General features: G+C 37.3%; 2 protein-coding genes across 2 annotated transcripts; both read left to right on the forward strand.

Moving 5' to 3' along the window:
• The first annotated feature begins 882 nt into the window (after positions 1–882).
• On the forward strand, positions 883–19,616 carry LOC121425687 (complement C1q tumor necrosis factor-related protein 7-like). Its single transcript, XM_041621849.1, has 2 exons — positions 883–1,741; positions 17,542–19,616. The coding sequence occupies exon 2, from the start codon at positions 17,570–17,572 to the stop codon at positions 18,635–18,637; it is 1,068 nt and encodes a 355-aa protein (XP_041477783.1). The 5' UTR covers positions 883–1,741; positions 17,542–17,569; the 3' UTR covers positions 18,638–19,616.
• Positions 19,617–41,341: 21,725 nt separating this feature from the next.
• On the forward strand, positions 41,342–51,993 carry LOC121424692. Its single transcript, XM_041620437.1, has 3 exons — positions 41,342–41,600; positions 45,673–45,786; positions 51,814–51,993. Exons 1-3 carry the CDS (start codon positions 41,495–41,497, stop codon positions 51,954–51,956), a joined length of 363 nt encoding a protein of 120 aa, XP_041476371.1. The 5' UTR covers positions 41,342–41,494; the 3' UTR covers positions 51,957–51,993.
• The last annotated feature ends 20,096 nt before the right edge of the window (positions 51,994–72,089 follow it).

Raw genomic sequence — 72,089 nt, forward strand, 5'->3', positions numbered from 1 at the left:
TGAACATAAAAAAATCACAAAAAATCTAATTTGTCAGGAGGATGAATTAGGTAAAGCCATCCCCCTTTTAGAAGCTTTTGAACCGAACAAAAAAAATCATCAAATATCTTATTTGTCATAAGGATGAATTAGAATGTGTCGTCTCCCTTTAGAATCTAACAAAAAAAAACTTGTGAGATATCACACAATTTGGACCATTTGTTCAGTTAAATCCATCACTTTATAATTTATTTATTACAATAACATGAACTCATGAAGGGAAAATTGGCACTGATAAATTTGGTGTTCATAGATAAGATGAAATAAAGTTAAATTAAAATGAATAAATGAAAAAAAGTATACCTGAATATGAGTTTTACAGGTAAAATATAGGTCATAAGAACTACATTCAAATAGACAGCTAAACCCAATTAATAGATTAATGTTAAATGGAGTATTCAAACAAAAGAGAAATAATATGAATATGGGATGAAGATGCTCAAAAGTGGAAGCGGCCGCGCTTGTCATGGGGGATGCATTTGCATTTTCTAAAGTGGAATTGAAAGATTTGTGCATACTTTTGGCATCAAGTTTTGGTGAATTTTGAGAAGTTTTCAAAATACATTGCCTTCATCATACTTTAAAATCATTCATAATTTCAATTCATCTAAAAATATAGAAGTATTCCTTTAAAATTACTGCCCTCTTACTTTATGAAGCTTATCAATTAACAAACCCTGGTGAAAATAGAGCATGATTAATTTGACATGCAATGCTTTCACCTATAACTGTTGCTAGAATGTCATGGAAATCTAGAGCAGTTCTGAATATCCCCAAAATAGGACAATGTCATTTATCAGTTAAGAGAGAGAGAGAGAGAGAGAGAGAGGGGGGGGGGGACATTTAACATCAAGGCATCACTCATCTAGCTGCAACTTGAGCAAAGATTAATAGACCTTTCATGACATCAGCCTTCAAACTTTCCACATTGGGATGAACTCTCATTGGCTGCTGAGCTGCTGACATCATTCATACTCATGAATATTCATGTCTGTATAGTGTGTGTAAGAGGGTGAAAGAAAAAGAGAGTAAGTGAGAGAGACGGTGATCTCCTCAGAATTGCACGTGATCACTTGGCTGGTTTTCATTTATACCCTCGCTACTAGATTTTTGGGATTGACTCCAAATCTTCTGAAGTTGTAAAGGTCTCGTCATCAACCCTGGTTTAATTGAGGGACATCAATACTTGAATACATAGGCCATCTCATTTTCTATCGAAAGAAAGACTCATTAGCAAACAAGTAAAGGATACCTTTCTCTAAGTCTAACCCAACACAGATTAAAGCAGTCAACGAACCTTGCATTTCCTCAAATTTAATAGACACAAAGTAGATTCTCGCGCATTTCAAGACTGAAACATCTGCGATAATTGACTCGGATGTAACATTGTGCTTTGGAAACCGGTAGAACCAGGATGGTTATCGCATCGCTCATGCTCTCCCTCCGATGGGTAGAACTCACTCACACATCAAACCCCTGAGAAATCAAACAAGGAGGAGAATCTGCGTTACAGCTGTAGCAGGGAATCCTGGGATATTAATAGTTCCGTCATTCATGTGTTTGTCATTGGGGAAAGCTGCAGGGATTCCGAAGCACAGTGCTGATATTTATCATTCATGAGTTAGGACATAATTCTCTACCTGATTTTATCATCAATTCCACCTCAGCGAGTCTCACAGAGTTGGATTGTCTGACGCTGCAGGTAACGTTTTTTTTCACCCATCTTTCCAAATCTAGTGGTAGAATCCCAGTAACTCTGGTTCATTGCAAAGTTTATAAAATTAATCAAGTTTTTTTAATCAATTGATATTTTCTAATCAGACCCCCTATTCTGCACATATAGTGGAGCATTAAAGACAAACATAGTAAATATGTTCAGTATTTATATCTGTAGGGGAAGTTAACTTGAAGAAATTTTGTTGTAAAACTTTAACAGAATTAAGTAATAATAAATATTGGCGGAAATTTTTGAAGAAAATGCATCAACGACTACGAGAAATCTATTAGAATTTTTAGTTTTGGATTTGTGATGTCATATACATTACAAGCAGCTGTTTCAAGCGCTATGTTATACAAAATGCATAAATTAAAAAAAAAATTCAGGAACATGTGTGAAATAATTTTTACAAAAAACCATGTTCAATTTCTGAGAAAAACGATAATTTCATTGACTTTTTACTACATGATTTGTGGCGAAGCTGCCCGCATATGATGTCATAAATCCAAAAATTAATATTCTTGTAACTTTTCAATCTTTCATGGATTTTCCTTAATCCTTCACCAATATCTTTTATTATTGTCTATACTATTTTTACCAAAACTTTTTGTCAGGGTGAACTTCCCTTAAATTAAACAATAGTTAACATTACGTCTATTGTCTATTTAGCAATAATAGCAAATGATCTCTTGAAAAGAAATCGTAAAAAGAATCACAAATTATAAAGGATTTTGCATCTGAAAAATCATGCATAATTAGAGCCATGTCTGCAATCAGCATTCTGAAACAGCGTTTCAAAACACTGATTCTGTCTCCACAACGAACGCATAAACACAGCCCTTTTTTTTGGGGGGGGGGGGAGGACGTAGGTTTTGTCTGCCTAAGTAATGGTATAACTGGTACAGCTGTCTGGTGCTGGATAGCCCTGTTAATTATAAACAGGAATGAAGCATGTTGGCAGCTGGCTTTTCTATTATGTAATAAACTTGTCAAAATTAATATCAGAGGGAGCTAATCAAGATCTATGATTTCATCGCTCTGTCTTTAATACCACCCTGCTGTTGGCCCCTATAGGGCCGTCTGCACCAGCCCGAGTTTTCAAATAATTGCACTATTTCTGATCCGGCAAATTATCCCGATCTGAACAATCCCGAGATTGTTTGTAATGGAGATGTAATCATCGCGTTAGTTCGCAGGATTAATCTCCAGATCGCATGCAATCCTAAGTCAACTTAGGATTGTTTGCAAAATAGCACGCCATTTACGAATTATCCCGCTAATTCGCAGGTGTAGACGCACTCTGGATTACTCATTCGTGGCATCAGACCATAATGCATCGATGCCCCGCTCAAGCACGAATTGCTCTCCTTGCGCTGGTAGAGATGGGGTTTCTTGAATCTTGAGATTAATCGCGAAGAGGGCCGATCGGTTAAAATCTTGAGATTGAGCAAACTGAGGCTGGTGCAGCATCGCCTTTTGTATGAACTTGACAAGGAAATGCAGTCTACAAATTGACTGAAATCATTATCTGAAGAAATGACTGACATGTTGACTATAATGGCAGGATAGCAAAACTTACAATAGTACATGAAATCTTACTTATCTTAACTGTAAATTAAACGTTGTTTCCAACATGGAGTAAAGTCAACTAGAATTACCAGGTACCCGTTGCATAAAACAATTACTAATATTAATTTCACTATTGATTGTAGCTACCATGGAAACAGGGCACAACCGCCAATCAAAATAACTATGTTTAGGGTAGTTTCCATAATAGCAAGGAAGATCATTATAGTAAGATATTTGGTAAATTGCCAATTTGTTACTCACCACATGGTCTACCTTCATTTAGTCCATCAACATTTCATCCAATAACCATTTGGTCCAATCATCACTTTGTCTAATCCCCAGTTTGTCTATTACCATTTCGTCTGATAACCAGTTGGTCCAATACCCATTTTCTTTTCCTTCATTTTGCACAATTAACACTTCAGTTTAATTAGACCAAGTGGTATGGACTAAATGGCTATTGGACCAATGGCATTAGATGAAATGAAAGTAGACCATGTGGTGAGTGGACGAACTGATGGTAGACCAAATAAGAGTAGATGAATTGGAAATAAAAAACCAGACATTCATATAGTAAGGAGTAACGACCAAAGGTTTGTAAACCAGCATACAAAGTATGGCCATACACAGCAGCCCCCCCCCCACAAAAACTGATAATTTGTACTGAATCTTTTTTTTTAAATACAAAACTCACCAAAAGTGTGAACAAAATCCTTCAATATCACTTTACTCATTCATGGAAAAGTGCCCTCATGACAAACTTGTTCATTTTGCCCCCTCACTTTCGAGATTCTTCAAAAATTTGTACGATGCACCTCCCCCATCCCCTCAGAATTTGTTTTTAAACTGCCATGACATAACATCCCAACATTTTCAAATTCTGTTTCTGATCTAGCAAACTTTGTCTATCCCAACTAGTTTCAGATTTTTTTAGAATATTATATCTGCAGTTTATGTTGTAGGTTACACCACAAGAATGAAACCTTGATCTACCCCCAAAACAAAAATCTCTGAAACATGTAAGATAGTCAGGTACTGTATTAATTGGTCAATATATTCATTATCTATCCCTTCGGCTAGTGGAGGTTAGCGTCCGAACATGGAGCGGGGGCTCTCTTAAAAATGGCTGGTTGAGAATGCTAATTATGGTTAATGGACCTTTACCTATATATCACACTCTCATTAGCAAAAGTGCAATTGATTTCAATCTAGCTCAGGCCTTTGCTTGAATAGCCCATTTACACCAGCCCATTTTTTTATTATTGTACAATTCACAATCAAGAATATTTCCATGAAAGTAAGCTAGAGGTTATTGTTAATTATAAAGACACAATTAATGAGCAAATTTGTGGGTTGCATCCCAACTAACTTTGGCTTTTTGAAAAAGGACTAAACTTTTGAAGTAAACACAAATACAAAAGATAATTCTGCCCCCACCCTCCTCCTGAAAAAATGTGTGAACGCACCCAAGAATTAATTCGATGAAGAGATGTTACAACATAGAGAATGTTTAAAGGATTGACAAGCTTTGAATGGCTTGACATATCTCGTCATCTCATATCTGGATGGCAGCTGCCAAAACACCTCGGACAAGCTTCGCTGATACTATTTTCATACCTCCAGCATATTTGGGCTGAGAGGATTCAACTTTCTAGGCCTACATGTCAGCCTAATGAAAAAAAATCTTAGCATTGGATTCTAAAAATATCAAGCATTTTTTCTCAAGGTTAATAGAAGTGCAATATCAAGGTGAATTCATTGTTTAATATACAGTACATTCATCTTCATTTGTTTCCATTTCCATATTTTTCATTTACATCTGGTTCAATTGAATAATTATTTGATCTATTCAGTCTATCAATTTGACATGATTTTTCATTTATGAACGACTTCTGTATTCATTCATTACTTCACTGACTGATTGACTGACTGACTCACACACACACACACACACACACACACTCACACACTCACTCCCTCACTCACTCACTCACTCACTCACTCACTACCTCACTCACTCACTACCTCACTGCCTCACTCACTACCTCACTCACTCACCCACTCACTCACTCACTCACTCACTCACTCACTCACTCACTACCTCACTACCTCACTCACTACCTCACTCACTCACTCACTACCTCACTCACTCACTCACTACCTCACTCACTCACTCACTACCTCACTCACTCACTACCTCACTCACTCACTACCTCACTACCTCACTCACTCACCCACTCACTCACTCACTCCCTCACTCACTACCTCACTCACTCACCCACTAACTCACTCACTCACTAACTCACTCACTCACTACCTCACTCACTCACTCACTCACTACCTCACTCACTCACTAACTCACTCACTCACTACCTCACTCACTACCTCACTCACTCACTACCTCACTGCCTCACTCACTACCTCACTCACTCACCCACTCACTCACTCACTCACTCACTACCTCACTACCTCACTCACTACCTCACTCACTCACTCACTACCTCACTCACTCACTACCTCACTCACTCACTACCTCACTACCTCACTCACTCACCCACTCACTCACTCACTCACTCCCTCACTCACTCACTACCTCACTCACCCACTAACTCACTCACTCACTAACTCACTCACTCACTCACTACCTCACTCACCCACTCACTCACTCACTCACTACCTCACTCACTCACTAACTCACTCACTACCTCACTCACTACCTCACTCACCCACTCACTCACTCACTAACTCACTCACTCACTCACTGACTGCCTCACTGACACACCCTACCACCCTCACGTATACTATACACATACATTATTTGACCTATTCATTCATCTATTAATTTGACATAATTTCCATTTATGAATGATTTCTGTATTCATTCATTTCTTCACTCACTGACTCATACACTCACTCACCCCTTTACTTACTCACCCCTCACTCACACACCCTCCCACCCTCACATATACACATTCACACACTCACTCACTCTCTCATTCATTCATTTATTCATTCATTCATTCATTCATCCATTCATCCATCCATCCATACATTATCAATTCATCCCTTTCTTGTATTGGTGGCTGGAGTGGAAAGAAGCAACAAACCTGCTCCCGAGATCAAATATTGATACCAATTTGAAATTGAGGCTTGAAGTTCTACACAATGTTTAAATCTTGGCTCTTCTTGAATATGGGGCTTTACTGAGGGATAAATACTTGAGGAGTTATCTGTCCAAGTAGGATCAGAATTATCAGAAAACCAAGATGTGTGTTTTTTTGTCGGAATTAACCCAGTTTCACCTCCAAAGGACTTTCATAACCTGATGCTATCAAGCAGACTAAGGAATTCCATTAGTTCACCTCAAAACATCTTCAAGAATTAAATCATGAAACTTAACATTTCCTCCTAAAATATGAGGCATCAAAGACTTCCGACTGAGAAGGACGACATGATACATTTAACAGACTAGAGTGTCTGTCACACCTTATCTCACGCAACATAATTAGAATACTGAAAACCATTTAACTCGAGATACTGCAGATCCTGTCAGGTGTACTCACACATCAGTGTATATTGAGTCTTCTTGGAGAATGGACTCTTAAAGGGATGGTCCAAGCTGAAAATATGTACCATATATCTAAGTAAATAGAGTAAAATTCAGAGCAAAATGCTGAAAATTTCACCAAAATCTGATAACAAGTAACAAACTTATTGAATCTTAAAGTTTGTAAATATTTTGAGACAACAGTTATATGCACATTGTCATGAATATTCATTAGATGCGCTGATGACGTCACATCCTCACTTTCCTTTTTCTTATGTTATTACATGAAATCATAAATGATTAATTTGTTCATACATGTGTAAATGATGTGTCTCCATTATGATGAAATAAGTTGTGGCAATAAATGACTAATGCACTTTATCAGTTGTCAATCGAATTGTTTTAGTTCTTGGTAGAAATTTTTTAAATAAACCTAATTTCATATAATAAAATACAAAGAACGAGTGGTGATATGACATCATCAGCCCACCTAATAAATATTCATAAAGACATGCCTAGAATTGTTTCACCGGAATAATGCTAATCTTAAAATTCAATAACTTTGTTATTTGTTATCCAATTTTGATCAAATGTTCAGCATTTTGCTCTGTGAATTTTACTCTATTTATTGAGAGAAAAATATCTCCATCCTGGACCATCCCTTTAAGACCTTGCACCTCAATTTTTTTTATGACAGTTCGGAAAAAGCTTTATTTCATAGTTACTTCAAAAGTAACAATCTTCTTTTGCCGTAAAAGACAACTATTGAAAAATTAGGAGACTGTTTCCAGACAATAAGAGGTTTGCACCATTGCATGTTTTAAAAAAAGGGTCTTTACTACTAAACTTTCCATAATAGTCTTAATTATGAGATACGCGGTTAGCCCTATCGATGATATCTTTCAGGAATAAAGTTCAGACCCCTCCTCCAATGAATTTAATATATAGTATAAAAAAAATGAATTTAATATATAAGTATAAAACAAAATCTCTTGGTTGAGTTACAAAATTGCATCTGTTTAATAAATAATTTAGACAGCTACCACCCAAATGATAAAAAAAATGCTTTCGAATGTTCACGAGTTGAACACATCATATTCATCTAAAAATATGTTCCTCTTCTCCTTTTGTAAATGATGTGCTTGATTCGAGGAAACATCAATTACTTCTGAGAGTGAATGATCTACTAATATCACATATGGCCTCGACAAAGATATTGCTTTGTCTCCATACAGGAGATAAATCTTAATTTGTATTCATCATCAAGTCGCTCTATTTGTGGTCAATTCAAAAATAATTTTAGCCATGAAAATAGTGGTCATGAACTGTTGACAGAATGAGCATCTTAATCCAAAAATACTCTTTATAAAGAAAGTCTTGTACTGGTAATTAAAAAATGAAATGTTCACAGAACTGAACACAGCCACACACAGATAAACACTGTGTTCAGATTATTCGCCGTTTACGGGCACATTTCCCTGTGTGGCTGTGGGATAGTTCCAGTCATTTTTTTGATCAAGCCAATTACTTAAAGGTCAAGTCCACCCCAAAAAATATTGATTTGAAAAAAAAAAAAAAAAAATCAAGTTAGCATAACACTGAAAATTTCATTAAAATCGGTTGTAAAATAAGAAAGTTATGACCTTTTAAAGTTTCGCTTTTTTTACAAAACAGCGATATGCACAACTCGGTGACATGCAAATAAGACAGACAATGATGTCCTTCACTCACTATTTCTTTTGTTTGAATTATACAATATTTCATTTTTTACAGATTTGACAATAAGGACCAATTTGACTGAACCATACATATTAAGCAATGGCAATTCCACATGTTCAGGGAGGAATTTATGTTTCCCTTGACAATGAGGAGAAAATTTGATTATTTCATATTTCATATAATAAAATACAAAAGAAATAGTGAGTGGATGACATCATCATGTCTCCTCGTTTGCATACTGACCAGGATGTGCAGATAACTGTTTTGTGAAATTAAGCGAAACTTGAAAATATAACTTTCTTATTTTACATCCGATTTTGATGAAATTTCAGTGTTATGTTTGTTGGATTTTTCTCTTTTTATTCAAGTCAACTTTTTGTTGGGGTGGACTTGTCCTTTAAACATGCCAGTGAAGGACAAGTGTAATGAACTGTGACGTTTGTTCAATCCTATCTCATTTTCAATGGTCTATCTTTATGCCATTTTGTGACTTTGGATACAGAAACCAATTGATATGGGGGCTAGAGGGTCATGTGGTCCAGTGGTTAGAGCTTTGGACTCATAATCGCAAGGTTGTGAGTTCAAATCCCTACTCTGCCATTGTCTCCACTTTGATAAAAAGGCCGAAGAATAATATCTGTCATCTATAAGGTCAGCCACTATGACTGATTAACCTAGACGCAAAATGTTTCCTAGGTAATTGGTTATATACCAGCTTGGCGTTTACCAGCAAAAATATTGTCCTGCTGAGTTCCTACGGGAGTTACATTAAACAGAAACAGAAACAGCCTATCTGTGATTGAACCGATCTCTTTATTATTCACATGTGCTTAGTAAAGATTATTGAAGTCAGCCTATTTAAAACTATAGTTCATTTTGACTGCATGAAATTTGTGCAGTGCCCTTGTAAAAGGTTGATCAGTTTCTTTCAGAACCCAGTTTAAGCAGATCCTGTATAAGAGCACAAATTAGACCAAGTGGAATATTAGTTCCACTGTCTACTGAATAGTTTAGATACAGGTTTGTATAGTCTAATTTCCAACATCCTAACAACATCCATGTAAATATCCGCTAATATATACATAATAGATAGATGAAAGGCAAATTGTAGTTCCCGTGGCAACCTGCTGAGTTAGTAATGATATATATCCTACCTAAGAAGGTTATATACCTCTATATCATCTATCTATTTAGTTTTCCCCATTCGACATCTGTGCAATGCTGATCAATACAATAAATACATGGACCAACAAAAATTTAATTACTTCAACTTCCCATCTTAATATTCAATTATCATTTTCTAAGGGCATCTTCGGGTATATTGATTTTATCTATGTAGGGGACTTCCTTTAAAGTCTTATTGTATAACCATATTTGTTAAGAGAATAAGATTTTAAAATCAAATAATATATTCCTTATTTCTTTAAGTGCTCAAAAGTGCCTTATTGGCAGCTGTGCTAAAGCCAGGGTATTGGGACACTTACATGTATAAAACATTGGCAGTACATTTTGCCTATTGTCATGCTTTATTTACAATTAACTTATTTAATGTTAAGGATAGAAGGCACTTTAAAATTCCATAAAATGGAATCCTACACTTTCTGCATTTTATGAGTTGACCTAAATCCCAAAATAATGTATCTATGCTGTGAAATTTTTTGGAGGAAAACAGGTACGCATTAGAGTAATGTAAAACTCAATCATTTAAAACAATTGGAAAATCTAATATTCTTCTGGTTAGCTTTATTAGATCAAAGCACTTTATTGGAGTTCACTTTTATTTTCATGTTCAAAACATAGGCCTTGGAATGACACTTCCTAGAAATTGTCTGATTTTGTTTCAAGAGTTTGGTGATATGAAGAGAATGGATGTATTCACCCAGTTGTGTAATGACAAAGACATGTGGATGAACTTCCGTTAACTTCACCAATATTACAGACTAGATATTAATCAATAAGACTGGATGGTCGGGAGAGATTCCGCACTTCCAGAACAAGTGATGGTCCTTGATTTTCTTAGAAATGGCATGACACAAACTTTAGTTGATAGAAAGAGGGGTTTCTCTGGCTTCTTAGGAAAAATGCAAATGATCAACATTTAGTATTCATAATCGATTTTGCAAGATCAGATGGACCTATATGGCAACTTTGAGGCTGTTCTCACTATGTTCCTAAAACTACTTTACTGGAAACCGATTCAGGAAACCACTTTGGAAGATCGCTTTGCTAGCGTTCTCACTTGATCACACGAAAGTGGTTTACAAAATCACTTCACGTAAAGCGCTCTTGTTGCTATGGGGTGACACGTTTCGCGCCAAATTTGAAACCGCAGCATAGGCATTCTACACCTGTCGTGTGGAGTAGCACGCTCAAAATGTGCGAAGATCGCTTCCCGAAGAACGGTTGTGTCCTCACTTACGCTAAAACCAGTTTAACGAGGCAAAGCGATCTTGAAAACTACATCGCGAGGTGGTTTTCCAAACTGGTTTGGAAGATCGCTTCCAAGACCGCTTTGACCGTTCTCACTACGTGTTAAACTAGTTTCCACTAAACTAGTTTTAGGAACGTAGTGAGAACAGCCTCTACCACTTGCGACAAGAGGGCTTGATAGGCAATCAAAATGAGGGCTCCATCATCAACATTCTTTGACCACTTGTCAAATATGGCAGCTTTCTTTGATTTTGATTGGCTGAGAAGCACTGTTACCATGGTACCTGTCCAATAAAATGGAGCTTGTATGATAAAACATTGGATATGTCCTTTCATAAACCTCTCCCCTAGATAAAACTTTCTTAATTTCCCTTCTTTTTTCACCATCAACTTTTGTACCCCTTGAATGTGGTACCAGGGGTGCTGACCCCCTTGCCCCCTCCTTCATACAACATGAGAGATTGTTCTAGATTCATAAGGAGAACCTGCTGACATTCTCCATGGGAGAGTAGGGAGAAACAGAAAAAAATGAGTCCATTCCAAGGTGAATGCCTGGTAGGAAACTCTTCCTACTGGACATGAATGATTGGTCATGGATTACATAGATATAGACTAAAATTTTTTAAAATATTGGTGATTCCAAGGAATTTTACAGGCTTGGTTGCTCTTATGGTAAAATTGTGACACGAATGTAGGAGGATAAAAGTGAGCTTCCTTTTATCACTTAAAAGGTCAATTGAAATATATTCTTCATGTTATATGGCTCAACATTAACAGATACTGTAGCCCCCCCTTGAATGGTTGGTCCTATGTGCTGTAATATACATCACTGCCAAATTGATGATAACTGTTGAAGACCCATTTGTCTTTTAAAGATCTTCATAGCATCTTGAATACTGCCTTCACCCTCAAATAGTCTGGATCAGAATACCATGCATGGGCCCAGCGATCAAAATTACATTGATTGATTCTGAAACAGTCCAAACTATTTTTCCGACGAGAAAAATGTTTGCATTATCATCCATGCTAACAGTGAATGATAAAAACCTTACCGAATTTGATGATTATTATGCAGCACAGGAAACTGAAAATAAACAGGCATTGATTTTACCATATTTACAGATTGTTTTCTTTTTCAGCACCTGTTCTGTGTTCATGTTGATTTGGTGACTTTCAGCATTACTTGAATGTCTTTCATATTTTGACTCATACTCTATTTGCTATTTGCTTTTAAGTCAGAACTTACTCTGTACGATATTAATTCATCTTGATTTCATAATCCCTCAGTGGACTCTGTTACTCACTGGAACTTCTCAATATCAAGTTTGACTTTGATTCTGTGAGTCCAACTGCCATACAAACTGACATATCAACTAACCCTTCTCCATGATTAACGGAGGTCACTCTGACCAATATTAACTCCTAACTTGTCTACTTTGCTATATTAGTCTTTAACCATCCCCTCCCTATCTTAATAAAAATCATCCGCCACATCCAAACCACCCTAATCTCATACCATGCTTATTCCCCAGGTACTTCGCTATCAAGAGAAGATAAACTGTTATAAGAAGCGTGAAATCACCCTGGCCTAGTAACCCATCGGAGTGGCAACGCCTTAATGAATTCCTGCAGTGCACGACCATACTGTCACTGCCAATTTGCTAAGATCTTCAGTCAGCGCTGATCGGCCAATTAGTATGTCTATAGCATAGGGCCAATGGTTACAGATGGCTGAAGTTAGCAACCATTTTACGTATATACCACGACTATCCAGCTGATGTAGATTGATTGTGATGATTGGGTGTTTGACAGGTGGGATTAATTTATCAATAAAACTACAAGGACTATGATCTGTTAATATTGTTTCGCCTTGCTCAATACATGAATTCCATCAACACTCAAATTTACCTCCCACTTTGGTTCTTTTTATTCAGCTCAAAATTAATTGGATTCAAAAGGTATCAATATTTCCATATGAGTTAAAGAATGCCTTTTCATACAAAATTTGTTACATTAAAAAAGTTCTAGAATCAAGCATATTAATATTGATAATTTCCTCAAAAATGATCTGAAATTCAAGTAAGTCTGGCAATTATATCCCTCAGGGTTTCATAAAACCTCCATACTTCCAGAAGTTCGATGTTGGTATCATTCAAGAGCCTGATTTCTTTGAGATGGCATTAAGATGGAATTGGGTACATCCACACACAGAATTTATTTTTGTTTCTATCAGCTTTTTCACGAGAATGACATGGCCATTATTAGCATGCTTTCAGAGCTCAAAATGTGGAAACTGCATCCTTAAAAATGCACTAAGATTAAGAATCACATTGTAATCAAAATTGCAAACAATTGTCCGTGATTGAAGAAGTAACTTTTGAATCACGATTTTCCTGTGTGTTAATTTCCTATCCTGTTGTCATTGTACATTCATTATTCATGAAGATGAAAGTATAATTTTGCTAAATGTATTTTATATTAGAATATCAGGACAAAAAGGGGTCATGATGAGGATAGATGGGTGGGCAACAACTTGCTTTGAGAATGTCACCCTAAAATACACTGAGGGTGTCTTCATTGTCGGTTTCCAAATTTAAATGGCAACATGGATCATGATTGAAAACGTGATTACAAAACGCAGATATAATGAGAAACACAGGGTGTGTTCAATGTCCACTATTTATTGGTCGTAAAAGTAAACGTCTTTCAAATCATGATTCAAAGGATTCAAATTTATGACCTTGAGCATCGCAAATGCGACATTGAACACAATTGCGTTTTGAAACGTCTTTGAATTTGCTCTCGCAGTGATGGAAGCCTACACAAACAGGTGCCAGAACTGACCTTTCTTGTAATGGGTCAAACTGAGCACTAAAGCTGTGCTAACGAAAGCGGGAAATTCATAGACGATCAACTTATAAACGGCTTTATATTTTTGACACTGAATGGTGCACCACTGATCACACTTGTGTTCTGTGTTTTGTAATTGAGTTTTCAATCATGATTCCTGTTGCTGTTTAAATTTGAAAATCGACGTTTAACACACCCTTAGAGCACTGTGACAGAAGGGGTCTTTGCCAGCTCTGGAAACGTTCTACCTCCACCCTTCATAATACCAATCATTCAATGCTGATGGTTTGTTATGACATAATTGCTCTTAACTGACCAATGCAATAATTGTAGTGTAGCAATTGATATGAAGTCATATAGCATGATAAGTCTATCACTCGATACAGTATCATTAAAGAAGACCTCAAACCAATCCTGTCAGACCTCCGTTCACATATGGCATCTGAAACTGTTGTGGTGTACCACAATGGAAAATCATTTAGGATATGCCTGATGAGAACTTTCTTTTTAATCTTTTTATGTATCAAAGTATATCCTTGTGACGTTGAAAGTTAGTCAAGCCAACTCACCACATAAACCCCAATATGAGTTAAATATTTTTTTAATGAAGATACAGTGGAGAAAAAGATTAAACCAATAAGTGCATGTATCACATGCAAAACCACTAATACCAACCAACCTGTGCCCAGGTATTGTGTGATTTCAGTATCTACATCAAAACCAGAATGAGTCTAATTAATTTTTTTCTCTTATCTTTTAATATATTCACAATTCATTTCTATTATCTTTGAATTTATTCATTCATTTATTTATTTATCACAATGAATCTCACTTTTTTTTCTGCAGGGGGCACAATCTGAAATGGCAGTGCAAAAGACATCTAAAAAGTAAATTGGCAAAACAAAAAAGTGATTGAAATTGTAGGTGGTGACGAAAAAATTTACAAGTACTTTTTTCATTCAAGCAAGGCAAAACAACAAAATAATTTTTTTTGGAACATTTTCATCCCCCCCATCAGAGGTTAATCAGGTAATCCTAATCATACAGACACAATCTGTTTTCTTGCAGCTACAGGTAATTACTATAACCTCGACTTTAATTAATATCTAAAGATAGCATGCAATTAATATTTAAGTTTCATCCCACATGGCACATTAATGAAGGGCGCTCCTTCTAGATCCCGAGTGTTTCAAGTATGGGTTAAATTTCATTTGGAATGAAAAAAACACCTATTTATTAATATACTATGCTGCAAACTGAACACATTTGCACATATTCAGTTTAAAAATACTTTATAAAGCAAAATCTTGTGAATAAATTGGTACCTAATCTATTATGGTGACTTTTTCATGCTTAAAAGCCATAAAGGCAGTATATATATATTGCAGAGTTTTATTGGCAAAGTGACAGAGATGCAAGCCGAGTATATTTTGGAGATAAAAATACACTTCTGTCTGCTTTGTTTGAATACTTGTGTATTGTGTTGAAGCATGGTGCATGTACAGTAAATGGTATACTGTACACAATTCTTAAGAAAAAAATTATGGTGCACACACTCGTCTTGTTCACATCAAATTTTTAAATGAAAATAGTTGACAGAAAAAAAGATAATACTTTATTCCTCAAAAAATGTTGCAGAAATATTGCATTCGTTATTGATGAATACCTTTATTAGATTGAAAGCAGAAATCTACTAAATAAACTTAATAAAATATTCTATGACAAATTTGCCCCAAGTCATTTGGGTTGCACCTTTTCAGTGGTTTTTAAAAGAAACTTGTAACATGATATCAGTACCAATCTACACGACATGGGTACCAACACTGTTGAAAAATTTATCCTTAAAATAAAAGAAGTTCCTGCAGCAGAGTTCTCGAGAACACCTGTAATCTTACCAGATTGCGTAATCTTCCATTATATCATGTAAAATTACAGGAAATTGGTATTTGGTGTATGGAATCTTACAAATTTCCATAAATAAAACACCCTTTTCCCCTTTTTATACAGACCTGCTCTGTTAAATTGCAGAGAATTCCTGCTTTATGAATTTACAGAATGATTCTGTTAATGCTTTCTGCAAAATCTTCCTGTAAAATAAGGGTTTTTTTAACAGTGAAGTTTCCAAATAATGAAACATCATATATTCATGTCAAATGCTTCTTTTGAGAGTTTAAAAAGATATGCTAAACTTTAAGTGTAGATGAACTTAAAGGACAAGTCCACCCCCAAAAAACTTGAACAAAAAGAGAAAAATTCAACAAGCACAACACTGAAAATTTCAACAAAATCGGATGTAAAATAAGAAAGTTATGGCATTTTAAAGTTTCGCTTATTTTCAACAAAATAGTTATATGAACGAGCCAGTTACATCCAAATGAGAGAGTTGATGACATCACTCACTCACTATTTCTTTTGTATTTTATTATATGAAATATTTTGATTTTCTCGTCATTGTCATGTAAAATGAAGTTTCATTCCTCCCTAAACACGTGGAATTCCATTATTTTTTTTAAACATTTTGTGCTTCAGGCAAGGAGGTCCTAATTGTCAAATTCGTAAAAATTGAAATATTGTATAATTCAAACAATAAAAAACAAAAGAAATAGTGAGTGAGTGACATCATCGACTCTCTCATTTGGATGTAACTGGCTCGTTCATATAACTATTTTGTTGAAAATAAGCGAAACTTTGAAATGTCATAACTTTCTTATTTTACATCCGATTTTGATGAAATTTTCAGCATTGTGCTTGTCTGAATTTTCTCTATTGATTCAAACCAACATTTTTCTGAGGTGGACTTGACCTTTAATAAATCATCTAGCCTGTTATAATATTGGATGAAAGAGCAGAAAACCTTAATGGTATCCATGATGATGTCGAGCTAATTACTTAGATCCCAAGCATGAAAGATTCAGGGTGACATGGTGTGGTTTAGCAATTCTTTTCACGCTTCACATGTTTTTCCAACACCCAAAACCAGCCTCAGTTTTCTGATTAATGTCATCATATTTTCAGATTGAAATTTAATTGAGAGACAATTTCTAATAAAGAAAATTGTGACAAATCATTTTGAACAAAAATTATCAAATCAAACCAGATCTTGTCTCTCTCTAGAAACCAACTTTAATAAATAAGATGAACGAAAATAATCGAAATGTTCATTTTCCTCTCTTTAGGAGAATTATGTATAAAAGAGGCTATTAATTGTTCTCTACTTGCTATACAGACTACAGTAAATATATGTAAGATAGCGAAGAAAGAAGATGGTTGAAATAAATCATCATTCTTACTCCGAAATTCAGGAAATGACATACTTACAAGAATTGGTGAATTATTAACTTTTTAAACAGAGACATAACCACAGGACGATAACAAATAATTGCTGTTGTGAGGTGGACACCATGCTCTTACACAGACTGTCAAAAAGCACCCTAAACAAATAATCTTTCTTTGATCTCAGAATGTACTTTCCCAACCCTGAACAATGTTTCAAAAATTCTATTGTGATAGGTAGTACCCTTTCCTTGTACCATGCGCACTAGGCTGTTAAAAAAATCAAATCCTTTTACAAGTTAATGTAAAAGAGCATCCAAGTTTTAATGACAGAGGCCCCTGTTATAAGTAAGATGACTACTTTTCAATTGAATCTGTTTTTTTTATTTCCTTGAAGGTTCATCTGGAAACACTGGTTCATCAACATGGACATCACTTCACTAATGACAGCTGTACTGACTCTCAGTCTGGTTTCATTGACATTATCAACAACCCAACCTCCAACAGGTATTCCTACAACCCTTCCACCTACACATGCTGCACAAGGATATCCTCAAGGACCGGAGGCTACGGTAGGTGAGCCAGATGATATGGAGCTAATCACTGAAGAACTTGAGGAACTGAACGAGAGCCACAAACAATTGAACAATCAACAGGAGCAACAGACACATCATCATCAAGAGCATCAGAAGCAACAGCTTCAGCAACAGCAGCAGCAACAACAGCAGCAGGTCTCAATGCACCAGGAAATGCTTCATCAGCAGCAGGCCTGTGGAAGAAGCTGCTGCGGGTTCCCAGGAATGCCTGGGATCCCAGGAGCACCAGGACACAACGGTCTCCCAGGAAACCCTGGCATCAAAGGGGAACCCGGAATGAAAGGGGACGGCGGGAACGGGGGCCAGCAGGGATTGGCTGGACGCCGTGGATCCAAGGGACCAAAGGGTAATAGAGGACCTGAAGGTCCACCAGGAATGAAAGGAGATAAAGGAGACTTTGGAGGAATGAAAGGTGATCCAGGAGAAAGGGGCATACCAGGAGAACCGGGTATAAAAGGACTACGTGGACCCAGAGGCCTTCCAGGGATCCAAGGACCAGCAAATCATGCACTTCCTTCAGAACTTCGCGTAGCTTTCACCGTAATCAACGCCACCCGCTTCCCAACAGCCAACACACCTATCGTCTTCCAAACCATCCTCAGTAACTCCGGAGAAGGCTACAATCAGGACACTGGCAAATTCACCTGCAAGGCTGCAGGGCTTTACGCCTTCACTTTTCAATTTTTTGGTGGATATCACAATTTTCGAGCGGAAAAAGCCAGTCTTATAAAAAACTATGAAACTGCTTTAACAGCAATGTCTACAGTGGACTCGAGACTGGGAAACTTTGCAATTCTTGATTTAGAGGAAAATGATGATGTCTGGGTACAAATCACAGAAAATAGAGACTTTGGACCATCTAACTATAATTCCTTCACTGGTTTTCGTCTATACTGATTTTATGAATTCTCTTTGATGACACAAAGCACAAATATGTATCTTTAATCATTCTCTTCCTCAAATATCAAACATTCACTTTCATGTTGTGAATTATGGCAATATTTTCATTCTCTTTCTAACCTCATGTCAAAATCGCATGATGTTACCGCAAGGAATGTCATAAGAAGGTTGTAGATTTTAATTATGTTTGTTACTTTGATTTAAAGAAGTTATGCAATCATGATAGGAGTTGGTTTGTTCTTTTTGCTATTGAATATCTATCTTGCACAAGTAAATTTTTATATGATTTATTTACCACATCAATTTATGAACAAAATTACAGCATGCTCTGCTCAACTATATTTGTTTTCTATCCTTTTTTATGTTTTACTAACTACATGCAAGTAACTAAAACTGACTTAAAACAACTTTCGATCTCATTGAATTCTTAATAGATGCTGAAAAGAAAATTAGTTTACTTTGCAATAGCTCTTTAGAAGATGTTACTGTAACAAGTAGAAGCCAATATTTTATAGTTCATAGATCTTTCATACAGAAAATTAATCTAACTTACAGCCATCTTGATTTATATTCTCCCTGATTTCATGATCATCTTTGATTTGGACTCTTGAAGAAAAATGTAACTGTCGAATAAGTGTAACATAATTCATTTATAATTTTTCACATTATTTATGGATTCATGTATTTAATGTTTTTATACACCAAACATGTACATAATCTTTATCTTGGTAAATTAGGATTGCTAGTTAGAATGTAAGTTATACGTTAAGATTATAAAAAAAGAACTTTGGTTCATCATGTTGAAAACAGCCAGATTTGAATTCAAAATGGCAATACTGATATAAAATATGTAATTTCTAAACTTCAATGGAATGCATTAAGCAATATGAATGAAAAAGATGGATCCTTTTCAATTCATTCAAAGATAAAAGGGACCCACAAAATACTCTTCAAGTTCAATTCATTTTTCAACACTGGTACAAAGAGAATTGCTTGGATAAGCAATTTGAACACTTTCTTTATACTCTTGAATAATGTTATTTACTGTTGCTTTATGCTTTTCAACAATGTCATCAAAGACTTTTGAATAATATTCAGAAGAGAGAACATGGGAGGAGTGTAGTTCCAACAGGTACCAAATCCACTTTTAAAGAAAATTGAGGTACCTGTTTCTTTTTTACAGAAGTTTGAACATGTTTTTTTTCTTCGAACTATCTCAGCCATTACTTTATAATGCAGAGAGGATTTTGGTTGTTAAACAATAGAAAGGAAAAGGACTGATGCATGTTGGGTATCTTCATTCAACACAATGTAAACCAATAAATGATAACCAAACGTGTGAAATATATATTTTCCTATAAATTCTTATTTCAGTCCACATTTTTATACTTTAAGACAGAATATGACAGAAACTAGAAAAAAATTAAGAGGAAAATGAGGAAAGAGGAGGAGGAGTAGGAGGAGGAGGAAGAGGAGTAGGAAGAGAAGGAGGAAGAGGAGATGGAGGAGGAGGAGAAGAAGGAGGAGGAAGAGGAGGAGAAGGGGAAAGGAGGAGAAGGGGAAAGGAGGATAATGAGAGGGGGAGGAGGAGGAAAAAGAGGAGGTGGAGAATGAGAAGGAGGAGAAGAAGAAGGAGGAGGAAGAGGAGGGGAAGGGGAAAGGAGGAGGAGGAATAGGAGGAGAAGGGGAAAGGAGGATAATGAGAGGGGGAGGAGAAGGAAAAAGAGGACAAGAAGGAGAAGGGGAAGGGAAGGGGAAGGGAAGGTGAAGGGGACTGAGAGAAGAAGGGGGAGTGGGAATTGGAAGGGGAATGAGAAGGAAAAGAAAGAGAGGGAGATGGTAAACGTAAAATAAGGAGAAGGGAAAGGAAAAGGGGAGGGGGGGGGGGGAGAAGGAGAAGGGGAAGGAGAAAGAGGAGAAGAGAAATAGAAGATGAAGAATAGAAAGACAAAGAATGAAAATGAAGTTGAAGAAGATGAAGAAGAAGAAGTAAAAAAAAAGAAAAACAAGAACAAAAAGGAAAAGGAAAAGACAAACATGGATAAGTGGTAGGAGAGGAATAAAAAATATAGGTAGAGAAGAAAAGAAAAAGAGAGAAGAGGAAAAACAGAAGGAGAAGTAGGAAAAGAATAAAATAAAAGGAAAATAAGATGAAACAAGAAGAATATAGACAGTGAAGAAGGAGAAAAATGAAAATAAAATGGAAGGAAGAACATAAAGGGAAAAAGAGGGAGTGAGAGGGGATGGAATATTGAAAATGAATCAAATTTTTCTCATCCAGACGATGAAAAATGAATCGGGTGGGGTTACTAAGAGAGGAAAAAGGTGAAAAAAAGAAGAAGCAGTATTGTGGAAAGGGGGGGGGGACACAATGAGAGGGAGGGGAGTGCCCTGGGGAGGTTTCTGGCAAAAAAAATAGAGGAGGGAACTGAGAAGTCAAGAGAACTCATCAGAACTAAAGAGGGCAGTATACAGGTTTTCCATACAGGCACTTCAAGTATTTGGAATTTTTCATATTTGACCAGACTGGACTTTGACTAAGAGTAACCAAAATATAGTAAAATTCCAATTAAACATAATTTAAGATTAAAAGTGACTTCAATTTAATCTTAAATTGCATTGATCAGGATGTTTCTCCAAATTTTAATGCATTCATCCAGAATTTTAGCACCCTGCAATATTAAAGGACAAGTCCACCCCAACAAAAAGTTTATTTGAATACAAAGAGAAAAATCAAACATAACGTTGAAAATTTCATCAAAATTTCAAAATTTCATCAAAATTGGATGTAAAATAAGTTATGACAATTTAAAGTTTCGCTTAATTTCACAAAACAGTTATATGCACATCCTGGTGCAAATGAGGAGACTGATGACATCATCTACTCACTATTTCTTTTGTATTTCATTATATGAAATATTCTAATTTTCTCATTGCCAATTGAAACAAGAATCAATTTCTCCCTGAACATGTGGAATTAGCATTGTTTAATATTATATAGTTCAGTCAAGTCGGTCCTTATTCTAAAATCTGTAAAAAAAAAATTGTATAATTCAAACAATAAAAAACAAAAGAAATAGTGAGCGAGGGACATCATCGACTATCTCATTTGCATGTCACTCAGTTGTGCATATCACTGTTTTGTGAAAAATAAGCGAAACTTTAAAATGTCATAACTTTATTTTACATCCGATTTGGATGAAATTTTCATTGTTGTGCTAGTTTGATTCTTCTCTATTTATTCAAATTTTCTGATGTGGACTTGACCTTTAAAGTAATGATTAATAAAAATAAACAAATATATGTATAAGGCTATTAGAGACAATACTAAGGACACAATCGTTCTTCGGTAAGCTAGCTTTGCACATATTGGGCGTGTTATATTCCACACACAGTGTGTAGAATGCCTACACTGTGGTTTCAAATTTTACGTGAAACACGTGATCCCACATAGGGCATTTTCCGTAGCAAGACTGCTTTACATGAAGTGTTAACAAGTTCAGATGGTGATGAGAACACTAAGCGAAGTGATCGACTTTAATAACAATAGGTATTTATACAGTGCGTATCAAAAAAAAGTTTACACTTTGAAAAAGCCCTGGGAATTAAAAAAAATACAACATGTGGGTAATTTTTTCACATATAATCTTGGGTTTGGGTCTTATCTTTCCAATGAAAGTAAAAGTTTTGACAGAATGTTACGCTTGAGTGAGCACTGTCCATTTTTGTAAAGCTCGCAGAAATCTGTTTGCGCAGAAATGCTTGTTTTCCCGCTGTGTCAAGGGAAAAGGGCGAAATCAAACTTACCCTGCGAAACATTTCTCATACATTTTCCTTGCACTTTTAGTCAATTGAAATAAAATGGATACATTCAAGCATTTTGGAATAATTTTGCCACCCAAATTGAAATTTCAACACTTAGTAGGCACAACCTTTACCTTTTTTGTGCCAGCTGGATCTGAGGACATAACTGAATCTGAACAAAAGTTTATATCAGACTTCTCCGGCATTGTTTCACCAAGTTTTTATCATTTAAAGTGGGTTTACATTTCATTTTTCATTTAATCTTGTTTCTCCACACTTTTCCCAAGCTTGACAATGATTAACCTAATGGAAATCAAGCCTAATCCGTTTCATGTAAATCACAGCTCAGTGTAAAGCAAACATCGTCACGATGGCATCGGTGTGTGGGGGAGTGGGGTGGGGTGCAATGCACTCTTCAAAGTGTTTTGGGCAAGGAAACAAGTGAAAAAAGGTAAAAGATATCTTGAAATCAATTTTACTAGCTAAATTCCACGTGTTCTTCATGATTAAGGTCTACTTTTATTCGCATAACTATTTCAAAGTTCTGCGCAAATCATTTTTCACTAACGTTTCAAAAGTAAGTGGTGCTCACTCAAGCGGAAATATTTTTTGACAGTTATATCGTCATTTGCTTAAATGGATATGTACCAATGTTAAAATGTGGAAAAATCTTCAGGATATTACAAATGTATAATTTTACAGGATTTTTTCTAAGTGTAAACTTTTTTTTGATACGCACTGTATAGCGCCATCTATCTAGAAATATTTTATTCCAAGGCACGTTGTTAGTATTATTATTACCCCGGCTTTAGCTTGAGTTGCCTTTCAGCACTCTTGCATTCAAAGAATTAATCCTGCCAAGTACCCATTCACCTCGCCTGGGTCGAGTGCAGTGTGGATAGATTTCTTGCTGAAGGAAATAACCCCATGGCTGGGACTCGAACCCACGACCCTCTCTTTCAAAGTCAGAAGACTAGGCCACAATGCTCCACTGTATACTGAGAATAGGGTCCACGTCTCTGTGATGGGTGCCACTGTCTCATTCTCAGACCCAACACAGCATGCAATAACATCTCACCTGAATCCTCTCTTTAAGAGCAGTTCTATTATCTACTGAAACCAAAATGCATTTCAACCTTGCAGATCAAGAATTCGCCTATCAACCTACTACATGTGAATATTATCGTTGAAACAGCTAATTATCTAATTACAAATAGCACGATTCAAGTTTCAAAGCAACCTTGCTGATCATAATCGCACTCTTCCTACTCCCACTCAACCAGCCCCACTCCCTAGAATGGAGGTATCCGCACCGTAATGTTACGCTAGCTCGTTACGAGGCAGCGAGTCATCAGACAAGGGCTTTACTAACTCCGGCGTTACCATCGGATCCGCACCGCTACAAAGAAAAATACCCGTTGAGCTTGAAGACCGACTCAGACATGATCCAGCCTAGTTCACATCATAAGGAAGATATTTGAAAGGAACAGTGATGAAGGTTTGAATCTTCAATAGGAACAGTTGAAAATAAAACAATTACATTGACACCTCTAACTTACCATTAATTTTGAGGAATATGTTGTTACCAGTCGTTATTGATGAAGAATGACTGGATAAAAAAGACTATTAAAGCTCAACCAGTTTGGTATGAAGATCTGGATAGCCCCCAAAATGGTCATTTTCATTTTGCTGAAAACCTTTGATCGAATTTCCTGACTAGCCCAATTTCTTTGTAGAGAGCGCATTAAAGGTTCACTTGTTGGATCCGAGACTTCGCACAGGGAAACGGGTCCCTGTATACCTTGACAAGGATATCTTATTTTTTTCCTGTGTGATATTAGAGGTGTAGAAAATTGATTTTCAGCGATCTGATCTTCATGTTTTCAGTTGACAAGAGTGTAACTGCCACTTTACAATTTATTCATGATTTTACCGCAAGGAAGGGAAACTCGGACGTGATCTGAAAACACAACAACCCGAGGATGACGACATAGTAGAGCCAGAGAAGTGAACAACCTGACTCAAAAAGGAAAGTTAATACTTGAAACAAGGAGATGAGAAGTTTCAAATAGAGGCACCATGGCAAGAACTAGATAATTGACTTGTTTCCTGACAACAACCTGACAAGGAGTTTGCCAAAAAGTCACATTTCAATGCAGTAACAGAAATGGAAAGGGGTCTTGATATCAAAAGTGGATAGGCTTAAAAATAGACATAGAACAGTTGCAGACACTAGATCATCGACATCTGATCTGCTCAAACCAAAAGTGAAAAGAAAGTCAGATTTATATACTTTAAATTCACTAGATTTATATGCCTACAGATGATACCAGTAAATATTGATAAACAACATGGACCTCAGAAGCTTAACTCTTCACATGCTACAACATTTGTATTGAATAAATCTAGCAGAGCAGCAATTTATGGTCGTCGGATGTTTGAAAGTACATGTAGGAAAATATTTCTCACAAATTAGAACCGTCGACTAAAATTAAAATGATCACCAAGTTCTGTGACTCCAATGGATTTTCCAGTAGGAGAAAACAGGTTAGGAGAGAAAAAAGTTAGGAGATGCAAACAAGCATGATCATGGACACTCAATGGACGGACATCCTCACTGGAAATTGATATATTTGATCAGCAGTTTCTTGGCATCAATAGATCTATACAGCCTGGAGAGTACTGAATACCTGATACCATACAGAGAATGAACCAACACATACTTGCATAAAGATCTTATTTGATATAAGGAACAGAAGAACCTTATCCTGTAAAGGGGTCAAACCTTGAGAAACTGTGTGCTCTTATTTCAAATTTATCGATTGATCAGAGAGTTATTGCCATCATGTCTATTCAACAGGAAATCCCAAACTACCATTCAAATCTTTGGAGGAAAGGATTTTATCCATCTGCATTCATTCATGGAGGCATGGAAGGTAAGCCATTCACTCGATCTGGGTCTAAGGGCCGATTCATAAAGCTACAGGATCGTAAGTTAAAAATGATTTCAAAGGGTTGGTCCGGTCTGAAAATATTTATATCTACATACATAGAGTAGAATTCACTGAGCTAAATGCAGAAAATTTCATCAAAATCGGAAAACAAATAATAAAGTTATTGAAGTTTGAAGTTTACCAATATAAAAAATAATAAAATAAAAAGTAATAAAAAAATTTGAATAAACCTAATTTCATATATAAATATAATAAAATGCAAAAGAACAAGTGGAGATGTGACATCATCAGCCCACCTAATGAATATTCATGATGACTGTTTTCACAAAATATTGCTTAACTTTAAAAGTCAATAACTTTGTTATTTGTTATCCGATTTTGATGAAATTTTTGGCATTTTGCTCAGTGTATTCTATTTTATTTATTAAGCTATAAATACTTTCAGCCCGGACCATCCCTTTAAGAACAACTGGTGATCCTTTCTTGTGGTAAATGATATTCACCATTAAATCTTCACTGGTGATTATTAAGCAAGTCAGAAAGTTTCACCGGTCCTTATTAAAGTTGCCCAATACTTACGAACAGCTTTATGAAACACCCACAAGGTTTCATGAAGACTTGTTAACATAACAGATGCAGAGTATCTATGACATAATTGCTATCACCCAATGAAATTCTAAGATTTCAGTAGCTTTAAACTGTTTCAGCCAATTTGTACGGTAACAAGTTTCATAAAACTGTCCAGCAACTGAAATATAAGGTGAAGTCACCCAATGCTTAACACCTATGTACTCGGGTAATTTCATTGAAGAATGCATTTGCTGTATTTTTCTATTTTGACGTGGGTGGGTATTAAAGACCTGTAGCAAGCAGTGCGGGTGGGTGTTTCATAAAGCTGTTCGCACAACTTTGCGCATGAATGGAACATGTTCTTAGGTCATAAATCAATTACATCGGGATATCACAAAGCATAAGAAAGGATTACCAGTCGTGCATAAAGCCATTTGTATCTTAAGAACAGCTTTGTGAAACACACACCAGGGGGGTGTTTCACAAAGATTTAAGTATGACCGAGATTCGCATTTAAATGCCTAGATGCGCGCAGTATATAAGGCCTGACAGTATTGGTCAAATCATGCCAAGACGATGCGTATTACTGTGTACTGATCAATAAGATTGTGCGTTGCACTTCATATACGCGTCGGCATTTATAGTGCGACCTGAGTCGTACTTAAATCTTTGTGAAACACCCCTCTGGGTTATCATAAATCCATATTATAAATGCAGACTCAAATGGTGAATCTACTATATAATATCACAGATATTGCCTGGCCATCTATTTTAAATGAATAACATTTCAACTCTCCTCCAACGCTATATATATTATTTTCCCCTCAAGAGAATATATTCCCTCAGTGCTGCTTGCTCCAAGCAAAATATAATCCCTTAGGAGGGGAATATATAACTCTGTCTGGGAAATAAACAAAAGTAATATTCACACTCTGGGGAAGAATATCAGTATAAGCCCACACTGAATACGTGTGAAAAATGTTCACATATACGTACACGTGGACGGAACTCTCATTCAGTGGCTAGCTCTAAGTGGTAAATTGCATTCATTAGCAATACAGGTAATGAGATCAATTTGAGGGCCTCTCCATCCTAAGGAATACATAAATGGCTGACCTGGAGCCAGGCCAGCTCGTTGGTAACCAATAATGAGAATAATCGGAACGACTTCCTGCCACAAAGATTCCAGCCCCAGTCAGACATAGTGGGACTCAGAGCTCGGCAACATCATGGCCCATGTCACAAGGAGGCGCGATAGCTCAGTCGGTAGAGCGGGGGATTCGTATTCCGGTGACCAGGGTTCGATTCCCAATTGGTGCGCTAGTGCCCTTTGGTAAGGCATTAATCCTCTGTACCAGGTCCTTCGGAGAGGACCTTAAGCCGTCGGTCCTCTGGTTGCTTGTTTACAAACATTCAGGTAAAAAATCCCCACCAATCCATCCCCCCCAAAAAGTCCAGTTTAACTTTATTTCCCCTTGTCCATCTCTTTACTAATATTATGCGATGCTGAAAATGTAAATATTTTGTTTTCATTGCTTTTGGTGTGTATGTATCTTTACTCTGTTCTTTTGCAATGCTTTAATGGAGGAGATTATTTTAGTTATCATTCCCAGATAGCTATGAATGATTTGATCTAATACGAATTGCGAGTAACAGGAATACCTCACATTGGTTGAATGATTTTATCATACTATTGAGATGATAGATGATGCTGCACTCAACCCAGGTGAGGTGAATGGGTACCCGTTAGGAAAAAATTCCTTGACTGCTTGAGTGCCTAGGAAGCCCTGCTAAAGCGAGGGTAATAATAACATTATCATGATAAGTAGGGCCCACGGGGAAGACATTTTTCAGAACCAAAGTGGCTACCCTGGGTAAAAATGACATTGTTGTTATTCTTATTATTATATTTCGCAGATGATGTATAACCCCTCATGATATCAAGACAATTTTTTTTTGTTTCAGATAATGAACCTTGTAAAAAAAAGTGAAATATGTGAGATACGACATTTATCCCTCTTACTGATTTCCAACCCCAAAAATTGAAAATATTATTGATTGATTTCAAACATGCCCCCTTCCCTTCCCCTCATATGCTGGCCACAGCTGAAGTATAAGATGTTGGAGTATTATTTGAATACTAGTCACAGGGAAAAAATTGAAATATGTGGGATACAACATTTATCCCTCTTACTGATATCCCACCCCAAAATGGAAAATATCAATTGATATCAAACATGCCCCCCTCCCTTTCCCTCATATGTTGGCCAAAGCTGAAGTATAAGATATTCGAGTATTATTTGAATACTATTCACAGGGAATTATATAAACATCATAGTTTTTTTTTAAATAGCGCTTTTTGCCTGAGGATACAAAGCGCTGCTATTATTACCCCAGCTTTAGCTCGAGCTACTATCACCGGCGCTCGGTGCATTCAAGGAATTAATCCTGCCGGGTACCCATTCACCCCACCTGGGTTGAGTACGGCACAGTGTGGATGAATTTCTTGCTGAAGGAAAGCATGCCATGGCTTGGATTCGAACCCACGACCCTCTGTTTGAAAGGCGAGTCAGAACCACTAGATCGAGTTGTGCCCATATTTCACCTTGCTGAGAAATTTCGGTTACACTTCGTAATTCCGAAGCTTCGTAATTCCGAAGGTTCTTTATTCCGAAGGTTCGTAATTCCGAAACACGTAAATTGCCTATACCTCGATGTTCGTTAATCCGAAAACGAAAAGGGGTTCGTTAATCCGAACATTTGTGGCGTAATTCCGACGATTCGTTATTCCGAAGGTTCGATAATCCGAAAACGAAATAAGGTTCGTTGTTCCGAAGGTTCGTTAATCCGAAAACGAAATAAGGTTCGTTGTTCCGAAGGTTCGTTAATCCGAAAACGAAATAAGGTTCGTTGTTCCGAAGGTTCGTTAATCCGAAAACGAAATAAGGTTCGTTGTTCCGAAGGTTCGTTAATCCGAAAACGAAAAAAGGTTCGTTGTTCCGAAGGTTCGTTGATCCGAAAACGAAATAAGGTTCGTTTTTCCGAAGGTTCGTTAATCCGAAAACGAAATAAGGTTCGTTTTTCCGAAGGTTCGTTAATCCGAAAACGAAATAAGGTTCGTTAATCCGAAAACAAAATAAGGTTCGTTAATCCGAAAAATGAAAACCGGGAAAGCAGAGGCAGAGGCAAGGGGAGGGGGGCGGGGGACACTTTGCCGTTCAATTATTATGAGGATGGGAAGGCAAGGGCGGCCGAACGAATTTTCGTTGGGGGTAAAGCCAAAAAATGAAACTCATACGTCAAAATGGGCACTTTGGTGATATTTTCACCTTAAGATTATCATCTGCTTGAAGTCATTGTGTGTTTGATAGTGATTAAGTAGAGAAAAACTTTTTTGAAGTGACTTCTTATTATGGCAAAATGTATATTTAGGCTTTATTTTTCGGGAGAGAGTATAATGAGCGAGCGGCTTGGTAAAACAAATTCAAAGGTGAAGTTGTATAACGTTTTTTGTGGTCAATTATTCTTAAAATGGTATTATTGCGAGGTGTTGCGAGCGTGAATCACAAGCTAAAACTTTAGGTTATTTCAATAAAAAATGAAAATTAGTTTTTAAAAATCCGAACAGATTTCTGCTGTCATTAAAAAGATGTGCATCTAACTAAAGAATTAACACGAGCGCAAAACGCGAGCTTAAACATACTGACCAGAAAAGGAACCTGTTAAAGAAAGCATTTAGTGACCTTTTTAGGATGCATATTTCACCAATCGAATGAGAGTGCGAAGCGCAAGCTGAAAATTTTCAATATTCCAGCCTGAAAACTTAACTTAACTTGTATACTTTAAAAAGAGTATTTTATTTCGAAAAAACGTGAAAAACGGCATATTTATTTTTGAAAAAGGAACTTTCCCATTTTGGAAAATATTAATTCCCATGTTTTTTATTTCATTTTTGATGCCCCCTGCCTCCCTCCCGACCTGATCTAAAGGGGACATTTTAAGAACTTTTTGCAGTTAGCCATGAAGACGATGCGTGTTTTAACCAATGGCGGCGGAACGTATTTTTTTTTTTGGGGGGGGGCAAAGCAAAAAAAAAAGGGGCCAATAGGGGCAATTAGGTGCAAACGGATATTTTCACCATTAGATTATCATCTGTGTAAAGAGGTTGTGTGTTTTGTAGTAACTAAATTGAGCACAATTTTTTAAGTGATCACTAAAGTTATATATTTACGTTTCATTTCTGCGAGCGTAGAGAGCAAGCGGTTTTGGGGAAAAAGTCAAATCTGAAGATGTAAAATTCACCTTTTTGGTCAATTACTGTTAAAAGGGCATCCTTGTGAGATGTTGCGAGCGAATCACGTGCTCAAACTTTTGGAAATTTCATGTGGGCCTAGAATGATAATATTGATATAGATATTATTTACCCAGGGAAGCCACTTCAGTTCTGAAAACTATTCTCCCAGCTATTATTATTTTTTTTTGTACAAGAATGCTTATAAAAATGTCCAGTTTTCAGGTTGGAAAATCGGAAAAATTTGGCTCACGTTTCTCGCTCGCATCAAGTATTGTTTATTGAGGAACTCATTCTATTCCTGGTTACAAAAAAGAAGTATGAAATGTCCAGTTTTCAGGTTGGAATATCACAAATTTTAAGCTTGCGGTTCGCGCTCTCATTATTTAGTTCGTAAGATATATATTCTATTCATGAGTCACTAAATGCAGTCTTAAAAAGATTACTTTCTGAAGCCTGTTGCATAAAACTTTTTCATTTTTTACCTGAGAAAACTCTGGTAAAAAATGAAAACTAAGGTTAGTCTGATTTCCGCCACTGACTTTAGCACAGGGCAAAAACTGTAAAAACAACCTGAGTTTTCTCAGGTAAAAAGTTTCATGCAACGGGCCCCAGGTCAGTATATAAACAAATTACAGCTCGCCCTCGCATTAATTCTTTAGAAAGATACACATCTTTCTCACGATTACAAAAAATGCTCCGAATGCTCACTTCACGTCTTGTTACATCAAATGTCTAGTAGTTTGAGCTTGTGATTCGCTTTCAACATCTCACAAGGATCATTATTAGTATTATTTTTATTACCAGCAGAAGCTGTTATTAAAAATGACATCCCCTCCAATACAAATCCTATTATCTAGAGGTTGCTCGCACGCTTCCAACACACTTGATCCCCTGCATCTTTAATTAAACCATTTGCTTATAGGCAGCAATTGCTCAGATAAAATCGAAATTAGCCTATGCTTGATCAGGGCGCCTATATTCTTAATGAAATACATGCTTTGGCCCCAACACACGCATGTATAATCGATCGTTATTACTATCATTGCATAATATCGTGTAATCTTGTAATGACAACATCGTTTTTGTTACCAAAATGAATTATTTTCATTTTCGGAAATACGAACCTTATTTAATTTTCGGATTAACGAACCTTATTTCGTTTTCGGATTAACGAACCTTATTTCGTTTTCGGATTAACGAACCTTCCGAATTACGAATCTTATTTCGTTTTCGGATTAACGAACCTTCGGAATTACGAACCTTATTTTGTTTTCGGATTAACGAACCTTCGGAATTACGAACCTTATTTCGTTTTCGGATTAACGAACCTTCGGAATTACGAACCTTATTTCGTTTTCGGATTGACGAACCTTCGGAATTACGAACCTTCGGAATTACGAACCTTCGGAAATACGAACCTTCGGAATAACCGAACCTTCGGAATTACGAAGCTTCGGAATTACGAATGTATGCGGAAATTTCAGGTGACAACAATGAAATGTCAAATATGCAATACTGAGCGGACATATTTCGCACTAAGAGCTGTGCTTGTAGGGAAAATCATATGAGAGACGGTCAAGGAATCGACCAGGGCTCTGTTGTACAGAGTTACGATTGATACAATTACTCGCCACTATGGACGGCCAGCAACGTCAACATATCTTATGCATGTTTGTTCAAAATATTTTCTAGCTATGATGTATATTCACGCAATCATTGCTTTCTTGAAAATTCACTGCGCTTCTCTTTTCATAAAAAGGACATTGTACAAATTTTTCTTAGAAAAAAATATGACACAAATGGATTTCCATAGAGTTACGATTGATCGGATCATTCGTGACTCTTTGTACAACAGGGCCCTGATATACATAGTACATACCATGTCCACTTCTTCCTGTTCATCCTCGTTCAAGGTTGAATGTTTCTCTAAAGAAAACAAAACAATGATGAAACAATAGATAAATAATAACATGTTGAAGGTTTGTGGGATGTTGCAAGGAACATGAAATTGATATCTGGGGCCGTTGCAGAAAGAGTTTCAATCAAACGCATCTCTAAAAATCGTGCGCAACTTCATTTTCAACCAATCAACAGCGCGCAATTTGGACTTGCGATTGATTTTTTGACTTGCGTTTAAACGCAACTCTTTCCGCAATATCAATTGAAGGTCATGAATTTTGTTGCAAATTTACAATCGATTGATGGTCTGCTTCTTGCATCAACAAATATAAAATCCTATTGCTTTAGTTAAAATTGATGATTGATCCATCACTTGTAAATTTGCATCGAAACTTGTAAATTTGCATCAAAATTTGTAATCGACTGCACACATTTTTTTGTAACTCCCCCAATAGCAACAATAAAATTTAAGCAATAATATTGAGAATGAAAAGCAAATGCTGATAACGACAATAATGACATAAAATTTCAATGATTATCACTTGCTATGATTAATTTTAAAATTTTCAATCAACCAGGGGTGGGAGGGGACCTTGTCAGTATAATGTTAATTTTAATGATACAGTTCTGAAAGTTTTGATTTGAAATGCCAGTGGAAAATAAGTTTCTATTTAACCGAGACCAAACCATTTTGAATCTTGTACATATACACGTATTTCACGTATATACAATTAACGATTCTGCAATTTCTTTTATCTATCTTATTAGAAGTTCATATGCAATCAATACAATGAATATGAAAGAGAAGGGAATAAAACGTCAGATTATCAAATGAACAGGTAAACTGATTTTCAATTTACTGAAAATAGTGTCACTTTATGGGATATGGGATAAGCGCTTGTATATGATGACAGAGATCAAAAACTCTTTAGTATTTTTTTTTTAGATTTTCATTGAACCCTCATTCAAAGTTTCTCTCAATTTTCTGATTAATTATCATCTTGATGTCATGCTGGACTTCCCCTTGAGCTGGAAGTCTAAATGCTCCAGTGCCTTTGAACGGAAAATGTGTGGCACGTTATCATTCCTAGGAAGGAAATAATTCTATTAACACATTGATAGGCAATTCCAAGATTTATTACACATAGACATTGTTGGTCTAAGATTGGATCCAATTTTTAGATGCATCAATATCCTTTTATAGATTTTTCCATCATTTTGGCAACTTATTTTGAGACTTATTCCAATAAAGTGTGACATCATGGCCTTCAGATTATCTAATTGAAACATACACAAAAGGTACAAAAGTTTTCAACTAAAGTGTAAAAGCCTATATAGTCCCATATATCTAGAATGTTGTATGGTATGAATTCTAGTGTAAGAAGACATTTTGGGCCAATTTTTTTTCTATGCAACTTATTTATGACTTTCAACTATAGAAATTCATCTGAATTTCAGAGCCAAAATAAAGTTTTGGAAATGTCCTGTAAATTCCTGGGGTTGTCCTCTTGAATAATTTTAGGCACTGTTCACAATCTTTATTATAAAAGAAGACTTACTTTTCCTGGATTTCCCATTCTTGCCTTTCACTTGCAGTCGGTTCGATTGTTTCGGGACAAAAGCCCATTTTGAATTTCGAAGATATCGAAACCACATCACCTCCACCGCTTCCTGTGTATTAAAAATGAAAATGAAATATAGCACTAGATTTTAATTTGTCATGCGGACAAATTAGGTGGTCTGTCTTTATTATTGCCATCATGATTTCTATTACCATGTTCATGCAGATCAATGTGATCTTCATGATTACAACTGAATGTTGATTATGGATAGAATACTTGTGAAAGACGGGAGATGATAAAGCACTGTAAAAGGGTCTCTTTGATGTATGACAATACATGTGATATGAAAAAAGTAATTATAATCTGTTTTATCTTGCTAAATTTTAACTTTTGTACCTTTAAATTATCATAAAGGATCATGTACGAGGTGGTAAAAAGAAAAAAAATGGAAAAAAAAATCTTGTTTACCCCAGGACTCGAACCTGCGCCCTTTAGAAAGCAAGTCAAATGCGTTATCCATTGAGCCACGATATTCCCCATAGAGAATACACGTAAGCAATTTTGAGAATTACAATTCCAATTTTGCAAGCGAAATACGGGCATGATCCCGGCATCTGATCAAAAAATGGAGGGCACATTTGCGAAAGCTTAGAATCTCAGCTACAACATATTAAAAGCTCAGGGAAAACTGACAAGAAAAAATGGAGATATGGCTCACGAAATAGAGGAATGTCGAATCTAGTTTTGGGAAAAAGTCATGTCCCATAGAGATTACACGCAAAATGAGGAAAAATGACATGCCTCTTTTCATCGCTGTTTTACGCAATGATGCGTTTCTCTTAAAGAAAATTCATGTTAACTAACGAGAAAGAGTACATTCTAAACTACAACATATCGAAATCTGGGCGAAAACCAATCTATATTCGAGAAGTTACAACCAAATTTGCATAAATGTTATGACGTCATTTTTGAAAAATGAAATTTTTAGTTTAGGTGCCATTTTGATGACGTCATGATATAATTTAGGGACATTGATGACATGAAATCGAATCTACAACTCATACTCTATCGATATATCAAAAAAAAATTGGGGGTCAATGGACTATTTAAAGAGCTACAGTGAATTTTCAATAGGCATGTTTTTGCACATATATGGCCTAAAGTGAGAGCTCGCGCGCACACGTGCTGCAAATTTTAACGGGTGTTAATTTCATTATTATTGGTCATAGAGAGCAAAATTGGGTATCAAATTTCCCATAATTATATTATCAATGCAATGATGTAAAAAAAACGGTGTTTTTGCACTGCGTTATGGCATTACGCGCGGAAACGCGCGCGCATACGTGTGCGAGCGCAAATTTTTGAAATGCTTAAAATGACCTAAAACGTACTCTAGTTTGGTCAAAAAGTTATTTTGAGCATTTTTTAATTTGCGCGCGTGCATGACCTCCAGGTTACCTTTGATGACATGATCTGATGATTCTTGACCTGAAATTGATGTGATGTAAATATTATTAATTTTTGATAATTGATAATGGAGATATGATTGATGTGATTTAACAAAATGGCGCCTAGATGACGTCATCATGACTTGATGACATCGAAAAGCAAATTTTGACGTTTCCATGAGAGACCCTATGAATGGTATAAACTTCAATGAAATTGATTTTGTCGAACTCGAGATAACTTGGCGACAAAAACCTTGCCATTAAAAAGAATAAAAATAAAAAGAAAATTCTGACGAAATTAATAGGTGATCTGTCAAAGACAGACCACCTAATTAGAGATAAAAGAAAACAACAGTGTAATACAATCCATAGTCATATTTATGTTTCGTTGTTGGTCGAGCATTTAACCATCATTCTCTCTTGAGAAAATATTTAACATGCTCAACTAATTTTGATGTGCTCACAAAGTTCAACGCTTTCAGGTGTGTTTACACATTTATTTCAAATCCTTGTTAGCATTAGGAATAATTGAGATAAAAATAAAGATTTTTCTTTCAAAGTGAGAGCATTGCAAAAACGGATATAGAAAAGGTAATTTGGTTATATCAAGGACCAACACTAACTTTTTTTTCTTGGTGGCCTGATCGGTCCACCAAAATCATCAATTTCATATTCTTGGTGGCCTGAAAGGCAAATTTAGTGGCCCTAAAACAATAGAAAACATTACAATTTATCAAAAACTTTGGTAGCCTGACTGGGCCACCAATTGCAGGCTTTTACAGAATTTGGTGGCCCCACTCTCATTTTAGGTTGCCCTGGGCCACTGCTAATGTCGAGCCCTGGGTTATATTAAAAGGCTACGTGGTTTGTCAAGATGAATTTTTGACATTTCAGGGGATATCATCTTGGACTTGCCATTAATAAAACATTTGCACAAACGTGGCCTTACCCTGAAAATATAGAAATTTAAGGCCTGTGTGCTAATGCATTTTTTCTGTATTATTATATTTTTTTCACCGTGTTTAAATATTGAACACAGAAACAAATAAAATGTACCACATCCACTAATTCCATCCAATATTCCCTAATTATGATTAATAAAAAGAAATGAAAACATTTTCACTCATTTCTTGTTTTTCATTTTCTTCTATCATGAATAATGTATTCTCTCCTCTAGATTTAGAATGAAGAATCTTTTTTCTGGAGTATTCAGGAGCTTTGTGGGCCAAATCTTTTTTTTTTAAACATCCTAATTTAGCACTCACCTTGAGTTTATTTGTGATACCCAGTTTTATGAGGGCATCCACCTGTTTCTTGAGGATTAGCTGGAAGACCTCAGCAAACGACCAGGTGTCATCTTCTTCTCCAGGTTCATCTGGTGTTTCATCTAACAAGAACAAAACGCAGGGGGAAAAAATCACATCGGGGCTCGGGGCGATATCACCCTTGAAATGCTCAAAAGTGCCCTGGAAACTCAAACAGAACCCTGGGCGCCATCTTACAAAGAGTTGCCATTGATCCGATCGACCACAACTGTGGAAAGCCAGCACCGCCAACATCTTAGATGCATGTTTGCTCAAAACATTTTCTAGATATGATGTATGTTTATACATCTATCGTTCTATCGAAAATTCTCGAATGTGCTTCTCTTTGTTTACAAAGGACATCGAGCAAATTTCCTCTGGAAAAAAATATGATATTGATGGATTTCCATAAAGTTGGGGTTGATTGAATCAATCGTAACTCTTTGAAAGATTGGGGCCCTGGAAAATCCCCATTCATTGTACATGTTAAAGCTTGCCCAATGTAGCAGATTTATGAAGTTGTGAAAAGTAGCCCCCCACAATGATAAAAACAAATCTTTCCTTAATAGAGGACAAGACTGAGGAGAACAAATATATGTTACATGTACGTGATGGGGGAAAATTACACAAGAGCTGGGGGTGATTTCACCCCAAAAATGCGAAAAATAGACCTGGAAAATCAAACAAGTGGAATGCCACTGCGGTCTTGCCTGCATTACACAATTTGATACAGCACTTAACCTCCGGTTAAGATTTTGAAAATAATTTTCCCAACATGGTCTAAGTTCATTGACCCTAAATGACCTTTGACCTTGGTTATGTGACCTGAAACCAAGGCAGGATGTTCAGTAATACATGTACTTGATTACCCTTATGTCCAAGTTTCATGAGCTAGATCCACATACTTTCTAAGTTATGCTGACTTTTTATAAACTTAACCTTAGGTTAAGATTTCAATATTGATTCCCCCAAACATGGTCTAAGTTCATTGACCCTAAATGTCCTTTGACCTTGGTCATGTGACATGAAACCAAAGCAGAATGTTCAGTAATACTTGATTACCCTTATGTCCAGTTTCATGAACACTCACATATATTGGTGGTACGGGGACATGCCGCTTTGAAGACCCCCCTTTTCAGACCTAAATTTCAGTACACTAGCATCTACATTTTACAAAAGTTCCGTTCATAAGCCACCCCAACCAGCTCCCAAGACCCCTGTTACGAAACACCTCCGTTCCCAAGCCCTGCCAAAATTGTCCACCGCGAGCCGTGAAAATCTACATTACCCCGGATCTCGGAGAGCAAGCTACATGTACACGCACAGCTCCATCAAGTCAAGAGTCCTCAGCTACAATACAAAGCAAGCTATAGAGCGCGCACGATCGCAGTCGTTACGGTACAATGTGCCGTTCCCATGACCTCATTTCCCCGCCCTGTTTGATTTGATTTAGTTCCATAGACCCTGTTTTTCACACGGCCAGGTACATTTTTAGTTTCCAAGACCCCGTATTTCACCCTTGTAGTCAGTTCCTTAGACCCCCATTTCAGTGTTTCACGAGGCTCACCCCCATCAAAAAATAATTTGAGTGCCCCCCCAGGGTTGGCACTAGCCAGGCGGCTTCTTGAGAGTAAAAATGAATTACTGACGTAGGCTTACTCTCAATGGAGCCAGGTCTTCCTTCTCATTGACCAACACGAAGGATGGCAAAACCTGAAACTTTCACTCCCGAGATTTCTACTTTCCTTCTAAAAGATCTAGTCCTAAATCATAGAAATCTTGGGGATGAAAGTTTCGGATTTTGGCGTCCTTCGTGTAGGTCAATGAGAAGACCTGGCTTCATTGAGAGTAAGCCTACGTCAGTAAATGATTTTTACTCTCAAGAAGCAGCCTGGCTAGTTGGCACCTCTGCTGGTCTCACCTGGCTTGGGAACCTTGGTTTTAGAAGCTGTTGATCTTTTGATGGTTCTTGCCCTCATAGTGTAACTACTCTGGCTTGGTTGACTCTCAAAATGAGAATACTCCATCACCTGCATGGTCTGATGACATCAGGAGAACAAGTTAAAATAAAATTTGGTTTGATGCTTTTTTAAAAGTAATCAAACAAAAAGTCTGAGGACTAATGAAACATGACCATTTGTACATTCCAAAATCATAAACTCTTGCACTTCAGTCTCCTATATGCTCTCCTGTAAAATTCAATCTCCAAAGCTCTCCTTACTTGAATTAAACTAAAATTATTAAACTGAAGATAGGGTGAACGCAGAATAAATTAGAACTTAACACAATGAAGTCCAGATCAGCACTGACTTTACTTTCCAATCTAATCTTCTGGGAAGTTCTGCCAATGTACCCACATTGGATAATCAATCAGAAAACAACCAATCAAATACAAGGAAAATGGTATGAACTATAAAATGAACTAACCCTATTTAACAATAAGAACAAACCAGAGAATAGGGAAGGGTGATCATGAGTTAAACTGAATCCTAATGAGAATTAAACAATAAGACCATGTGGAGTGGAAAGCTAATGAAAACCAGGAAGCATGACTGAGGGGAAACTGAATGAAAGCATGAAATGCAATGAACCTGTGTTGCTATGTGAGATGTATTGTGGAGATGGAATGAAAGATGAGACCATGACAATGCATGTGGATTGTGAGGATAGAAAGAAGGATGAAATGAGTTTGAATGGAAACAAACAAGTTGAATGTAAACAATAAAGTATGGAAAGCCAAATGTAAGAGTACAGATTACATAAATAATCCCAGCAAAATACAGTAATTCCATGGTAAATTACTTGTGTTCCTGGGGTGGTATTCTGAACATTGTCTTTTCTCCATATTTTGTCTTTTCCTAGAGATATGACAGAATCGGTATTCTGGTGGATGCCATAACTTTATCATAAATTTTGTCTTTCTCATAAGCACACACCATAAATCTGATCCAAATACATAAAGCAAAAGCTATGACATAAAATCTATTACAGGGGGATAGCAGTCATGAATTTTGTCATATCTTTTTATTTTGTTACCCTGTTGACTAATGTCAAACACATACCGGTAATATCATATTGTGGTATTAGTTTCACTCATCAAAAATATTTTTTTCATGCTAGATTAGCTAGGCCTATTCCCTACATAGTGATTCCTCATTTTTTTCCTGTTTTCTTTTTTTTCTATATTCTCTTCTAAAATCCTTCACAGCTCCCTGTCTCTCTTTGTAATTAAAGGTCAAGTCCACCCCAGGAAAATGTCAATTTGAATAAATAGAGAAAAATTAAACTAGCATAATGCTGAAAATTTCATCAAAATTGGATGTAAAAAAAAGAAAATTATGATATTTCAAAGTTTCGCTTCTTTTCCATAAAACAGTTATATATGCACAACTCAGTGACATGCACATGACAAAATCGATGATGTCCCTCACTCACTATTTCTTTTGTTTTTTATTGTTTGAATAATACAATATTTCATTTTTTACAGATTTGACAATTAGAGCCAACTGGACTGAACCATATAGTATTAGAATAATGCTAATTCCAGGTGTTCAGGGAGGAATTAATCTTTGTTTCACTTGACAATGAGAAAATTTGAATATTTCACATTTCATACAATAAAATACTAAAGACACAGTGAGTGGATGATGTCATCAGTCTCCTCATTTGCATACTGACCAGGATGTGCATACAACTATTTTGTGAAATTAAGCAAAACTTTAAAATGTCATAACTTTCTTATTTTACATGCAATTTTGATGGAATTTTCAATGTTTTACTCATTGGATATTTCTTTTTATATTCAAATCAACTTTTACTTTGGGTGGACTTGTCCTTTAAGTAATACTCGTAGTTGCGCAATGCCAGCTAAGGCCTAAGTACTGAACATGTATTGGGGATACGCCCTACCTGCTACAAGGCCTTCCTATTGGTTAGAAGGGCTCCGTGTGGGAACTAACAATGATGTTGATTGGTTTGCTTCCAAAAAGATGGGCGGGAACATAAAGAGATATGACAAGGAAAAGACAATGTTCAGATTTGAGACAATCAATAGCGTTGACACATCTCGGAGGGAAATGACAAAATTTATGACAGTGTTCCATAATACCACCCTGGCCTTGGCATGCAAGTACAAATTGTACAATGTTTTGTGTTGTGTTATGTTCCTAGCTACAACATAAAACACATAAGTTACAACTAGGGGAAGCTCCATGAGCTACACAAACACGTCACACTCAGTATCACTGACAGCTCAGCCGTAGCGAGTTAGTATAAAACTCCTCAGCGGAATATGCCATTATCAGCCCCTGAGTTTCGGGGCGGTATTACACTTCCGTCCCGATGCTACTCTCCAAATTTCTGGTCCCCTACCAAGGATCTGAAATATGCATTTAAACCAATAATAACAAGCTTAATAGTTACCTCAGACTGGCCATCACATTGACTACAGTAAAAGAGCCCATCACTTTCGTAAAATTGAACAGTCTCCCGACAAGTTCCACAGAAAGACATCTTTTTTTCTGGATTTTCACGACCGCGACAGTTGATCGCCACCATTCTCGATTAGCTCACTTGCTAGTTAGCTAGCTAGCTCCACGTGTGGAAGACTCTATTTCAGATGGGGATGTTAAGTGTGAGGGACAAAATTAATTTATGAATTATGATAAGACCCTTTTTCCCTTGATATTTGGTTGTATATAATTTGTAATATTTTTTATGATTTAAAAATTTGAATACTTTGGAATATCATTTTACATAATTATGTACTAATAAGCTGCGGAATCATATCCCTAACATAAAATGAACTAGTCGCCAAACCAAGACTTTCGCAAAGTTCTGCAACTAGTGTTTGTTATGGTTGGTCTTTTGATTTATCAGTGCAGCGCAGCTCAGCGAGCTGCAATACATATCAAACCAATCTCTTTGATCAATCCGAGGCACAGGTCTGTAAATTAGACTGTGGAATTAATGAGGTGAACTTCCGCATTTTGAAGATTTTTATAACAGCTAATTGTCGCCATGTCTAAAAAACCAACTCCACCTGTTCGGAAACAGTCTTTGGATGAAAGCCACCCTCCTCATTCTGCTAAAGATGTTAGAGAGATCAAAGAAGTCGCAAAGAAAGGTAATCAAATTTGTATACTAGGCCAAGGGAGGTTAATGCGTCATGCTACCAATCTGGGCCTTCTACCACTCCCAACAGGGTTGGCTCCCGGTGGTTCCCCGGAATAAATAGCTTCCGCGTATTCACATGGTGGTCCTTGCAGCTGCATGCTTGGACTTTTTAAAACCTAGGGTAACTAATTAGTGCGTGATTAAGAAATTGTGTGTTTTGACTTTTGTTTATTTTAATGATTAGATTCTTAATTTATTCCATTGCCATTCTGCCACCTTGCTCAGACTTAGGTAAGATTATCTGAAATTAAAAGGATGATTATCGAAACTTGGTAATGCAGTGTTACTGGAAGTTGATACATTGACATCAGAATTATTAAACCATCTTCATAACCATGATTAAGGGAAGGAGGATGTCCATTGTACAAGAGGGTATGATGGTGAATTTGATTTAAATGAATAATTAAGATAATGATGTTGATGTCTTTCACTTGTGATCTTGATGGTAATGAAGATTTATTTTTATTTTGGGTTGGCAACTTCAGCTTTAAAATTAGTATGCCTACAGCATCTGATGTAGATCTGCTTTTTCATGTATTTTGTACATTAACTGTAAATTTATATATTTATTTCATTGTTGATAATGAAATAAAATGAGAGAAAAAAAAACACATCAAGATCTTCTAGAGTCATCAGCTGGTATCACAGGCTTCCATTAATATCTTGTACTCCTGGTCTCCAGCTAGGCTGAGTGATACATCTGTAACAGATAGAGTAAAATCTGACAACAAAATACTGAAAATGAATAAGAAATGACAAAGATATGATATTTTATTGTTTTGGCTGAAGCCCCTCCCCCCTGCCCCACTCCCCTGCCCCACTCCCCTGGCCCGGCTAGCTGTTGCCCCTGAGATGTATTCCTTTCTTACAGTGGAGTAATGATCAATGGAATATGTTTGTTCTCTCTGTCGTATGGAAGTGTGAATTGTAGTGGCTGCATGATGTAGGATTATTATTATTTTTTTTTTGGGGGGGGGGCTTGGGAAGGCTGGGGGAGGGGGCAGGTTCTGTAGGTAAGGGCAAGGGGAGATAGGGAGTTGGATGTATTGTGCCACTGGCACTGAGTACATAAGATGTGTCATATATATGGAAGCTCCCTTTGTGTTCAGAGGATTCAGTCTGCTCGTCTGCCTAAATGAACTCGCCCAACCATGGTGGGACGTTTATGAGTATGACCAAGCTATTCACAAACCTACACTTCCGAGGCTCAGTGAGCAAGGAATACCTGGATTTTATACAGTAGGCACCAAATTTGTTATTTAGATTGTATGGTCCAACAGCATTGATAAAATGCATAATGTCCTTGCAATGGTAATATGAATTGTTGTGATTCCTTTGGTAAGAAAATAACAGATTTTGTCCACAGGTTTAATGTTACTTGTATGAGTAACAAACAATGAAATACCCGTAAATGATGAAAAGCTCAATTGCAATATATTAAAAGTTAATTAGTAGAACACTAGTCATAACCAAACCACACCATATAAGATACATGGACATGCTTCAAGCAGCTGCTCTTCACCAGTTGGAAGAAATGTCTGCGCAATATTATTAATATAAAGTAATTGCTCCCCAGGCCAAGAGAACCGAATGGTGTACAGATGGGGGGGGGGGGCTTCCAGGCTATTGACCCCCAAAATTTTCACGACCAAAAGAAAAAGGGAAAAGGGAAAGAGAGAAGAGTGAAATATATTTTTTTCCAAATGTTATGTCAAAATCTATTTCAAAATTTGAGTTTTGTAATAGAACGTGTCAAAATGTTAGCCTGCTCGCAATTTTTTGGATTGAATTTTGCCTGATACGCTATACCTAGCCCCCTCAAAATTTTTTGCTTATTATGCCACTGAGTGAGCCAGGGGGAGAAGGGAGAAAAAGAGGAGAGGAAGTGCAGTGATGCAGGCAAATAGAGAGAGAGAGAGAGGGGGGAGGAGCGGGAAGCAGTTGAGAGATAAGGGGAAGGGTTGCTATCAAGCATTGTCTTAAGTAGACACACTTATAAATTATCACTGAGAATAAGGAACAAAATACTTCCTTGTCTTGTAGAATAATCATCTACACTAGTATAAAAATAGTATATTACTTAGGATTAGCAACTCCGACATGATATTTATAATTAAATGTCATGGTATTAGAGAACCTATACACTTGATGATGACTAATTATACTACAAAAGAATAGTAGGTGGTATAGTGTTTTTGATAGCTTTCACATTAATGCCTGCTTCATAATCTAGCCCTCTCCAAACAAAGCTTAGTAGTTGATCGTATTGTTGAGTTTTGTAATTGATTCATATTATGTCCTATGCGATCAATTATAAAAATCATCCCAATGATCAGTGACTACACTCTGTGTCACCTAACCCAAGAGTTGAGGTGGGAGGCCGAAGTACTTGTAATTACCCATCTAGTTGTAAACCATTGAGGTATTTAATATCACTTTTATCTTTAAATTGATATTGAATTTCACTCTCGTTTCTACTGCTTTGTGCACATAATTTGAAATATTTCCCATAGACCTTCAATGCTGTCACTTGTTTTTAATAACAATGAAATGTTAATGGTCAGTTTAGTTTCAGTTTTCAGCGTTTAGAAAAATAACATGTGAATAAGGGAAAATTGTTTATAAAAGGAAATCCTCTTTGAACACAATCATGCCTCAGTTGTGTTCATCACTAATCATACATTCGTGTAATTACATCTGTAATTACATTTATAACAATAGTCACAGAATGCAATGAGCCATAAATGTACACATAGAGTTTGCCGACGATCACACAAATTAGTCCTATATTTAAGGGATTGATGTTTGTTTTGTTTAAGAATCTATTACCATCTGAAGTAGTGCAAAGTATTTGTTTAATGAGAAACAACTGACAAACTAAAACTCATTCTTTGGTGATTTGAAAAACAGTATACAGCCATTGTAGAATGAAGAACATTTATGAATATATATATAGTTTTTATTTACTCGAGTAAATAAAAACTATATTGGCATTGAAAGCATTACCTTTTATCTTCAGCATATTTTGTATATATATATATATATATATATATATATTCATAAATGTTCTTCAATAGTAATAGAATTGTCTGATAGTTCTGACTCCTTATACAGGAATTCTCTTTAAGTAACGCTTGTTTGTAATTATCTAGTTGTTACGTAACAATTAATATATATATATATATATATATATATATATATATATATACAATAAAACTTTTGAAGGAATTACATACAAGAAGATAGAATGGAAATTTTGGAATAATGAGTGTTTGGATAACTTTCAAGGCTCTACAGTAAAAAGTTTGTTGTTACAGGAATTTCATAGGATAAAGAATTCAAATTTCAAAGGATTCATATCATTATTTTGTCTACAAATTCTTGTTTTGTTTGTTGTTATATATAGCATTAACCCATTGGCCTATATTCTGAACTTGGGGTTAATTCAAAGTCTTGTCAAAAGATTCGATTTGACAGCACATGTGGTGATCACTTCATCATAAACTGTTTAGTAATGATAAATAAAATAATTGTATTGTTATGAGACCAGAAGACACTAAGGCCCGTATTCTGAAGTCAGGTTTAACTTAGACCACAGTCTAAATATGTTCTGAAATTATGGGAGCCAAAAGTTAAAAAATTCTGTTTATATTGAATATTTCTTATGTTTACTATTTTGTTTCATTTTGATTTCATTTTGAATAAAAATACTTCAGTTATCGATCGGATTCCCAAACAATTATGAACAATTTGAGTGTCATATGAGTTAATAAACTGAATGTGTGTTGTTAGGGATTTGTGCTGCAATTGGCTCTCCATAGTTAAAACCACAACTTTAAACCGAGGTTTAATTTAAACCCGAGTTCAGAATATGGGTCTAAAACTGAAGGAATTAATGAGCACTCTCTCCTGAAGAATATATTGCCTAATCCATTCCATTGCAGAACATAAAAAACTTGCATTTTAAAGGAATGACTGAATATTCAGTCTTTAAAAAAATCCTGTTTTCTTTGTTTTTACAGCCATTGCAGAACATAAGGAACTTCAGCGGCAATTCAGTAAGAAGGAAGAACAAACCAAGCAACTAGTAGAGGAACTTGAGCAAACTAAACAAATCCTAACCAAGCTCGAGTCAGGTTAGTTATTCATCAATCCTTACCCATTTACTACCTGTTGAAATGCTGTTTGAAATGTTTATACATTACTATGTTAATTTTACAGTAGATATGACAGCTTAACAAGTGTAATAAATTTAGGAGAACAAAGGTTATATTTTTATATTTAAAGGGATAATCTAAGCTGAACTTAAAATGATTTGAACATATAAAGAAAAATCAGACAAACAAAACACTGAAAATTTGATCAAAATCGGACAAGGAATAACAAAGTTATGACATTTTCAAATTTTGCATTTTCCGGTGAAAGAGTTCTAGGCATGTCTTCATGAATATTCAATGAGCAAAATGATGATGTCATATCCCCACTTGTTCTTTTGTATTTTATTATATTGGGTTTATTCAATTTATTCCTCAAAAAACTAAAAAAAAATGGATTGACAACTGATTTAGTGCATTAGATATTTATTTCATTATAAGGGAGACGTATTATTAACACATGTATGAAATAATGAAACAATTATGATTTCATGTAATAACATGAGAAAAGGGAAAGTGGGGATGTGACATCATCAGCCCATCTAATGAATATTCATGATGACATGCATATAACTGGTTTCACAAAATTTTGCTAAATTTTATAATTCAATAACTTTGTTATTTGTTATGCGATTTTGATAAAAATTTTGGCATTTTGCTCTGTGAATTTTACTACATTTATTTAGATATAAATAATTTCAGCCCAGAGCATCCCTTTAATCTTTGATATTAAAATGAAGCATAAATTGTTTTAAATCATGTATAATATAATCATGTATAATTGCTTAGAGCGTCGGGCCCGACGCTCTACCTGAATCCTGTGCTTATTTGCTGATTTCTCAGCAATTACACAATTTCTTCCAGAGTCCTTTGGCACATGCGTTTTATTTATACAAACAGACACTTTGGTGGTCATTTCATTGGATTCTGTACAAACTCATTTTGATATCGTTACCAAAACTAGCATTTACCTTTAAAGAATGACTGGTGAACATTTCTTATGCGTTTAACCATCGCAAATGAATATACCATTTTCCACAAGAAAGGATCACCTGTCCTTCTTAAAGTCGCTCTTAACTTCCAAACAGCTTTATGAAACCCCCACCAGGTGCAGTTATAAAGGAGAATGAAAACCTTGAAGCAAATTAGCGTGAGTGAAAGCAGAATAATCAAGGAATAAGATGAGCATAAGTTTTAGTAATTAAAAATGATATTCCAATCTTGCAAGAGACTAGATAAAAGAGTATATCAAAATGAAAGTGAAGTAATGGGGAATATGTATGTGTGCGACATCACAGATCGTGGTCATATTGCCGATGGAAGGGTCTACATTCAGTCTTCCTCAAACTTTTTAAATCTTAATGATTTGAATTCCAATCACGTGCTTAGTTAACTGCTAATCAACCACAGCCTAATAGGATTAATTTCAAATTCCTTTTATTTAGGGCATAATTGCCGGTGGAGAAATGATTACAAAGTACTGTGGTACAACAGCATTGGTGCTGAGATGTCATATAATATATACATGTACACCTGTATGCTTATTTTGACAATGTTTGGATACATTGTTTTTATAACACATAGTATTTAAGATTTCTGTGACAAACTATATGTGACCAATTTTCATACATTTAATCAAATGACATTATTTCAGGAGCAGTTTATGATAGCTATCACTTTCTTTAACTTGAAAACTAGTGTGATGAAGATCATGAAACAGAGCCCAGATAAATATTTGTATATTGGCAGCCTATCCATGAACCATAATGCCAAGGATAATATTGCAGCACATAGTTAGGCCTATTGATTGATTCCTTGTGACCTTTCAAAAACACTCACTTCAAGTTGATGTCTTAATGATGATGTTGTATTTTCCTTCATTTTACAAAGGAATTATCCTGAATCAAACACAAAGGGATTGGGGAGAAGTTCCTTATTGTTCCATATATTCTTCCAGGCATTGCAGATCGATTTGAAATATTTACCTCTATTTAAATGACATGGAATGATGTCAGTCATTTAACCAATTGATTATTTTCTTAATCAATCAATCTATCAATGAATGAATGAGTCAGTCAGTCAGTGAGTGAGTCAGTGAGTCAGTCAGTCAGTCAGTCAGTCAGTCTGTCTGTCAGTCAGTCAGTCTATTGCATCAATCATGTCAACCAATAAATCAACCAACTCTCAATCAATTAATTAATCAATCAACCTACTAGTTATATGTAATTGATCTGTCAGGTAGTCTGTTAATCAATCTATCAGCCACAACAAATCTAATCAACTCAAAATAAAATTCTGCTATTTCTCACAAACTATTGAGTTTAATGAATTCAAAAATAATTAAAAAATCAAATTGTTGGTTTCCAAATTAGGGCTATAGTCCTATATTAACTACAAAAAGTGAAATGGCACAACTTTGTTGGTGAAACTGAAAGATAGAAAAAAATATTCCCAGTATCTCATCTTAATATGCATATTATTTTTTGTTTCCTTTGTATATTAAAGTGACAGATAAATTTGTTAATATGTTACTTGAATTAGTACCGGTAATTCCTCCATTCACAACAACAAGGCACTTCAATATGGGGTTCCTTTACATGACTGGTATCCTGTACGAAGGCAATAATAGGTTTGTATGTTCAGAATGGTTTATATTCAATTGCTCTAATGCCATTTCGTCTGATTACCGACTCGTCTTCTATCATTTGGTCTACCATCAGTTAGTCCACTATCCACATGGTCTAATTGCCATATCGTCCACTCACCATTTCATATAATAACCAGTTGGTCCAATAGCTATTTAGACGATATACCATTTGGTCTACTAATTGGACTAAGTGTTAATTGGGTGAAATGAATGAATATAAAATGGGTATTTACATACCGTATTACCAACTGGTTATGAGACGAAATGGTTATTGACAAACTGGTGATTAGATGAAGTTATGATCGTACCAAATGGTTACTGGACCAAATGCCTGTTAGACGAATGTTGATGGATAGAATGGTACATGTATTAGACTAAATGAAGGTAGACTGTATGATGAGTGGACGATGTGACAATAGACGAATTGGCAATTTACATGTACCTTCAGAATCAGTTGAAGATTATCATTGGTATTTCTCTGATTCACAGTTATTCTAAAGTCAACTAATTAATGATAAAAACAAACAAAACTGCTTGACAGGCAAACAGGTATGATTGATAAACTGATGCATAAGAATGGGTATTCTTGTGTGCCTGTCCTATAATTTGGTGAAGATTCCAATCTTACAATAATGTCCTTCCTACCTGTTGATTCTGTAGGATATTCTTACCAACTTTCAGAAATGTTAATTTTTTTCCCTTTATACAAATTCCCATTTTAAAGCAAATCTTACAATTTATTGATTGCATATATACTAGATCGCTGGAAGCAAATATTATATCCTGAAATCCTTTTAAAATTCTGCTCTATGTAATATTGTAATATGATATATCTCGTGTTCACTTCTCTTGTGCTAAAGTAAATAAAAAAAACTTGCGTTGTTCATGATATACATGTATGACATGTATATAATAGTAAATAAAATCATGAATGATTGTTAGGCAAAGGTTGAAAATAGTTCTTACACATTTACATCCTTCGAATATTCAAGTGTCAGCCATTAGTTATTTCTTCATGTTTGAGCTGTCTCCAATTTTTGGCTGCTCTGCTTCAAGCATATATTTATATAATATTGACTGGCCTTGAGGGAGATACCAAATATATTTCCCAAACTAGTCTCATATTGCCCCGAGTCGAAGACGAGGGCAATATATGGGTCTAGTGAGGGAAATATTTTTGGTATCTCCCGAAAGTAACGCCAGTCAATATTGTTATTATTACCTGTTACCTCTTTCTGGTACATTAAATTAACATATTGATAGATTATATAACTATATTGTTGGACTTACCTTGGTCAAGCCTCTAGTGTCAATTCTGCACTTTACCATTATGACGTACTTACAAGCGCTCCATCGGATCCAGCGTTGTCTTTATTATGACGTATATTGTTGGTGCGCGGATCCTTATGAAGCGTATCTCTTTATATGCATCCACAAATGCGCTGGGGATTGATGAGCTCGGAATACGGATATTATGGACCGTTTATTATTGTACGTAGGTGCAGTATTACTCAATATATATATATTTTTTCTGTATTGTATTTTTGTCTTTCTCCAGTCATTACATATAAGATTTTAATTGGTTATGTACTTTATGCTATATTATGATTGTCTCAAGCATTGTAAATTTGTTTTTATTCCAATAAATGCAGAAAATCCTGTAACAAAAGTAAAACCATATATGATCTTTTTAATAAAGAGAGAAAAAGGGAGCATACAGGACCAAACTTTGAAAAAAAACTCAGAGGATATACTGGTATTTATCTAGGAACCAGTGAAAACACTGTTCTGTTTGATAAAGAGAGAAAAAGGGAGTATATGATTTAACTTTGAGGGGGAAAAACAGCGCTAGAACTCATAGAAGGATATATTTATCTATGAACCATTATTGGGCAGAGCCAGACATTTTGTCTATCTTGCCATTGTTCTGCAGACCATCGTGATAGGTCTATGTATTGATCTAGTAGACATTCTCAATGGTCCATATCCTTGTTGTGTGCATATGTATATGCTGAGAAAGATGGTAAACATTCGAGTTGGCTGATTTAGGGGAAATCCCCCTTTTTTGAGCAGGGACCTGGCACCAAATATTGATCTTGTTTCACTCCATGATTTGTTCATCAAAGGTGTAGGCCTAAATTTTGTCATGTTTTAGTTTATGTTCCTTATTATTTGCTATTTTTTAAGGAGAATAGGATTGACTTTCATAAGTGTGACTATTTGATTGTATGTATTGAAGATAAATATATATGCACAATATATTGGATGATTGAATGAGTAGGAGATGATGATTAGTATTTGTTTATTATTTCAGAAATATTATTCATTACTGTATTGATTATGTGTTACATCAAGTCAACTTTAGAAAGGAGACAAAAAGCAATCTTCATTTATGGGTGTTTCTAATAGTACACATGACTTTATGCATGTCTGGAACATTTTCTCAGGTGCTTAGTCAGTGAGGGAGGTACCATTTAGCACAAGAAAGGGTCACCAGACTTGCATGTGAATTCATATTGAATTGAATTGAAAAGGTTTTATTCAAAATCATTGCACTTTGCAGCCAAAAGGCTGAATTGCGTACAATTTACAGGTATATACATGTATAAATAGTGTACTGATTTAAAAACATCAATACTTGAAATGATTACGAAAATATAATGCAACTTAACAAAAGAACTAATAGAAGACTGAAAGGTGGTGGTGGTGGAAGGATGCTTATTGACAAACATCGTCATTCAAATTCAAACAATAAAAACATAGATTTAAGCAAGTAACAAAAGAACTAAAGACAGGAGGGTGTCTGGGGACGAGCGAGCAGTCAAGTTCAATGCACAGCTCCAGCCCGGGAATGCCAATCCCTCAACAACACTATTCAACCTGGGCAATGAAATTGGTTATTTGAAATCATTTGTAACCTAACAACAGCATGCAGGTGGACCTCTCAGTGTGTATCCTACTCATATAGGATTGGTACACTGGTTATTAATGAGTATTCGTTACCATTTGGTATTTTTACCTGCAATTTTGTCATAAATCACAGTTGTTTGTTTTTGTTGTTGATTTGCAATCTAATTTTTATTCAAACTAAGATATCACTTAAGCAACAATTTATTTTTTAGTATTTATTTTTTAGTATTTATCTGTTTATAATTTTAATAGTAACTTTCTTACATGTTTTCATAATTTGTTCACTTTTATAATTTGTTTGCAAAATTCTTTTCAAACTTATATATTTATCTTCTTGCCTTTTTAGTTGTTTTCTTGATAAATCTTGTTATACTTGTTTTGTATTTTATTTACTTTCTTGCTATCTTGTTAATTAACTTCAGAATTATTTACTTGTTTTCTTCACCTTCTAGTATCTGGTCAGGTGGTACAAGAGTTTGTGGATGTCCAGACCAAGCTAGATATAGAACAACAATGCAGGCAAGAAGCAGAGAAAATTGCATCGAAGGTAGGATTTCATAAGTTTATAACAATGAGGGAAATAATTACTGGGTGATTGTTGCTTTTTTTTGGGGGGGGGGGAGCAGGATGCGTAAAGTTAAAAAAATGATAGTGAGGGTGCATTTGCATTTCATAAACTGAAATTGAAGGATTTCGTTCATCCATTTTTTTTATTTTGTGAAAATTTTCAGTAAAAAAAAATGTATGTTTCCAAAATTTCTGGGGGCAACTCCCCCCTGCCCCCTGCTGCATACGGCCATGATTTATTCCATTTGCACAACGAACACTTATGTAGAAAATGCAAGTAGTATTCTGCTTTATGTAGAATATTGATTTCCTAATAATGTTGAGTATTGTTTTGTGGTACTCTTGAGGCAACTCTTAAACAGATGTTTGCACGAAAACATGCAATTTAGGATGCAATGAGGATGAAAAAGACTGTCATCCTCATGTATTTACTTAGCTGGTTAGTAAAATTCTTCATATATTATCTCAAATATTCTTTGATTGTGAGAGAGAAAAAAAAGAGAGTACATTTTGTTAGAAATTGAATCAGATGTGGCAGAGCTGTATTGTACAACGCCTACTTAGCTTGTTGTACGCGATCAAATGCGAGGCTGAATGTCACACATTCGTACCGTTGCACACAAGACGTACCATCCCATATGTACCGTCCAAAATGTACCATTGCACGGCTTTAGGGGGTGACGTCACAATGCGATTTCATTGAATAAGGAAAAGATACTACAATGCGCGTATAGCCCGCTGGCTAAATGCGCAATGTTGTCCAAGATCATGTGCGCTTGTCGCTTGTGGGCCCGGTTTGTGGGATTTTGCTTTTCGCTTTCAATATTTTGCTCCCTATTCATAGATTACTGGAGGGAAAAACTCTTCTTTTTTTCATATTTTTCGCTAGATTCCGAGGCGTTGTACAACACAAATAGCGAATATTCTTATTCGTGCAATGGTGCAAGATTTCGCATTCGGTGAAAGAAAGATGCTCTATTCAACTCGGCTAACGCCTCGTTGAATAGAGCATCTTTCTTTCACCTCATGTGAAATCTCGCATCATCGCTCTCATGCCTATTCGCTATTTGTATAATGTTGCTGATTAGTGGTACAAAGATATTTATAAACACTCTAATGTTAAAGCTAAGTTGATGTTCTAGTGTCCCTTGGAAATGCATTGTATCCCTCTGAAGTCCCTCGGATAGGACCTCAAACCATCAGTACCTTCATTGCGTACTAATTAGCATTCATGATTTCTAAGCAGTTGGGTAAAGTAGCCACCACAGCTTCTTAATTTCTTTGTGTTTGGCAGTCAGTCATAATTTACCTTTTTTTTGCACCACACTCTACCGAGTAAACCAGAAATACAGTACCTATAAAAAAAGGGACAGTTTTGAAGTCTTTCGAAATTTTGTTTCAAATTATGATGTCTATATTTTGAGGTTAATAGATGCTCTGATATCTTAACTTTCAATTGCCATAAAAAATAAGTTTCGTTCATGCTTGAGCGAACACGAAATGTTTTTGTCAGGGGTTAAAACAAAATTCAAACAAATTCAAACAAAATTTTGATAGACTTTTCAAAACTGTCCTTTTTTTATACGCACTAGGTGGTTTCAAACCGCCTCGATCACAAGAATCCCCGTTAAATTACGAGAACTTTTTAAGGCTAAAGAATACCCGTTAATTATTCCTGCATTCACACCGCCCCGAAACACATCCTTCGGGATAAGTTCCCGAAGTTACGAGCATGCGCAGTATGGTCTGATAAGCAGGCAAGGCGCGAGATTCAAAATCACTAGCCCAGCAGCCACCCACGCCGCCGCGCCCAACGACTCACTGGGCTAAAAGTTCCCGTAATTTGCTTTCACATCGCCAAAATACCTGCGACCTTGGAAAAATCCCCACAAAAGTTCTCGTAATTTCGTCAAGTACCTACTATTTAGCGGGTATTTTCTTTCGGGGAAATTACGCGTAGTTTGCTTTCACATTACCAAAATACCTGGTATTTTCTGATCGGGGTAAATTTCCCGATCAGAGAATACCTGGAACTGGCGAACTTCGAGGCGGTCTGAAACCACCTACTGTAGTGTACGGAAATGGAAATAATATTCTACCGTGGTTTTCCTGTACATCATGATGTTGGCTATATGTGACAAGCTACTGGTATACAAGGAAGTGATATTTAGTTTCTGGTTCATCTGAGATGGAAAAATGTTAATACTATATCAACAACAAAAAAAAGGATAAAGAGGAAGTGCAGTTAAATATACAAGCTGACATTGACAGGGAAATACCACACAGTTTCTCCAGAACAATACGAACATATCGGCCGGACGTCAAGGACAAGTATCGTTTAAGACATTTCACGTTGCCCTTCTCTTTTACAGTATCACGATGTAATTGTAAAGGTTCTTCCAATGTATCAGTCATCAGATAAGAACAGAAATGTTTTGAAATTCGATTTATTTGAGGAAGAATAACATGTCTGCAATGGGAAATGATACCACCACATAATCCACGTCTCTTTACTCATTTAAGGCAAACGTTAAATCTATGTTGATATCAGAATATTTGAAGTAAAATTTCTGTGTCAATGTCATCATTAAAGCATCATCCCCATCATCATCCTCTCCATCGCCTTCATCTTCACCATTTCACCATCATCTTCATCCTTATCATCTCCATCTTCATTGCTCAAATTACATTACTGCTGTTTTTCATGAAATGTACTGTATATCGATTCTGCTGTATTAATTTATTATATTAATCAATGAGTTTTAACCTGGGGTTGTCATTTTTTCCAGCAATCTGCTTATGATGACAATCGTTCTCCTGCAAGTTGTAAATGTTAACTAATTTGGTATGAGATCAGTTTTGTTTGTAATGATAATTTTAGTACACTTAGTTAGGATTCATGGCAAAAAAAGTTCTCAATATACTATGTTTGTTATGTTATGGAAAATGTATTATACGAATGATGTAATTGCAGAAGCAAACAATGAAATCAAATCAAATGAAAAATAATGGTATTCATAACACTTGTAATGAAGTCAGTGGCTGAAAATGAGGTGGAAGTTCAAGGAATTTTTTTTCTAACGGGAAAAAAATGTCTCTATTCACGGGAGGGGGGATCTGCACTAACATTGACGAGTGGATACCATGGGCAACCAAAAAAAACACGTAAAAAGGATGTCTTTTTTCAAGATATCAAGATAGGGCATTTTACGTACATAACGTAATAAGGATGTCAAAAGACTAAAATAATGAAAAAGGGTATCTATTTTCGCTAGGAAAGCTACGTGTTGAGGGCCAAATTTGTGAGGGTGTAAAAATTATGAATAAAATGTTTTATAATAAGGATGTACTTTTTGCCCCATGAGTCAACACTATGTGTTTAGAGTACGATTTTGCGCAAGATGTGGTGGGGAGGTGGGCTGTACTCCCGGGGGGGGCACTCGACCAAAAAAGTGGTGGGGGTGTGCCGCGGGCAAGACAAAAAACGGGGGCCTTGGAGCGGGCTTATTGTAAAAAGGAGGGTCCTCGGAACGGGCTTCGGAACGACAGATGTTTGTGAAAACGGGGGTCCTTGGAACGGATCGCCAGCGTGTGAGTGCGTATGCATCCCTATGGAACGGTCATGTGTGCATGATGCAGCTAGCGCGGCCTCCGCCGGGGGAGCTCTGCGGCCACTTTTCACCAAAATTGCGGCTCATTCAATGCGATCGGAGCGGCGTAACGAAAAATATGCGAAGCTTTGGAGCGGATTTCTCTCTTCTTTTTTCTCGATAAGAAGAATATGCTATGCCTTGGAGCGGCTTTCTTTGTTCTTTTTCTCAACAAGGCAAAAATGCTATGCCTTGGAACGGAAATTTGAGTGTGAAAATGGGGGTCCCCTCCGCGGCACATACCCACTATGCATTATATACTGAGTGCCCCCCCCGGGGCTATACTCAACCCAATCAGGTAAAGGTACCCCCCCCCCCCCCCGGGCTCTATTCACTGTTTTTTTTTTTTTGGAGACGAAATGGTCATAGGTTAATTGGTGATGAGACGAAGTGATGATTGGATCAAGTGGTTATTGGACCAAATATGATTGTTAGACGAAATGTTCATTGACAGAATGGCATTAGAGTAAATGAAGGTAGCTAGACCATGTGAGGAGTGGACGAGTTGGCAGTAGACGAATTGACAATTTTATACTTGTCTGTACATGTGGCTATATCTATAGCTGCTCCCTTGTGTCCTTGGATTACTAGGTAATAATACCACTATGATAATGCCTCTGTTTTCAATGCCTGTTTAGTCTACCTTTTATCATCAGTCAGGTATACCAATACAATATTTCAGAACTTTGAACTTTGGAGTATAATCTGGTCTGATAAGAGAAATCCACACCTGAATGGAAGTCACAATTTTTTTTTATTCATCTTTGTCATCATACTTCGGTTTTAGCATATTACACTTTTGAGCTTCATGTGTAAACTGATCAAAGTCAGTCCCTTATATTCTTTATTGGCTACCAAATTTCCTTTTTTTGAAACTTTAAACAATAGTTGTTAGAGTAATACCCTTTTCATAAACCTATCCTCCAATTAGCCGCCTAAGAGTAATGCGGATAATTCAATAAAAATTGCGTTCATAAACTCCGAAAATAAGCCGCATTATTTTTACGAGCGCCCGTCCTGAAAAAGGCGGATAATCGCCATGACAACTGGACACGCCCCCTCCGATGCGGTTGTGTTGGAAAAGGGTGACCTTGTGACCGCACCATGGCAATTATCCGCATTATTTGGAAATGCGTTCATAAACTCAAAATCTTATCCCGATGCCGCTATTATGCGGATAATAGCAGCATCAGAGTAATGCGGATAACTCTTTTCCTCCTCCAATTTTACGACCAAATTATGCTGCTATTAGCCGCCTAATTCATTTTAATTGGGTTTATGAAAGGGGTATAACAGGTTTGGGATGTGTTCAGTGTGGATTTTCAAATTTAAACAGCAATATGAATCATGATTTAAAAAAAAATACAAAACACAGGACACAAACATGATCATGGGTGCACTGTTCAGTGTCAAAAATATGAAGCTGATTATACGTTGATCATCTTTAAATTTCCTGCTCTCGTTTTACGCGGCTTACTGCACAGTTAGACCTGCTACAAGAAAGATCAATTCTGATGATGCTTGTGTAGTCTTCCACTGCGAGAGCAGATTCAAAGACGTTTCAATACTCAATTGTGTTCAATTTTGCATTCGTGATGATTGAGGTTGTAAAATCTTAGCTGATCACGTTTTCATACGTAATTTTTGACGTATAAGTTTCCTCTCAATCACGATCTGAACACAACCATTGTTTCTTATTATATAGTGTTTTGTGATAGCATTTCAATGGTGATCCATGTTGCTGTTTAAATTTGAAAATCGACATTCAATTCAATGCCCTTAAAATGTTCAGCGTTTTTACAGTGTATATTGAGGTTGGATTAAGGTGGGCTTCTTTTTTATGTATTTTTTTTTCATTTGGTTGATTTACTTTCTTTATTGGATAGCTATTTCCTTTCGGTATTAAATAGATCTCGAGTGGATGCACATGATTATTATAAACAGCATCATTGCAACATCTTCAGTTTTTCGGACTTTGATCCTTGGACTTTGACCTAAAAATTTATTCAAAGGTAATTTGTCTTTAGCGTTTGATCATTTACAACAAAAGAATTCCTTCATTACATTTAGTTTGCTTTGTGCAAAGGGCAAACTAACAATAAGGTTTATTTGTGTAGAACATGAAAACAGAGAGTAAAACTAAGAGCCTATTTCTGGAAATGGAACAAATTTAAAGGTAAATTCCAGTTTTGGTAACGATCTCAAAATGACTTTTTGCAGTATCTAATATAATGACCACCCAAGTGTCTGTTTGTATGAATAAAAAATATGTGCCAAAGGATTCTGGAAGAAATTGTGTAATTGCTGAGAAATAATCAAAATAAGCGCGGATTCGGTCACTTCCGCCGGGTCTTTATTCCAGCAATAATAATACACTGTCCCACGTGTGCCTATCTGTGTTGGCGATCTTCAGTGTGATCGTATTCCAGCTTAGAGTTTATGATTTAACAAAGTTCAGTTTATGTAACTGTACCAGATCTAGATCCATGATGATATAGTCATACTTAACCTTGGTTTACAGACTTTTTCACGAAATTAGTCTTTTACTGCATTTAGCTTAAATATCTGTATTGGTTTCAAAAGGGATTTCGACCTTTCGGATGATTTTGTAGTGAATCCATTGTATAAAGGTGCGAGGCTGCGAGCTAAAAAGTCTAATGGTATCGTCTTTGTATAGATGATAGCCTGTATCGCAACCACTAGCACAGCCTTAGGGTGGATTGGATCAATAAATGCATTATGCCCAGCATAAACAACCATAACTGATTAAATACAACAGAAAGTAAGCATAAGTAACTAAAGTGAAAAGGAAAGTATACAAATAATAATAATTATAATTAGACTTATATCGTGCCAAATCCACCCTGTAGAGTGCTCAAGGCGCTTATTAGGAAATTATAAAAGAAATTAAGAAGAATTGAACAGAAATGTTTTGAGGTAATTTTTGAAAGTTTCAGAAGTCAAGCACTGTTTGATGTTACAAGGGAGGCTATTCCATAGCTTCGAGGATGAGTAAACAAATGACCTTTCACCCGGGTTTTGGAAACTTTGCTCTTTATAGAACAAAAACTTATAATCTATTATAATAGTTAAAGATATAATGAACCTGAAATGAATACATCTAGGGGAAAGTAGTTACATTAGTAGTTGGAATTGGAATTATATTTCTAGCAGGTATTTCTGTATTTCTTGATAAATCAAAATTACAAATTTATAACAATTTTATAAAATCAAACATACATAATGATCACATTACAAAGGTGACAATTGTATAGTAGTGAAGTAGATATAGACATCATTCATGTAAACAATAACACATGAATGCAGAGGCCAGCTATTGTAAGCTGAAAGCTTGAAATAATAGCAGCCAGGGAAAAGAGAAGGCTACATGAAAACCATAATAGAGATACCAGGTCTTTATTATGTAAAAGTGATGTCACTTATATTGCTTAAAATATGATAAAAGGAAACTTAAAGGGGAATGAAACCTTTAGAACAAATAGGCTTGTGTAGAAACAGAAAAATCAAAGAATAAGAATAAAGAAAGTTTTAGAAAAATCAGACAAATAATGAGAAAGTTATGAGCATTTGAATATTGCAATCACTAATGCTATGGAGATCCTCCCATTGGCAATGCGACAAGGATGTGTGATGTCACTGATGAACAACTTTCCCTTTGGTGGACTATAAAATACCCTCAAAATGTCTCTTTTTGCTTTTTCTTATGATGATACAAACTCTTTATCCATGATGTATTCTTAAAAAATATGTATTACATGCCCTCATGTAGAAAGAACACATGATCTATGGATAGATGTGATAAAAGAGGCAATTCAGGTGAAATATATACTAAAGTAATGGGGAGAGTTGTTCACAAGTGACATCACACATCTTTGTCGCATTGCCAATTTGCTATCTCCATAGCAATAGTGATCGCAATATTCAAATGCTCATAACTTTCTCATTATTTGTTCGATTTTGCTCAAACTTTTGTTGATCTGTTTCGTTTGATTTTTCTGTTTTCACACAAGCTATCTTGTTCCAATGGTTTCATTCTCCTTTAAGGGGGGAAGCATTTATTGCAGTTGCGTATTGCAAGTGCTAAGGCTAAGTGCTGAGTGCTGAGTGCAAGTGCTGAGGCTAAAATATTGTTACAATTATGATAATGCAGCTATAATTGTACTATGATGACTACCCCCTACTGGTCCTATATTACTTACTTATATTACAAGTTGTTTGTGATTATTTGTTTTAGGTGAGGTGGCTCCAGTTTCCACAAGTTACAAATGTTTTTTTTGACGGGCTATCTTGCAATGTGCAATAAGATTTGCGTACATTTCAATTTTTAACAAATCTTTGGTGAAGTGAGATTATTTTCGAAGTCTTTTTTCTTTCATGTTACTTCATTTTTGATTGAGTTAATGCTAATCCATTTGAAAGGACAAACGATTAGTCTGCTCGCCCTGCCTCAATTGAATTTTCTGAAAGTCAGTGACTTTTAAATGTTCAAGGCAAAATGGTACATTAGGGGTATCTTGTTCAATGATTTTTTTGTGTTTTGAATAATATTTTATTTTCTTCCTCTTTCAAATCATTAAGTTTACAATCACAATTCATGTGAATCAAGATTTTGTACATATATACGAAAAAAGAAATCTATCAATATTGATGAGATTACAAATTTTCAAAATTATTACAAATGAAGTTACATGTAACTGCCCAATTTCTCTTACTTAATAATGTGAAAGCAGAGAAAAGATAATCATATCAATTGACAAATAAAAAACAGACTTTGTAAAAGGTGGCTTTTTTCCCTGAACAGAATACAAGTAATCTCTTTTTGCTCATAATTGTACAAGGGAAAAAATTGGATAAAAGATTATTTTAAAGGTTAATTAGAGGAAGGTTATTATCCTAAAACGTCCCTACACACTGACCTTACCCTATAGTCCTCCCCAGACACTCATATTCTCACTTCAATGATTCAAAGCTTGCATGAGATGAGTACGCCCTCTTGAGGTGGTTTGAATACATACAAGCCTTCATCTGTAGATTCGTGCTTTCTGATGAGATGGGCAAACTCTTTGAGCAGTGTTCAATAAATGCCTTTCCCCCTAGAAACAAGATTTTCAAAGGTAAATTTAATCATTGGTTGGGATCAAGCAATTATTTATTGGTTCTTCTAAACATGAACATAACATTGAAATTTATGGACCAAGAACTACTCAGAATAAAAAATAAAGATTATCATATCACAATTTACAGCCAATCAGATCTTTTTATTTCAAATAGAAATATGATTGTGCAGTGAATGTGCCCCTTCCCAAGTCATTCCCGAATCCAGAAAACGGGCAGGTCCCAAGTCTTCTCAATCTTTTGCCCCATGTCTGTGGAATGTGTGCCTCCTACACTGTAAAAACTGCGGTGTTAAAACTGACACCAATTGGTGTTAATAGAGGACCACACCCTGAGGTGTTAAAATTACACCCTAGAAATTAAACATAACACCAAAGAGTGTAAATGTAACAACAAAAGGTGTTGTAATAACACCTATAGGTGTAAAACTAACACCACCAATTTAACACCGGTGTAAAATAACTGGTGTGGTCCTCTGTGTACACCGGTTAACACCACGGTTTTTGCTGTGTAATTTTCTAAAACATGACCTCATTTGGCATGTATATATATCTATTTATTCATTAGAACATATTTATTCAGGTACAGAAGATCAGCATAAAACTGTTTTTCATCAATGACCTGATGACAACATCAAGAAACAAAAATCATCCTATCATACATGAAAATAAAGTCACAATCTGACTCAAATATATAAAAGGCATCAGAAAACCCATGTCTATATCACAAGTCTTAAAGAGAAATGCCAGTAGTTGCAGTAAACACTGATTTCATGAGACAGTCTGTAAAACCAGGCTTAATTGTCAGTATATCATCGAGGATCTAGATCTGGTACAGTTACATAAACTGAACTTTGTGAAATCTTGAAATCTACGCTGAAAAATGTTCACACTGAAGATCACCAACACAGATAAGCACACGTGGGACAGTGTATTATTATTGCTGGAATAAATACCCGACGGAAGTGACCGAATCCGGGCTTATTTTGCTTATTTCTCAGCAATTACACAATTTCTTCCAGAATCCTTTGGCACATATTTTTTATTCATACAAACAGACACTTGGGTGGTCATTATATTAGATTCTGTAAAAAGCCATTTTGAGATCGTTACCAAACTGGAGTGTATCTTTAACATGCTCTATGCATGAAACAGCACTTTGAATCCTCTCAAAAAGGTATATTAATCCAATTATTATCATGATTATTACCATTTTAAAAATTATTTGTCTACACCAAAGAGGATATATACTGAAGCACCAGTTTATGCAAATCATCCATCATATTGGAACCTTCTCTCAATAACTGAAAACACTTTTTGCTATAATTACATGTATTTAAATAAAATTGCAATGTAGCAAAGATAAAAATAGGAAGTCACCAATAGCAATCTAGGACAATTTATCCACACCAAATCCTCCTTGGATGCAAGGGAAATTAATAAATGGATGATTTTCTAGAACATCCATTATTAGTGGCATCCCTTTTTCTGGGTCAATATTTCTGTGATATATAACCTCAGGAAAGGGGGCTTTAAAGCTGCAATAATATTTGCATATATAGGCTAATCTATCTATTTGTAAAGTAGGTCTGATTTTGATACAAAATAAAACCTCATTTTTATAAGAAGTTATAAAAGTAAAGTAAAAAAAAATTTCTATTGTTACCTTCACCCGCTGTTTAAAAGGTCAAGTCCCCCTAGAAAAATGTTGATTTGAATAAAAAGAGAAAAATCAAATTAGCAGAACGCTGAAAATTTCATCAAAATCGCATGTAAAATAGGAAAGTTATGACATTTTAAAGTTTTACTTATTTTTCACAAAACAGTGATATGCACAATTCAGTGACATGCAAATGAGATAGTCAATGATGTCCCTCATTATTTCTTTTGTTTTTTCATTGTTTGAATTACACAATATTTAATTTTTACAGATTTGACAATAAGGACCAACTTGACAGAACCATGCATATAGTATTCAACAATGCTAATTGTTCAGGGGGAAATCGTTGTTTCACTTGACAATGAGGAGAAAATAAAATATTTCATATTTCATAAAATAAAATACAAAAGATATAGTGAGTGGATGATGTCATCATCAGTCTCCTCATTTGCATACCAGCCAGGATATGCATATAACTATTTTGTGAAATTAAGCAAAACCTTAAAATGTCGTAACTTTCTTATTTTACAACAGATTTTGATGAAATCTGCAGTGCTGTACTTGTTGGATTTTTCTCTTTTTATTCAATTCAGCTTTTATTGTTGGGATGGACTTGTCCTTTAACTCCTCGAGTCTACTGAATCAAATATCTGTTTTCACTACATTGCTGGAGTACAGAGTCAATCTCACTACTTCACAAATATTTTATGAATTTGCATACAATTTTATCGACTGTTAACATTTGTGCTTGGATTTCCTATGAAACTATGAATTATGATTTAATAATGGTAGTATCCATTGCCAGGGGAAATCTGCCAAAAAACAGCTGGGATTGATGATACCCCTCCCTTTGTGAAAGGGCCTGTTCAGACGTGAAATGTTTATTTTAAAAAAAATCGCTAAAAGGAATGTCATCCTAGCTTATTAACCATGTAGACAATCCATCCAAACCGTTGCAGAATTCACAATGTAAATTTGCAATTTTCTACTTTATACATTTCTATGGAAAATACTTGATTTACTTCAATAACTCCATACATCTACTTGATTTGCTAGTTCAGCCCTCTGGACTGCCATACCCGAATAGAACTCCCAAGGATTTAAAAAGCGCGAGCGCGCCCTCTCCCGTTCAGGCTTACTACCCATGATCACCGCGCAATTAGCGTCCATCTTCCTCTTTTGCTTTCGGCAAGCCACCTGTCAAGACGTGCTCAGATAAGTCTCCTAAGAGCTCAAATCTTTTTGAGCTTTGGTATATTATTTTCGCTTATCTGTGGTGCATTCTCCCTTTTAATTTCAATCTTTCCATTTGTGTGTAAGATTGTGTTCAGAATTTACACTTGGCGTGACTTTTTAGACGTGTTTTTGGTGACACTTAAATTGTTTTTCTAACGTTTGAGTTCTCGTCGCGCCGCATCGCTAGCGCGTTCGCGAGGCACCGGGCTTGGCCTGCCTACGTGGCAGCAAGCCTTCACCACCTGTCATGGTTATTGTTCTTCACGTTCAAAGCGTGGTGGCTTTTGGTGCCGTTTTTGAATTAATTTCTAGACAGCCTCTACACTTTGTTGTCGAGGGTGTTATTGTTATTTCTTTTTGCAGGTTGGGATCTTCAACTCTGTTCCTTCCTTGCTTTCTGGAATTGATTTATTAAGATTTTCGATTGATTATTGATTGATTAATTCTTCAATTCTCTTTCCTTTCTGTTCTGAATAAATTTCTTAATTGATATTTTATTCACAGGCGGATCTTAAAGCTCAATTCGTTTTTCCTTCTGTTCTGAATAAATTTCTTGATTGATATTTTATTCACAGGCGGATCTTAAAGCTCAATTCCTTTTCCTTCTGTTCTGAATAAATTTCTTGATTGATATTTTATTCACAGGCGCATCCTAAAGCTCAATTCCTTTTCCTTTCTGTTCTGAATAAAATTCTTGATTAATATTTTATTCACAGACGCTTCGGGGATTGTTTAATTCGGCTTACGCAATTATACCTGATGATTGTTTGGTTATTCAATCCCCCCTAAAAAAAAAAAAAAAAAATTTTGTTCTTTACAGGTGGGGTCTCCTTCCTGTTAGAAATTTTTTTGACCTGTCCCGGAATTGTTTTCTTCGTTCAATTCCCTCTTCCCTCCTAGTCTTATATATTTTTTATTTCGACAGGCGGGCTCTACGATTCCCTTTGAGGATTTACTGTGTCGTTCTTCCTCTTGGAATCGTTACTAGAGACGTTCCTCCTTCCTCCTGTTCTGAATTTCTTTACCTTTCCACAGGAGGTTACTTTTTTTCCTCTTGGAAATTATCGTAAAATTTCTCTTATCTGGAATTATTTGTCTCTCAATCCCTTTTCTTCCTGCTCTGAAATGCTTGTTTTTGTGTTTCTTCGCAGGTGGAAAGTTCGTTCTCTTCTGAACTTGCATTCAATTTTGAATTTTTGTTTCGAATTTTTCCTTCGGGCACAAAAAAGAGAATATAGTAGGGGAACCTTGTAGGAGTTTCTTTTTTCAAAGTCTCCGACCTCCTTTTTATTTTCTTACAGGCAGATACCTAAACTATTCTTAGTTTTTTCTTCCTCCCTACCCCTCCCCTCTTGTTTTGTTCTGTTTGCTCAAACAAACTCCTTTTAGGAGGAGGGAAAGACCACTCCGGTCTCCACCTTTAATCTACGAGATCTTTGTAAAAAAAAAAAAAAAAAGAAAAAGAAAAATTCTTGTTTTTCCTTTTTCAGGGTAGAGAGAGGTATCTTTGAATGGGACTAACACAGCCCCAGAGGACCTGGTGCCCTCCACGGGGACCGTCCCGATTGCAAGTTACAGAAGTCGGCCGCCTCCAGGCGAGCAGGAAGGACGCCGCGGTGAGCGCCCAGCGGCGGTGAGTATGAGGGTGCGTCGATCAGCATTCCGAATTTGCGGTCGGATGCTAAGAGAAGGAAGGCCGAGACTGTGGTGCCACGGTCTCGGACAAAGGAAAAAGTGGTAGCCAAGGCTTCCAAGCCTAAACTAGGTCCTGCCGCCGCAGCACCCATAGGGCTATGCGACCCACCGGCTACCGGGTCACCAGAAGTCCGGAGGGAGAGTGCGGTTCTCTCCCCCCGGCACAGGTCAGGATCTCTGCCGTATAAGTCGTCCTCTGTTGACAGCATCGGGAGAGATCGCCCAGCCCCTGACCGCGAGAGGCGTCACACAGACTGTAACCACAATCTGATCGTGACCACAATCTGACCCCGTCAGATTCGGGTGAAGTTTCGTTGTTGGCGGCCGCCCTGCCAGGGGCGGCAAATCGTAAGAGATCACCCGTGCCTCTTGTGCCTTCTTCTGCTCCGGCCACGCCGGCGGAGCCCGCAAAATAAGAAGAAGAAGAAGAGGTCGAAGGAGAGGTCGGCCAGCCCTGTTGCCATGGGCATTCCTCCTTCAGACCCTCTTATCGGTGGCCAGATGTTACAGTCATACATGTTATGCTGCTATATTCTGCTACCGCGAGAGGCGTCACACATCGGGCTGTGACCACAATCTGACCCCGTCAGATTCGGGTGAATTTTCATTGTCGGCGGCCGCCCTGCCAGGGGCGGCAAATCGTAAGAAATCACCCGTGCCTCTCATGCCTTCTTCTGCCCCGGCCACGCCGGCGGAGCCCGCAGAAAGAGAAGAAGAAGAAGAGGTCGAAGGAGAGGTTGGCCAGCCCTGCTGCCATGGGCGTTCCTCCTTCAGACCCTTGTGTCGGTGGTCAGATGTTACAGCTATTCATGCTGCTACATTCTGCTACCGCGAGAGGCGTCACACATCAGACTGTGACCACAATCTGACCCCGTCAGATTCGGGTGAAGTTTCGTTGTTGACGGCCGCCCTGCCAGGGGCGGCAAATCGTAAGAAATCACCCGTGCCTCTTGTGCCTTCTTCTGCCCCGGCCACACCGGCGGAGGCCGCGAAGAAGAAGAGGTCGAAGGTGAGGTCGGCCAGCCCTGTTGCCATGGGCGTCCCTCCTTCAGACCCTTGTGTCGGTGGTCAGATGTTACAGCTATTCATGCTGCTACATTCTGCTTTCGAGTAGTGCGGGTTCACCCCACCCTCGACGTCTACTCACCCCGCTGATGCCCCTGAGCATCAAGCGAGACAAGTGGGCAATAACCACCAGACACCCGGGAAATCCTCGAGCGATTCTGTTAAATCGCCAGCCAGTGCACCGACTAACCGGGTGCCCCAAGATCGCGTGTGCTTTCCAGCATTTTCGTCGATCTCAGAGCACGTGTCCCAGCCGACACGCGGGGCCACCCCGGCGCTTACTGGACAACCCCCGGTTCAGTCCATAGAGCGAGACTCCCTTTACGAGGACAACACCTATCCCGCGGTCGACTTTTCAGTAAGCGCTCAGGCGCTGCTTGACAAGTATCTACCTCACATCTACCCTCCGAGTGGGGGTATTGATGAAGCAAGGGAGTCCATATTTTCTCGCCCCGCCTCTTCAGGCGCTCCGAGCTCAATCGGCCGAATTGGGGGTCTCGGAGAGTGACGGGGTCGCTCTAGACGAGGCGGCTCCTACGACGAGGAAGCCGCCAGCTCCGTGGGTGTAAACCCACCCCCGCTCTGCTGCTGCCCGGAAGCGCCAGGCTCCGGCGCCGCCGTCTCGAAATTTTCAAGCCTCTCGAGGCTAGCGAGAAGGCAGAGGCAGGGGGGGGGGGCGATTATTATGCAGGTTCTCCCGAATTCGCCCTCTACGTCAAGCTCACATACGGCGACGACTCCTTCAGCGGTAACTCTCTCCATTCTTCCCCCTAAGCGGGCCCGTAGATTGGAGGTATGAATCTCTTACATACCGCATGCCGCACTTCTCTCGTGAGAATGTTTGGCTGCTTTGAGAGGACAACCTATCACGTCCGCGGACCGTCCGCCCAGGCGACGGGACCGTCGCTTTTCTGGCCTGAACCTCACTTTCTATTCGAAAGTAAGGGTGCCCTGTCTTACTTAGCTCCTACCCTTGCAACGCCAGAGTCAGGGCTAGTACAGACATCCGTTCTCCAGCGATCGCCGCTGAAGAGAGGGCGACTCTGATATGAGCACCATCACCGCTCAGCGGTATGTCTCACTATCTCATAGCTCTCCGAGCTTATGAGTATGTATATCGGATCTGAATGTCACGGCGATTAAAAGTTCTCCTGTGCTTAATAATCGCTATGCCTTCACCACCCGGTGCATTATGGTTATGTTAACCTATTTGTCTCGTATTCGGGCGGCTCGTACGAACCCTGCCCGAGCTGCCATCACCGGTCGTCCCCCCGGACACCGCCGGCAGCACCCGCACCGAATACGTGGAAGGAATCAGCTTTTCATATGCTAGATATCCCTCCTGTTGACATTCACAGCTGTTCCCCGAGTCTTTCCCGGTTGGGTAAACATCATCTCGGAGGAAAGTAACCGCCGTACATCTCATGAGATTGTTGGCTATGTACGCGCGTTCAAACTTGTTTAAAGCCCCAGGATTCTTTGTCGGCATTCTATGCCTACTTTCTGGGCACACCCACCGTACCGGGTCGGCGAGTTCACACCAAACTGTACACCGCCAGACCATCGGTCGAGCTCTAACTGTCTATCTTATAGACTGCCCTCTATATGGGTCAATCTTGCGGGCGTCTCCGCCGCTCCCTCCTTGTGCGGAGTGGTCTACGGTGGATGTCTTTACCGTGCCCGTTAGTCGAATCGGCTTCTTTCTTAGAAATTTTTTCACGGCACACTCGAGTCGCCCCGCATGCTGCTTTCATCCTCCTTCCATGCAAGGCATGTGGCCAGGGTCACCGCACGACCGAGGATGATGTAACAGTGGATGGATGTATGCTTATGCCTTCCTAACCACGATCACTACGACCCGCCTTCTCTCGGGCCGACTGTGGATGAGCCTCTCCATGTAAGTGATTTACTTCACTGGAGTTCTTCTTTTAGAAATTTAGATTCTCATCCCCCGCTGCTTAGGGCGTCATTTTTGCCGCCCCCCGCAGCTTTTTGGAGCTCCTTATCTTACCGATATCGGACTGTTCCACGCTGCCGCAACCGGCGCCGGCGGTGCTCGCTCTTACGATCACCTGAGAAACAGGCCTTGTGACTGTTTTCATAAACAACTGGTTCTCACCGCAGACTGATGGAAATTTTGTGATTACTTCCTCAAGTCTCCTTCGCTTGTTTCTTCAAGCGAGGACTTCGACACTCTTAGCCAGTTTCCGTCCCTAACTTGATAGGACAGGGCCGTTGCTACCTCATTCGATTCCGTTGGGAATGTAACGGTTGAGGTATCATATCTGGCGATGTCTGTTCGTTTAGAGCATCTCTTGATGGTCGTTTACACGTAATATCGTGACAGATTTTTTTTCGCCAGCTCCCTCTGGCGTACACTTGCTGCTGCTAGGGATTCCCCCGCCCAGCGGTCAGCCATCGCAGCCTAGCCTCACGGGCTCTCTCGGCGATGGTGGCTTGAGCCAAGCCACCTCTTCCACCGCGGGCACTGCACCCTCAGATGGGTGCTTCAATCAGTATGGGAGAAAGGGGATCCTGAGTTCTCTCTCGATCACTCGGTCTAACACACTTTTGTCGTGATGTGTACCGCGCTGTATCCCTGACACGCCCGGTTGAGCTGTTTTGACCAGACTGCTCTATTCTACATAGGCAACATGTCCGCGGCATTCCTTTTTAACAGGATGGCACTCAGTCGCTTTCTCGACCCTTGTCTGCCTTACGAGTGGTTTTCTTCCTAAATCCCTACTCTCCGTCGTTCCTGGTCCCCTTCGGACCGCTAGTAACTTTTTACCACAGCTCTCTATCAGAATTCTGCAGATTTCTGCCCTCACGCATTTGAGACAGATATCGAATTCTGGGCGCTTTCTCCCACGCGGAGGCTTCCCCTACAGAAATTTCCAAGCTTGCGGGAAGCGTGCGACTAGCTTGCGCAAGCTTGCGGCATGCTAGTAACTAGCATGCGGTTAGCTTAATAAGCGTGTGATATGCGTGCAGAGTAATAGTTAAGCGATCTTTTAGCGAGCAGGGACTGTTCGCTAGCATGCACTCGCTTATTAAGCGAGTGCCCTGCTAGTCGCATGCTAGTTACTAGCAAGCGGCACGCTTAAATTTCGGTAGGGGTTCTGAGATATCTCGCCTTCTCAGACTGGTCGATTGATCACTTACTGAGCCTTAAAAGCTTCAGTTTTCCGATCACGATTCTTGTTGAAATTTTCAACAAATTTCGATTCTTACGCTCTAGTCAGCAGGTGATGTTGTTCTCCTGACACTAGGCCGAGGGCCCATGATACTTAGTATTCCTGAGTATACAGGGCATTCCTCTCGAGGACATTTTTGAGGGCCGCCTTTTGGCGCTCAACTAACTCCTTCACTTCTTTCTACTTGAAGGACATTCCGTCCAGCGAGGCGAGATTTGCTGCTTCGGCGCTTAAAGCAGCTGCGGCTTTTTCCCCCTCTCCCTAAATTTCGTTGTTTTTGTTTTTTTCTTTTAAATTTTCTTAGGCTTACAATTGAAAACATGCCTCCCTACGGTTTGAGTCCGTGCTGGTCTAGCAAATCAAGTAGATGTATGGAGTTATTGAAGTAAATCATGAAAATACTTACCTGATTTTCTTATTTACGAGATAACTCATACATCTACTTGATACCCTCCCACCGACCCTCCGCCTTGCGTAGCAACATGTTTCAACGTATGGGCTTGCGAAAGGTGAGGAAGATGGACGCTAATTGCGCGGTGATCATGGGTAGTAAGCCTGAACGGGAGAGGGCGCGCTCGCGCTTTTTAAATCCTTGGGAGTTCTATTCGGGTATGGCAGTCCAGAGGGCTGAACTAGCAAATCAAGTAGATGTATGAGTTATCTCGTAAATAAGAAAATCAGGTAAGTATTTTCATGCTCTATGGTTAATTTAGGTATTGTAATATGTTGTCTATGTTTATGTTAAAGTCCTGCTCATTTGTTTTCAGAATCATTTTGAAGTTGGAACAATGATTTGCTATCAAGACCATTCAAACTGTTAAGTAATGGTTGCACCCTACAGTTTTGTAACCCATTTCACTATATAGGCTACAGTGTTTTTTCTGTCAGCATTGGGTGAAAAATGCCTTGGTATATAAACCATACATCAGTTTCTTTTTGATAGTATGAACAAGATTGATGAGTATGAACATGACAGATGATGCAAGCATTGAAAAACCCAACACAATTGTGTACAGAGTTTCTAACTATTAGCTATTCCTGTGTCATTTTGTGTTCTTTGGAGACTCGTGTGACGTCTCTCTGTGCCAGTTTGAAGTCTTATCGCGAGAGGTTTTAGAAAAATAATATTTTAAAGAGGGGAGAAGTTTAGTTTTGCTGTACTAACATGAAATTTAAAACTATTTGAAATTTGACTTTATATAAAGGGAGAGGGCAGTTGAGCGAAGTAGGGACAATTAGACACTGTTCTCCCTACCTTCCTAAAACAGTTTACCGGAAACTAGTTTAAGTGTAGTGAGAATGATCTTCCGATCAGAAAACCATGTCGCAGGTAGTTTTCAAGATCGCCTTGCCTCGTTAAATTGGTTTTAGCGTGAGGACACAACTGTTCTTTGGGAAGCAATCTCTGCACATTTTGAGCACGCTACTCCACACGACAGGTGTAGAATGCCTACGCTGTGATTTCGAATTTCATGCGAAATGTGTCACTCCACTGAGAGCATTTCCATAGCAACAAGATCACTTTATGTTAAGTGAGTTTGAAAACCACTTTCGTATGATCAAGAGTTAACGCTAGCAAAACGATCTTGCAAACTGGTCTCCTGAATGGGTTTCCAGTAAACTAGTTTTAGAAAGCGTAATGAGAACGACCTCTAGGAGAGAAAAGTAGAGGAAAGTTAGAGAGAAACAGAGAGAGGGATGAAAATTAGGCAGAGATTTTGTTAAGATGGGAGGAAGAATGTGAAAGGAAAAGAGAGGCAGAATAGAGTGGGGTAGGGGAGCAAAGAGAGAGAGGGCACAATTGAGTGGGTGTTGGGAGGAGAGAGGCGGGAAGAGAAGGGGAAGGGGAGCGAGACTGAAAGACGGGGGGGGGGGTGGGAGGGAGGGAGGGAGAGATGATTCACTACAGACCCAGAAGGATGCCTGGTAATTAATGGGTAGTAATGTGTTCGCACGTCCTATTTGCGCTCCTGTCATATTGGTTCCTGTAGCCTAATTATATTAACCTGTTAGGGTCACTGACATTTTTGTACTACAAGTTTAAAGTTTCTTGTCCTGAAGCAGGTAGAATCAGATGAATGTATTTATCAAAGGCCGTGTTTATGCTTCCACTTTTCAGGCCAGAATCAGCGTTTCCAAACGTGATTAGTCCAAAACACGGTTGGTTGCGTCCATGCTTACTTTCATTTAAACGCTGTTTCAAAACGCCGATCGTAAACTCACAAAAAGGTGCGTTTGTAAATGTCGTTTGACCAGAATCAGGCTTTCTGTGGAAGCATAAACAGAACCGTGATCGTAAACGTGTTTAAATGACGTCATTTGGTACATGCTTCCGGTGAGATGAAAATCCGCGGGCAAATACAGTCGTATTGCTCCATGTTATTTCTACGGAGTAACAACAATCGGAAAAAAAACTTTCGAAAAAAGGCGCGCCCAATTTTACCTCGCTTTACGATGCGAAGCCAGCTGGAGATCATGATTTGCTCTGAAAAGTGAAGCATAAACAGCACTCCCAGAACCACG

This window comes from Lytechinus variegatus, chromosome 12 (assembly GCF_018143015.1).
Source record: "Lytechinus variegatus isolate NC3 chromosome 12, Lvar_3.0, whole genome shotgun sequence".
NCBI lineage: Eukaryota > Metazoa > Echinodermata > Echinoidea > Temnopleuroida > Toxopneustidae > Lytechinus > Lytechinus variegatus.

Excerpts from the sequence above, each read along its gene's own strand:
- LOC121425687 (XM_041621849.1), top strand. The coding sequence starts at position 17,570 with ATGGACATCACTTCACTAATGACAGCTGTACTGACTCTCAGTCTGGTT.
- LOC121424692 (XM_041620437.1), top strand. The coding sequence starts at position 41,495 with ATGTCTAAAAAACCAACTCCACCTGTTCGGAAACAGTCTTTGGATGAA. Across the intron at positions 41,601-45,672 it reads CAAAGAAGTCGCAAAGAAAG|CCATTGCAGAACATAAGGAA; the intron begins GTAATCAAATTT and ends TTGTTTTTACAG. Across the intron at positions 45,787-51,813 it reads CCTAACCAAGCTCGAGTCAG|TATCTGGTCAGGTGGTACAA; the intron begins GTTAGTTATTCA and ends TTCACCTTCTAG.